The sequence below is a fragment of the Zootoca vivipara genome, chromosome 5 (genome assembly GCF_963506605.1).
Source record: "Zootoca vivipara chromosome 5, rZooViv1.1, whole genome shotgun sequence".
NCBI lineage: Eukaryota > Metazoa > Chordata > Lepidosauria > Squamata > Lacertidae > Zootoca > Zootoca vivipara.
This window is the reverse complement of record NC_083280.1, coordinates 44,039,987-44,109,572: the sequence shown is the minus strand read 5'-3', so window position 1 is coordinate 44,109,572 and position 69,586 is coordinate 44,039,987. Positions and strand designations below refer to the sequence as shown.

General features: G+C 44.6%; 1 protein-coding gene across 1 annotated transcript; it reads left to right on the top strand.

The window, feature by feature from the left end:
* The first annotated feature begins 25,176 nt into the window (after positions 1-25,176).
* TLX1 (T cell leukemia homeobox 1) lies at positions 25,177-49,433 on the top strand. The gene is made up of 3 exons (XM_035102532.1): positions 25,177-25,696; positions 30,834-31,035; positions 49,211-49,433. Exons 1-3 carry the CDS (start codon positions 25,177-25,179, stop codon positions 49,431-49,433), a joined length of 945 nt encoding a protein of 314 aa, XP_034958423.1.
* The last annotated feature ends 20,153 nt before the right edge of the window (positions 49,434-69,586 follow it).

Genomic DNA, 69,586 nt, shown 5'->3' with positions numbered 1-69,586 from the left:
AAAATGAAAACATTTTAAAAGGCCCTTTGGATGCCTTCTGGCAGAGAGGTGATCCATAAGTATCATTCAAAAATACATTTTGTGAAATGAACTGTCGAGTGGGATCCTGGGACCCAGTAAAAGTTACAAAAGCATAAATCACTTTTCAGTCTCCATGATTTTACTGGGTGAGATCTGCATATGCTTCATTTTCTCTCATGGGACATAATAGGACTTCACTTTGACTCCTGAAAATTCAAATATTAGGAGTACTGGGTTGTAACAAACTTCGTTATGCTCATTAATTTAAATGGGTCTCTTCTGAGTAGAGCACTGGATATAAGCCACAGGGAATAAAAAGAAACATGCAACCCCCCAACCCCAAACCAACCTTGCAACAGCAAATATAAAGCAGAGAAGCAATAATTCACAATTAAAGTTGGGGGATTTAGGCATTGTCTCCCCGCAACCAGCCCATGGGGTTGATGTTAGGATAGCTTTCCTTTGCTGTATGGCAGCCCTGTGGTTCAGAACAGCTCCTGTAAAACAATCACTGGCTGATTTTGAATATGGCTGCACTTTCCATATATATCCTCCCACCCACCTTATATTTTCAGTATGTATGTATGTATGTGCATGAGTGTGGTACTAGCAGTTCAAGGAGACTCATTTGCCTGTGGCTTCATTAGCATTTTTTGGAAATAAATTGTCCCTACTTTGCAACGTTCTTCGTCTGTAATGGATAAGTCGTGGAGAGGCCTTTCAGGGCTGCCTTAATCAAATTGACAGATTTCTCTCCAGTGACTTTATTAATCCAGATTGAAGGAGGGACTCTAAACACCCCCTCAGGAGCTCAAGGGGGGTTGGGGAAGAAACGAGGTTCTTGTCGGTTGATGGACTTCCAAGAGAGCTTGGTAGGAACTAATAAACAAACAGGAGCATTGAAAATGGATGGCTTGCTGTTTGCAACAGGCGCACTCTCTCAAGGAAGAGGCAAACTGCTGACGTGAGGCTCCGCCAGCCCAACCCAATGCCTTCTCATTTAATAAAAGCAACAAGGCGCAGTAATTACTAGACTTTTCAAATATCTGCCACATTCTGGATTGCCTTATTGGCCTTTGGCTCTCTTATGCTCAAATCCCCAATTATTGCATATTTCTCCTTGCTCAAACTGTAATGGAAATGGAGTATTGGTTGGTGGTTTGTAAACTAATGCTGGATGGAATTGACCCACCTGCCAGAGGGAGTGGATGTAATTCGTATTTCCCAGCGGCAGATTACTTGCTTCTGCTAATGTTTCCCATCTATTTGAAAATCTGAGCTGCCCCTATTTGTACATAACTGCCAATAAAGGCCTCCAAGGGAGCCTACATTATGACTTAATACATGCTTAAAAGTTTTATTTTTTTCAGAGTAAACTTGTGTCTGATAAGCACATTCCAATTTTACTATAGGAAAGGAATAGCTAATGACCTCCACTGCAGAGTAGGCCTATCCAATTAAAGGCCTATCCAATTAAAGAATGGGACATTTGTCCTGGTTCTGGCCATGCAACTATTGTTGTTTAGCTAATTGCTGGAGATGCTTGCTGAGAGCATCCCCATCACCTCCCTTGAATTTATTTTGCCAGGTCCAAGGAAAGTTGGAAATGTTAGGTGATCACAGTGAGAGAGGAAAGCAAGGAAGTGGTATGGCTTGGTTGTTTCCACCCAAGGAAAATGGTAGTATCTACAGAATGTTATCTGACAGTTTTTTGTGTGGTATACACATGTAGAGAACTTTTATAGGCACTCCTGATCAAATGGTTGCTGTTAGGGAGTCTATTCTTATTCATGGTCCCAGAATTATGCCAACTGGCTTTGTTGCACATTTTGAATTCACAGATGGTTAGCTCTCTTGACAATTGTGTGGTGTCACTCTAAGGTTGAAAATGATGTAGACATCACTAGACCAAAATGGTACTGTGGTCTGCTTGACCGGCCCTAGATTTAGGGACATGCAAAGGCAGTAATTAAGATAGGAAAGTCAAACTAAAGTGTATATAATGTTGTATTTCAGACTTAGTCAGAATCTACACAGACAAGAGTTTGTTTCTTTGGCTATGCTAACCAACAAGGCCAACCTTCCCACTCATTTTTGTTGACTGCTTACACTGTGGGTTTACTGCTTGACATGGGTTTCATATTGGCAGCGGACTTGATGAAAATATAGAACAATAAGTGATATAGACCTTGCACAAAGATCTAACCATTTACACAAGAAGATCAAGATGGATGAATCAGAGGGAAGGGATGGGGTAGGCCAAGCTGGAGGTAAGGGAAGTCGCTTGGGAAATATTTGCTATAAATAAGTGAAAACAGAGGATAAAGCTGAAATGAGGGAATGGAAACAACTTACCAGTAATAAATAGGGTGAGTGGCAGAGGAACGGGAGTCAGATGTTAGAAGTGCGGAAGCCAAGGGGGGTTATTCAAAGCTGAAGAAGTGGAGAGTTTTAAAAGCAAGGGTTAAAAGCTAGAAGTGCATGGATGCAGAGCATGATAGGGAGCTACAGTAAAATATTAGGGTGAGGTGGAAGGCTGAATACTTAAGACAAGTGCAGGTGGATCAGATCATCTAATCCAGCATCCTGTTATCCCAGTGGCCAGCTGGAAAACAGGGTGTTGGACCTTTGGTCTGATCTAATAGGGCCCTTCTTAACCTCACTCCTCCCATTCCTCTAGCTGTGCCTGTCTTCTATCCCTATTCAAAGACATTTTCAGTTGACTGGGAAAGGAATAAGTGGTTGTAGTAGGGAAAGCCAACAAGAAGTAATAATCAGGATGGTGCTTAATGCATATTAATCCCCTTGTATAGCTCTATTTATATTGTGCTGTTAAATCTCCTTGAAGTTAATGGGGACTCTGCTCACTGGTTGGATCACCTCCAGATTAAGCAAGTAAAACAAGACTTAATTTAACATATATATATATTAATGTTGAATGGTGCAAAATCAACTGTGTGATTAATCTGATGGGAAGCTGTAATGGCAAGAACAAAGACAATGTAATCTATGTCAAGGGGAAGGTTGGTCACAACAGTGCATGCAGGCAAAACCAATTGGAGCTCATCCACACAACTAGCCCACACTGGTTTAATAGTCATTCCCTCTGCCAGGAAGCCCTGGGAATTGTAGACCTTTGTACAGCTGAGCCAAAAGTACTCCCTGTGTTTAGTGAACATTGTTAGAATAATCAAGAAGATCCCCTCCCTTTATGGTTTCTTTTTCTGGCTCTTCCAGAATGATCGCCTCTTGGATGGCATTAACTTCATTTGCCTTCAGATGACCTTTTTAAGATGCTAGACAGCATCTTAAAAAGCAGAGACATTATCTTGCTGACAAAGGTCCGTATAGTTAAAGCTATGGTTTTCCCAGTAGTGATGTATGGAAATGAGAGCTGGACCATAAAGAAGGCTGCTCGCTGAAGAATTGATGCTTTTGAGAGTCCCATGAAGAAGATCAAACCTATCCATTCTTCAGGAAATCAGCCCTGAGCGCTCACTGGAAGGACAGATCGTGAAGCTGAGGCTCCAATACTTTGGCCACCTCATGAGAAGAGAAGACTCCCTGGAAAAGACCCTGATGTTGGGAAAGATTGAGGGCACTAGGAGAAGGGGACGACAGAGGACGAGATGGTTGGACAGTGTTCTTGAAGCTACGAACATGAGTTTGACCAAACTGCGGGAGGCAGTGGAAGACAGGAGTGCCTGGCGTGCTATGGTCCAGGGGGTCACGAAGAGTCGGACACGACTAAACGACTAAACAACAACAACAAGCCTTCAGTGATGTAATAATGTAGCTGAATCTCATTGGCAGCATAGTATAATGATACCACTATACAGTATTAACTTTGTTAGGATCACCATGTATCTAAACCAGAAAACATTGCCTTCTCCCTGAATTATATTTATTTCATTATACAAGTATTTATAAATTGTCTTTGGCTCTAAATTGGACGGTTGTATATATTTAGTGGGTGGAATGTGTTAAACTTGCCTTTTATATGGATTAATGTGTTGTTGTTTTTTTAAAAATGATTTGGTTTTCATATTTGTACTACTGTACTTTGTAAGTCACTTTTGATTACCTTTTGTAAAGAAAAACTATTAATAAGTGCAATTAATAATAATAATCTCATTAACGTATTTTGATGTGGAGCAATAAAATAATTAAAGCATCATAAAACTGTGAAATACAGAGAAAAAATGACCATCACTGAATCAAATCAAATTGAATTTACTTACTTATAAATAATTATAATAAATATACAAACAAATAAATAACTGCAGGGCAATTCAGAATCAATCTGCAATGAACTTTTGCTTTTTGAAATGTAACCAGTTTCTCAAGAAGCACTTTTCAGGAGTAAAACATATGCAATAGATCTAGACTGTGTGTGGACTACATAGGAAAAAAAGACAAGTACTCAGTCTCCGTTGATTTTAAAATAAAATGTCGTGTGTACAGTCCCTGGTTGCTTTGCTCAGCTGTTCAGGGCACTGTATAATGTTAGTCCCCTTGGCTATTAACTTGGACCTGCATTTCTGTAATAATATCTTTCTTCCAAAAGAGTTAACCTAGACCATCCTGCTAGGCTTTGGAATGGTCACAAGGCACTCATAAGAAGAATCACAAATCCCCATCTCAGCCATAATAGCTCTCAAGTTATGCTGGGTTTGTCTTTGTACCAGTGATCTGCCAGCGTGAAGCTTTACATAGTATTCCCCAGCCTACCACCTGAGAAATCCAGTTATCCATCACAGCTATTTTTATGGACAGGCAGAGGGGAACTTTGACAACCACTCACTGCTGTTATCAACAGGTGTATATCGTTATTAAAGAGACTTCAGATACAGCCAGGCTTAGCAGGGTGGGAATGGACGAGGCTTTGGAGATGAACTTCAGCAAGCATTGTGCCAGCATCAATTTGCACAGATAGAGCCATAGCTGGACTTTTAATGGTTGCTTAAATCCCCTCTTCCCATGTCGCCTGCTAAAAATAAACAGCTTAGCCATGAAACACCAACAGAACAGCTGGAATAAATACTTAATTCTGCAGTCCTAAGCATTCAGACTTGAGAATGTCCCATTAAACTCAGGGGGCTTAATTCTGACTGAAGCAGACATAGATAGGATCACACAGTTAGTTCTCCTTAAGTTTTTTGATATGTGAATTACACAAATGCAGCACTGTAAACAAAACCCAGAAGGAAGCTAAAAGGACTGCATAGTATTTTTTAAAATCATGCCATGTCCCTTTCCCTTACTTACGAAGTTAGACAGACACTCACCATATCATATCTATATTATTTCAGGGGGCCTTGAATGATTCTCAAATGCTTCTCAAGTGCCCTCCATTTTGTAAATACATATACCTGTACAGGTATTTTTATATATAGGATTTTTAAAAATTTTCAAAAATTGGAAACTTAAATAATGTTTTATTGTATATTTTATTCTAAGCAGTTTTGGGACTTACATGGCGAAAGGTGGGATATAAATTTTAAAATAAATATAAATAAAGAAACAGTGTATTACAGTGACCTTATTTGCAGTGACAGGATTTGCCATGGCAGCTTGTGACAATTGAGTCAATTTTCTACCTCCTCAGTAGCATGATACATGTTAGATATTACTGCTATTCTGTTTTTGTTTGTTTCATTGCAATTACGATTATTTAATTTCTTTGTTCTCTGTTATGATTCATGGGTGAAACAATAACCACCAATCAGCACAGGCAGGGCAACTTATACAACAGGTATATTTTGTATACTTAAAACATAATGCATGCTGTCTTGAGCTCCCATCAGGAAAGGCAACTTATAAGCAGATTCATATTTTTATTTGGCAGCAAAGCAGCCTCCGGAGGCTGAAGGTTTCAGTGGTGGAGCAGCTGGGGAGGGGCTACTTAACCCTTTCCCTTCCAGCTATTTTTTCTATTTAAAAATGCTCCCTCCCTAAGCTGCTCTTCCTTGTTTGTGGTGTGGGGGCAGGAGGGGATGTGGTGCATTCAGCTGCATCTTTTTCTTTCTGTGATGATCAGCAGCTTTGGGGTGGAGCTTTGAGTTTTAAGACAACATTTTGGAAGGGTTAAATAATCCTTCATAGGCTATTTTTAATTGTTATTTTTTAAAAAAAATAATAATAATGGTGCTACATGGAACATCTATTTTGACCCTAAGAAACTTTGTAAACAACATCCTCTTCCTGTACCCCAAATCTGAAGGTACAGTATAAATAATAATACACAAATGTTCTGCTGGAAGTGCAGCCATTATAAACCAATCAGTATGCTGTTTGGTTCTGAGCCAATCTAAAGAGCTCTGCACTCAAAACGAAACAATTGTGTTATTAGGGCAGGTCAATCACATTGGCATAAAGTTGTCAACAATCATGTTAGTTTTCCTTCTGTGATTGGAGTGACTGACTCCCAAGCCATCATTCCAAAAGCGCACTCAACAGGTTTCAGAGTTCCACCGTCAGCTGATCTCTAGTTATACCGTGGGCCTAAAGAATTATATTCAGCTTAACAATACAAAAGCAGAAGGGGGAAGGAAAAGATACGAGGATCTCTGTATAAACACCTTAATGCAGACGTGAACTTGCAACCTTCACATGTTTGTCATGTACAAGAGTTTCAAGTCTGCCCAAATCTGGTCAGAACCAGGGCCAGCTCAAGAGCCAGGAAGCTAGGAAGTGGGCAGATGCTCTGACAAGGGGCAGGATGTTAATAATAATAATAATTTGTTTTTACCCCGCCCATCTGACTGGGTTTCTGCAACCACTCTGGGCGGCTCCCAACCAAATATTAAAAACACAATACAGGCCACCTTTTATCCCACTTTTCCTCCCATTTGTAGATCACAAGTGGTTGACAAACTCGGGAATGATGATGATGCATCAGAGGGAGAAAAGGGAAACTGGTCTATTCCTCCCACTTTGCTGAGACCAGCTGCTCGTGGTTTTTCTCCTTCATCTGTCAGCCAACAGCATCGATTCCATTAGGCTACCTGAGCTCTTTCCATCCCAGCTGGCCATTGTAAAAACTGATGCTGAAGTTTGCTCTTTCCCACCCCCACCCCCCAGCTGAATCTCTTTAACCTTATGTAATTTTCAAATGAATGACTTTATACAATTTTAATAAATGAAATAAATAATATACCTGAGGGCAGGGAGTGCCTTTTTTATTGATCAGTAAGTTGTTCTGGGATTCTTTGCCAAAGAGTGGGATTCTTAAAATGCTTTAAATAACAAACCGAGCATTGAAACCATATTGTGCTGAGCAACCTTATGCAGGTTTACTCAGAGGTTGGTCCCCTTGTGTTCAATGGATCTTACTCTTGGGTAAACATGTTTGCAGCCATGTAGGATATTTCTAAGTATGTTCAATGGAGCTTACCCCCAGGTAAGTGTGCATGGGATTGTTAAACATCTTATAATAATACTTACCATTGGTACAATGCTTTCAGATATTTAAAGTGCTTCACATGCATTATTCATTGTAATCCTCATAAGAACCCTGTAAAGCAGTATTTGACAATGTGATGCCCTCTGGTTGTTTTGGACTACAACTCCTATCAGCCTCCACCAGCATGGCTAATTATAAGAGATGGTTCAAACTGTAGTCCAAAACTTCTAGAGTTGGAGAAGGCTGCTAGAAAATAAGTGAATGCTACTATCACCTTATACTGCAATCTATGAAGTGCTAAGCCTACTTGTGAGCAGCATGCTTTTGTACAGTAATAACAGGTAGGAGACACCAAGTACAACTCAGGAAGTCCCAATATGAATTTTGCATCTTCCATGAACCATAGGCTAGCTGCTCTCTCTCTCTCTCTGCCTCAGACCCAGCTGCAATATAGGAGATAATAAATGCTGTCATCTTACAGGGTTGTTGTAAATATTGCAACTAAATACAGTAGTACCTTGGGTTAAGAACTTAATTCGTTCTGGAGGTCTGTTCTTAACCTGAAACTGTTCTTAACCCGAGCTCCCACTTTAGCTAATGGGGACTCCCGCTGCCGCCACGACGTGCGATTTCTCTTCTCATCCTGAACCAAAGTTCTTAACCCGAGGTACTATTTCTGGGTTAGCGGAGTCTGTAACCTGAAGCGTCTGTAACCCGAGGTACCACTGTAATTGATGTGAAGTGCTCTGAACACTTGAAAGCAACACATCAGTATTAATTAATACTATTATTAGCTCCCTGTGAAATGTACTTCCCTTTCCTGGTTGGTTGGTTTTTTGTACCTAAGAAACTGTTCACAAGGCGGATGGATATCAGAGAGAAGAGGGAGGGCACCTGCATTGTTCTGGCAAGTCTCCTCACCCCACCCCCTGTGGATGTGGTCCCTCCTCACTGTATCACTTCGAAGTGGAATCTTATTCAGATATGCATCTTGAATGTACCCACCCCAGTGATAACATAACTACACGGGACCAGAACTAGATCAAGGCTCTTTTACACTGCTGGGATGAAACACACTATACAATGACACAGAAAAGGGGCCTTCTGTACAAAGGAGGCACCTTGCTTGTGGCATGCTCTCCCTTTGGAAACACACTTGGTTGCTGACACTTCTGTCATATCAGCAGCATGTAAAGACCCACCTGCTGCCCAGGCATCTAGAGTATTTTAGAGTATGACAGAGTGTGAGTGGACCACTTTACACCTTTTAGCAGCATTTATCATTTCAATGATTTCTTTTAAGGTGCCCTTACATTGATTTAAGGGATGCGGGTGGCATTGTGGTCTAAACCACTGAGCCTTGGGCTTGCCGATCGGAAGGTTGGCGGTTCGAATCCCCATGACGGAGTGAGCTCCTGTTGCTCGGTCCCAGCTCCTGCCAACCTAGCAGTTTGAAAGCATGAAGTGCAAGTAGATACATAGGTACTGCTCCGGTGGGAAGGTAAACAGTGTTTCCGTACGCTGCTCTGGTTCACCAGAAGCAGCTTAGTCATGCTGGCCACATGTCCTGGAAGCTGTCTGCAGACAAACACTGGCTCCCTCGGCCTATAGAGTGAGATGAGCGCACAATCCCATAGTCGTTCGCGACTGGACCTAACGGTCAGGGGTACCTTTACTTTTACCTTTACATTGATTTATACTTTTGATTGTTTTCAGCTAATTTCATTTATTCAGTGTATTTTTAATGTGTGTGCTGCACCCTGACCTGAGATCTATTATGATGGTGAAGGGTGGGCTAAAAAATATCCTTAAAAAATAAATAACTCAAAAATCGTCCTGCAGGGGTCCCTGGCCACTAACTAACAAGCCATGGTTAGACAGAGCAAGTACACCTGTCATTGCCTGGGCAAGTGGAGATGGAGGTCTTTGCCCAGCATATAAGGGTTATGAATAGACAGGAATGCTAATTCAAAATGCACTGTATTCATTTCTTTAGTATGTTTATACTCGAAGCTTTCCATAAAAATGCCCAAAACAATAAAATCCACATGAAAAAAGTGAGCAATAGAAACCCATTTCAAAAGTGCACCAGAAATTTAACTTCTGTAAAGGGCCTCGCATGAGAAAATGCACACGCAGTGCCAGATTTATGTATAAGCTAAACATGCTATAGCTTAGGGCCCCACTCTCTTGGCCCTACCCCAAAAGGAAAAAAAACCCTGGGTGTACATTTCCAAAATATAAAGCCTGGTTTCCTCATTTCTATATATAGGGTGCCTACATTCTGCATGTGAAATGGCTTTAGATATCTATTAGGTCCATAAATTACCGCATATAGCATATATTCAACACAAAAAGCAGCGACAAATTGTTGTTGACAAAGGACAGCTGAACATCTAAGGGCCCCATTACCTTCAGTAGCTTAGGGCCTCATCAAACCTAAATCCGGCCCTGTGCACACACAGCAATATCAAGGGGGAAAGTATGAGAGGACTTGCCTGAAGCAACCTCCCATTCAAGGGAAACTAAGTTTGAAGCAGGCTGCCCATTGGATGCCTCCTTGTCAATGGGTTACACTTTTTTGAGGGAGGCGAAGTGTGTATTTATCCACCTTTCTAGGGATCAGCCTCCCATTACACAACAAGGCAGAGAGGGTGGGGTGGGGTGGGGGGAGCCAAATTCCCCACCAGCAGCCTCCGGGAGTGCAATTAAACCCTTGGGGGAGGGAGGGACCCCCTTGAAGCAGTCATCAGCTCCTTCCTCCCTAACCCCCGAATGCTTCAGCTCTCCCAAACCACAAGGACTTTGGATGATGGAGCTGGCGCCAGCAGGTTCCCTGAAGAGTTCAGAAGTCAAGAACTTGAGGCAGGTAGGGCGGGTGCGGCGGGGGAAACCCGATCGCCTACAGACAAGGCGCTGCAGGAAGGAAGGGAAGGGGAAGATCCTGCTGGCCAGAAGAGGGGGGATCAGGGCCCTTTCTCAGGGGAGGGGAAGAAACAACAGGATATAGCCTCTGAGAGGCGCGGGGAGGGAGGGAGCTGCGTGTCAGCCTGTCTGGTTTGGCACGAGGAGGTTGCGTTTTCGCATTGCTTCAAATAGAAACGAGTGGCACTTTTTTCAAGTTCTTCAGGCTCAGCTTTGAATGCTGGAATGGGCCGCTGGCAGGGCTATTCTTCTGTTATTAGGTCAGATACGTAGGGTTGCCATACTGTATTTCGAAGAGCAAAAAAAGGGCACATTTGCCGACTTCTACTTTTAGCTATGGATCGCTTTGACGACTCCACCCATGAAAAGGAGGACGTGTCCTGGAAAAAGAGGACACATGGAGAAATGGGGAGGCTGACTAATTCGAGGAGTTCCTAAGTACAGAGGCATTCAGAAGTTCGGTTTTCATTAAAGAGAAAGTCCTCGAAGGTCTCTCTTATTCTCACACACGTGTTTGCTGACAATCTCGGGATAAACAAGGCTTGTGTCCCCGCGTGTGGATTACTGAGTGTGTGCCAGCGAGTATAAATTAAATGGCTGTAAATGAATGCGAATTACGGATTTCTGTGCAAACAATAAAAATGACTTCTCACTGTGTGAGAAGCAGATAAGGCTTGGTTTGTGCCAGGTTTCACCCTCAAATTCTCGCAGCCTTTGAAAGTACCTGCCTTTCAGCATATAGACCTGGCGCCTAAGAATTCAGCAGTGAACGCTTTTTCACTTGAGGTGCGCGTGCCAACGCGTGTATATTTTCCCGTGTATTCCAACGGCTGTTGTTTTATTCCATTTCCTACTTTGAAAAAAACAGCTGGCCAAAATGGAAAACGTTCCAATGGCAAAGTAAAATGGGAGTGGAGGGTGGGGGTAGGGGGAAGAAAATAAAATTATTTTTAGATCCACTCCTGTTTTCTTACTCGTCGCCAGTGGAGAAATCTAGCCCTTGGGTGACTTGGAGTCGGAAAGGTCAGCAAGGAGCGGCTGCGGTTGTGGGGACGTTTCTTATAAATTGGAAGTGACACAGAACGAAAACGTCCTCGCAAATATTTATTTGGCACTTGGGAAGCCCGGGCTGGGGTTTCCTCGGGATACTTGAGAGCGCTCAGAGGAGAACTCCGGCTCCGCGCGAGAGGCGAGGCCACGTTTCCCAAGTGAGGGGCAGGGGAGGATGTGTGCCTGAACAGATGCTCTTTTCCCAATAATATCGTCTCTCCATCACTTAGCATCGGGAAAGCAAGAGACCATCTGCTGAAGGCCTGTTATTCTATATAGCCTGGGGGACAAAATTTGGGGGTCCCGCAAGCAACTGGGAATCGAAGCATTATTACAAACGGAAGAGTTTGGTTTATTTATTTTTCCCCCTTTTTAAAAAAAGACCTGTACAGATCTACCAGGATAAATAATTTGAATTTCCAGTATTTTCTAGTCCTTCCCAAATGGACTGCAAACAGCTACATGGTCACACCATAATGGGTCATGGGTCTCTTTTGAACATATTTCGAATTCCCTTTCAGCTTAAAAATAAAAATACAATTTTCTGCCTAGGCGGGTGAGTCAAAGTAAAGATCCGACTCACAGTAAATTTTGGATTTTCTCTGCTTCTACTATGACTAATCAGAGCTGTCAGTTAATTTAAAATTGTTAGTCACTGCATTAAAGTTGCTTTAAATCGGTGCAGTTAATACACCGAGAATATTTTGATAAAGATTAAGGTGTTGAGAAGTGTTAAAAAAAAAACACCCCAAAGGGTAAACAATTATAAAGACTTTGTTTAAATGAAGAGACGTGTGGTGTTCATTCTCTATGATACGCTCAGTAGGCTTTAGCGGAGCAGGACTGGTACTTATTAAAATCTGATTTAGAGTCCACATTCTATAAGATCAACGTGTGACTCGATTACCCTAATGATTAATCGATTAATTCCATCAGACCCATTAACAACTCTGCAGTGGCAGTTTTTTTTAAAAAAAAAACCAACAACTGTGCTTATCAATGTAATAGTAATAGCAACACATCTCATCAACCAGCGAAGACTTCGACCTGTCCTTTAAAGTCCATTGCCTACCAGCTTTTAAACTCCTTTGATTCCTCCGAATTAAAGTTCAACGGGACCTAACTTCCAATGATGTTGCTTCAGGATCTGGATCATACATTACCTTTAGCTATTTCTGTAACAGAACTACTAAACAGATCCATAAATGCAAATTCTAATTGTATATATAAAATCCAGACATATATTTTTCATTTCTTTCTTTCTCCAACAGAAACACAAACGTTCCCTTTCCCCCATTTGCCGATTGCGTCTCAGGATCTTCCAACAAATAGATAATCGTAATAATATTTGGAGGCTGACAGCGCGATATAAACGTGACTCTTGGAGCTAATTGTTGTTTCCGCTACCTGCTGTTAAGGGAGGAGGTGGGAGGAAGAGCTATGGCTTTGCGTGTTCTGGCATTCTGCAGGCACTCGGAATTAATTCCTGTCTGCTGAGCTTCCCCAAACAAACATCGCTCCAAGACGCGGCTCTGCCGTTAAGTTCGCGCGCCTGCGTAAGCGCGTTTCTGCGCGCCTATTTCTACCTCGACGCGCGCCCCCCACCCCAAGAGTTGCATTTTGTGCCTGCGTGATAATGGCTCCCGGCTCTAAATAATCCCCCTGACCTGGTAGGCTAGCATTTCTTTTTAATTATTTACCTGTTAGTGAAAGTGCTACCGCTCCCCTCCCCATTATTATTTTTTGCGTGCTAATGGTCCCTGCTCCTTTGGGCTGACAAGCCTTCTAAATCTGGCCAGCAGATCATTTCATTAAAGTTTAATGTCCGTCAATTGCCCGACATAAAAAATATAGACTCGGATCCCATCTAAAATATTAATACTTTAATGCTTGCTGTTAAATAAGCCAGGCCCCCGAGCGTCCCAAATCAATTCGCCATAATGCACTCCTTATTTGGCCACCGGCTCGGAGACATTTTTCTTGCGCTGTTATTAACTTCTGTCAATTGCTCACCCAATTAGTGCTCGCGAGAGGAGGAGGAGGAGAAGGCTTTGGAAAGAGAAAGCCTCTCTCGGTTCCTTTGAAAGCCAACACCGAAAGCGAGGAATGCTGTGAACTCTCCGGGCCGCAGGATTGGAACAGGCAAGGAGGCACTGGCAGCAATCTAAGGATGGATGGATGATGGATGGATAGGAGAGCCAGGAAAAGACTAGCTCCTGGATAGAGGTGCTGACTTTTGTTTTGTTCCAATCCCATGTCTTCATTAAAACACCCTAACAGTGCAATCCTGTCTGTTGAGTCCAAATAGGTTTCCTCGCTTGGGAGCAGCTATAGGACTGGACCTTAAGTCGTTATCTACAGCTGCTGCAGAATGAGAATGGTAGGTGGAGTCTAAACGCAGGCGATTTAGGAACGGGGTGCGGGTGTGTGCTGTGATAAGCGAGTAAACCAGCCCTTCATTCAGAAGGTTGCTTAAGAAGTGTGACTCCCCGACCCCCCCCCCAAATGCTAAAATGGCACTGTGCGTTTTGGCACACCAGGGCTCTGCCACCTCCCCACCTCATTCTGCTAGATGTGTAGACCCGGAGGAAGCGAGGTGTAAAGAGAGAGCCGGTATCATCCTTGTCAAAAGCTTAGTTGTAGCCTGATCCTAAATACTGCTCTGAAGTAAATCGCACTAAGTTCGACGGTGCTGTTTCAGAAGCCATTTCGAGCACTAGCCTGGTGAACAGATTCCACTATGTTCAGTAAGTACCTTTAGAATGGCAGCCTCTAACTTCAGTCTCGCAAGAGCTGCGGGAGCAGGAAATATTAGCGGAATATTTGCCCTTGAAAATGAATTGCGGGGAATTTAGGCTGGTCTGCGAGTTTATAGACCGGAAAGATGAACAACAAATCACTTTCGAGAAGCTCAAAGATAATTGCCACAGAGCTTTGTATCCAAAATTAAGAAACAAATACGCAAACAAACAAACAAACAAACAAACCCCTCTGCCTTAAATAAAGATGGTGATGGATTGTGAGACACTGGTCCCAAACAATAAGAACAACAATGTTGAAATGTTCTGAAAATATTAGCGAATTGGAAGCACGGTTGCGGAACGACACGTGATGTGATGGGTGACAAAAAATGCCAATCGATTATGCGATGGGTTGCTGGGATCTCCGTCTGCCTCTTACTCTCTCGTTCTTCCTACTGAGAATATAAACCTCTCTCTCTCTCCCTCCCTCCCCTCCCCCTCTCTCGCACACAACCCATCTCACCAACTGCGATCAGATGCGCTCTGATTGTACCCATTTGGTATCGTGGAGTTAAACCTTTCCTTTTTAGCTATTTTTTCTTCCCAGGCATATATGCCTGTTGACATGCCAATTCAGCAGACGGAACGGTCCGTTTCATTCAGCTTAAAAACAATCATTTCAAACAGAAATACTTTAGCTCCTTGAAGCTGCCACAGAGTCTGGTCAATTTCAAACAGCCAAACGGTCTCTAGAAGACGGAGTGGGTGGGTGGGAGCGGAGGGAGGAAGCAAAGGAAACCCCACGTGTTGATTTACAGAGGTGAAGTTTCCGCCGGTACCCACCCCCCAACAACATCCATAGTGAACACATACTGTATTTTAAAAAACGTGTAAGCAAATCTGAACAAATGGACAATTGACTCGAGTTTCTAAGCCCATGAAAACTGCTTGGCTGTGTTTTATATTATACAGAAGTTTATCCAGGCCCTTAATTTCGAAAAAGAAAGAGCTGCTAACTTGCTTCTGTGGGAATGTTCAGGAATGTGGATGAGGAGATATTGTTTAATATATCCTATCCCCGCTTGCGCTAGCAAGCACAAAACTTTAGCAGAGTAAAACATTCCCCTTTTGCAAAATACACAGCAGAAGAACGTTTGCGCAGGCTTGATTTAAGCCACTAAAATAAAGTGTATTTTCCTGGTATTTCCCCTTTTTCCCTCTTAAAAGAAAAGACACAACACAATGCTCTTAAAAGTATAAAAGATGTTTACTTACAAGCATCTCGAGGTACAGCACACTCAAGAGGTAGACTTGCTTAGTTAAAAGGTAATATATACATTGTGAAGTTCACTTATAAGAAGTGAGACTCCATCTCATCTCTCTCTCTAGGCTGGAGGCCTTGAGGGAGAGACTCACTAAGATGTGTGTAGTCCAAGAGGTCTGGTCCAAGAGAGGGAAAATGGCTGTTTCCTTCAGGATTTATCTGCCACTTCCTCAACTCATTTGCATGTGAAGGAAGAGGAAACTACGCTTAGTCATATCCTCCTCCTCAGTCCTCCAAGTGGACTATCTAGGGATTGTTGTGACTTGACTGCACTTAACCCTTTGCATCCCACAAACCCCTTCTCAGGCAATTCACAACATACACAAAAACATACATAAATAACTTTAATCAACCACCCAAGAGTCCCAGCTTGCCACGAAGATCCTGGAACTTCTCTCTTGGCAGGGGCTTTGTTAGGACATCTGCAGTCATCTGGTCAGTGTTGCAGTAACACATTTCAACAAGTCCATCCTCGATCACCTGGCGTATGTAGTGGTACCTGACCCCAATGTGTTTGGTGCGTGCAAGGAACTTTTCACTTTGTGTCAGCTTCATACTGCTCTGATTGTCCTCCATCAAGCTGACAGGTCCCGTTCTTGGCACGCCAAAGTCCTTCAGGAGCTGATCCAGCCAGGGGATCTCTCTGCAAGCTTCCGAAGCCGCAATGTACTCAGATTCTGTGGACGATAAAGCTACACATTTCTGTTTATAGCTGCCCCATGCAATAGCTCCGTCCCCATACATAAAAACATAGCCACTTGTGGATTTATAATCCTTATTGTCCCCAGCCCAATCCGCATCAGTGTACCCAAGCAGTTTAGGGTCTCTGACAGCTGGCAGTTTTAATTTACAGTCCATGGTTCCCTTTAGATAACGAACAACCCTCTTAACTCCAGCCCAATCATGCTCAGTGGGACAACTTACTTTCCTACTTAGGATCCCCACTGCACTTGCCAGGTCAGGTCTGCATGTGGTAACCAAATACAAAAGTTTGCCGACCGCTGACCTGTATTGCGTGTTGTTTGGCAGCAACTTCGAACCTTGTTGATTCTTCAAGAAGTCTGTGGCCATCGGTGTCGCAACTGGGTGTGCGTCCTGCATCTGCATGCTTTCAATCAGTTCAGTTATCTTTTGCCTTTGGCTGAGTAAGAACGATCCATCCTCTTCTCTCTCAACTTGAATTCCCAAGTAGTATTTCACTTTTCCAAGTTCCTTGACCTCTACTTCCCTGTTGAGGTGTTTGACTATGTCTTTATAGTCTTTCTCATTTGACGTAGAAATTAAAAGGTCGTCAACAAAGGCTAAAATGTACGAAAACTGTCCATTCCTTTGTTTGGTGTACAAGCACTTATCAGCAGTCCCTTGCTTGTACCCAAGCTGCACCAGCATCTCATGGAGTTTCTGGTTCCAAGCCCTCGCTGCTTGCTTCAAACCATAAAGTCCTTTCTGCAGCTTGCACACTAGATGTGCCTCATTTGGTTTAATGAAACCTTTGGGCTGCTTCATATAAATCTGCTCAGAAATTTCGCCGTGAAGAAAGGCTGTCGCAATGTCAATATGGTAAACTGACATTTGCTTAGATGCTGCAATACTTAAAAGTAGTCTGACACTGCTGTATCGAACTGTCGGTGCAAACACTTGATCGTAATCCTCTCCATACTTCTGGGAAAAACCTTGTGCCACAAGCCTAGCTTTGTAGCGTTGCACCTCCCCTTCTGAACCCTTTTTAACCTTGAACACCCATTTACTTCCAATTGCTTCCTTACCAGGAGGTAGTTCTGTGAGTGTCCAGGTCCTGTTCCGATGAAGTGCATCTATCTCCTCCTGAGCAGCTTTCCTCCAGAGACTGGCTTCATCTGGTGGCATCCTCTCTATCTCTTCCCATTTGGAAGGTTCCTGTGGAGACGCCGACCTTGTAAGGTAGGACAGCCGTAATGGTGGAACACCTCTGTTGGTTCTGGATGAGCGTCTGACCTCTGGTCTTTCGACCGCATCAGCTTCCTCATCCTCCTCCAGCAGTGGCATATCCCCATACAGCTGCTCGTCATCATCTTCGTCTCTGGTGCTGCCAGGGGCCTGGACCTCCACGTCTTCTCGGGTGTCACCTATAGGGGGTGCTACGACACTAGAAGTTGGATTAGTACTTTGTATTGGTTCAAAAGGAAAAATCACAAATTCCTCATCCTGTGGCTCCTTGGAACAATCAATGGCAGTGTCCTTTGTATCAACTTTGCCTTGCTCATCGAAGTAAATTACATGCTGCGAACTTGTCTTGCCAGTTTGCGGATCCAAGACTCTATATCCTTTTCCTCCAGAAGCGTACCCAACTAGGATCCCTGCCTTCGCTCTGGAATCAAGTTTGTGTCTGTGCTCCTTGGGCACATGATAGTAGCACAAACTTCCAAATACACGTATATGTGACAAATTTGGGGCTTTTCCATGCCAAAGTTCAAATGGTGTGCGCTCTGCGCCTTTTGTGGGCAGTCTGTTCTGAAGATAGACTGAGCAACGAGCCGCTTCACCCCACAGCCTGTGTGACAAGTTAGCTTCCTTTAGCATGCACCTTGTCATTTCCAAAATGGATCTAAATTTCCTCTCTGCAATTGAGTTTTGTTGGGGTGTGTAGGCAACTGTGGTCACGTGTGATATGCCTTCTCTAGCCATGACGGCCTGCATCTCATGTGAACAAAATTCCCCACCATTATCGGACATTAAAATGGAAGGGGCTCGCTGGAACTTGTTCTTGACCATGTTAAGATAGTCCCTGAACAATTCCACTGTCTCACTCTTCTCCTTGATAAAGTAGGCTACGCAGAATCTCGAGAAATCGTCCAAAAATATCAAAATATATTTATTACCTCCTAGAGAAGACACATTCATTGGTCCACATAGATCTGTATGGACAATGTCCAATACTTTAGTGCTTCTCTTCTCTGCACAACGTGGGAAAGAAGGTTTAGTTGCTTTCTCACTAACACAAGTTATACATTTTGATGTTGGTGTATTTGTGTTGCTTTGCTTTACCTGCAGACCTCTCACAAGATCACCTTTCTGTAGTTCCAGAATAACGTTGGTGTCTCTGTGTCCAAGTCTCTTGTGCCAGAGTTCCAGACTTCCTTCGTCCTTTTGACTTGGTTGCGCCACCTTTGCAGACTGGTTCTGCTGGTTCTCTGAAACATTAAGCTCATATACACCATCCTTTAGTGTGCCTTGAACATAAACTTCATCATGCTTAGTCACAATACATTGTCCTTTTTCAAATGTAATTTTAAAACCTTTCCTGTCCAAACTGGACACGCTGAGTAAGTTGCAATTAAGCTTTGGTGCAAACTTAACTTCAGTTATCTTAGTATTAATTGTTTCATGATCTACGTTGAATTTCAAATTCACAGTTCCTGAACCAATTGCCTTTACAATGTTGCCATCAGCAATCTCAATTTCAGAGGTTTCATCCCCATTAATCTCATTAAAATACTCCTTTTCATAACAGAAATGAGAACTCGCTCCACTGTCAAGAATCCACTTATTGCGCTTATTTTCACAATCCTGGACAGCTAAACTCCTCTCCTGCATCAACATGGTTTGCTCATGACTCCCCTTCTTAACACCTTGTGGTTTTGAGGGGTGGGATTCAACTTTATCCCCATTTTGACTCTTGCAGTTCCTTGCTATGTGGTTTTTCCCATTGCATTTAAAACAAATTATTTCTCTAGATGTCTGTCTGGACTTTCCAAAATGCTTGGATGCATAGCTGCTATCCTTCCTCCTTGGATTCCTTTCTTGAGAATCAAGGCTATCTCTGCATTCCTCTCTTAAATGGTTGATAAGCTCATTAAAAGTTAAATCCTTTGTGTGATCCATTATACTTTTAAATGGAGCAAACGTAGGTCCCAATGATGCAAGCATAAACGTTACTTTAGTCACATCATCAAAGGCTCTGGGAGTAAGGGCAATTCTTTGAACAATCTCAGAAAAATTCTTAAAATGCTCTGTAAACTCTTCTCTAGAATTCATCTTCAACTTGAGTAACTTATCCAACAAGTATCTATAGGAACTCTCTGTAGATTGTGCATAAATGCGTTCAATGTCCTCTAGGATCTTAGATGCATCATCTTCAAAATTTATCATTGATAGATGCTCATTCCTCAAACTGCTCAAAATTATGTGCTTGGCTTCATCATTTTTAATACTCCAAGCTTCTATCTTAGCTAAAGCTTCTGCATCGGTTCCTGTAGGCTTTTCTTCCTTAATGGCCTGCAGAACACGCCTAGCAGCAAGATAAACTAAAACGCGCTGCTTCCACTGCACAAAATTATTGTCATCCAGCAGCATAAAACTTGGTCTTGCCTCACTATCAAAACTGGAGCTTGCCATCTTAAAACTTCAAAAATTTCCAAAATTCAAAAATCTTTCAAAAATCAAATTCAAAATCTCAAAAATATCTTCACTACCTCTGAGCTTTCTCAGTGCTGTAAACTCTGAGGGAGGGGAGGGGTAGTTAATCCCCCAAGCACACTGCAGAACAAAGAGACCATGTGCTCAACCAGGAAATCCTAACTGGAAAAATCCTACAGAGTTCAAAATCACAATCCAAATCAATCCTTCAAAAATACACAAAATACGCAACTCTGGGCCGCAATAACCCTATGTGGGAATGTTCAGGAATGTGGATGAGGAGATATTGTTTAATATATCCTATCCCCGCTTGCGCTAGCAAGCACAAAACTTTAGCAGAGTAAAACATTCCCCTTTTGCAAAATACACAGCAGAAGAACGTTTGCGCAGGCTTGATTTAAGCCACTAAAATAAAGTGTATTTTCCTGGTATTTCCCCTTTTTCCCTCTTAAAAGAAAAGACACAACACAATGCTCTTAAAAGTATAAAAGATGTTTACTTACAAGCATCTCGAGGTACAGCACACTCAAGAGGTAGACTTGCTTAGTTAAAAGGTAATATATACATTGTGAAGTTCACTTATAAGAAGTGAGACTCCATCTCATCTCTCTCTCTAGGCTGGAGGCCTTGAGGGAGAGACTCACTAAGATGTGTGTAGTCCAAGAGGTCTGGTCCAAGAGAGGGAAAATGGCTGTTTCCTTCAGGATTTATCTGCCACTTCCTCAACTCATTTGCATGTGAAGGAAGAGGAAACTACGCTTAGTCATATCCTCCTCCTCAGTCCTCCAAGTGGACTATCTAGGGATTGTTGTGACTTGACTGCACTTAACCCTTTGCATCCCACAGCTTCATTGTTCCGAAATGGATAATAGCTGGACTTATCCAATAATGAGGGTCACTTTCAAAGCACATTCTCAATAAAAAGTTTGCATTTTTGTCACCATGGTTTTGGTTTAAATTTATGCTGGTTAATGCCTTTGACTTTCACGAGAAATCGGCTTACATCTAATGAAATGATTGCACTGAGATCTTTTTTAAATGGTTTGAGCGAAATAGGAGAGAAATGGTTGCACATGTATTTATATAGGCTACAGCGCTTGTGCACTTCCCTGAGAACAAACCCCTGTTTTAACACAAGTGGATGTACGTCGGGTGACGAATACAGTTTGGTCCCAAATTAATTTCCGTTCAAGTATAACTGAATCAAATGGAGTAGTAATCCCTTGAGTCCAGATAAAAACCTGCTCTCTCCGTCTGCTCTCATTGGAGAGATGAGAGGGGAAGAGAGGAAGCTCCACTTGAGAACTGGAGGCAAACCAGGTTCCATCTACGGCAGTTGACCAAGTTAACAGCAGGACTAAGAACGGGATCTGCATTCTTTGGGAATGTTTTTAAACGGGTTATGCTGCCTTGCGTACTTGTAGCGATGAGTAGGTGTGCGGAAATAATAATGGCAGTAGCAAAAGCAAATGTTGTAGTGGTGTAGTCACATAAACATCACTGAGTGGCATTCAGCTTCCTTGAATAATAAAAAAGTGAGAAGAGCCCTGCCAGGATCAGACCAAAGACTCATCTAGTCCAGCATCCTGTTCTCACTGTGGCCAACCCGATGCTTATTCTGGGATGGCCGCAAGCAGGACCTGAAGGCAACAGAACTCTCCTCTATATGCCTTTCAAATATTTGGGTTTCAAATTAGCCGCCGCCACACGACCTCCCTGAGACTTAAATCACTCTGAAACTAATAAAATAAATTTAATTCGAGATTATTGTAAGGTTAGTGTCTTTGTTCTCTGACTCTCAGTCAATGAGGTTTTGGTTCAAGTCCCAACCACCCCTTCCTCTGCTGTTTTCTTTTCTTTGTTTTAGATTGTAAGCCCCTCGGGGCAAGGGACCTGTCTAACCTGTTTTTCTAAAGCGCCATGTCCATAGATGGCGCTATATTAAGAATACATAACAACATTAGCCAGATCCTGCTTGGGAAGAACTGTCCAGTCCATAGGTAGCTGCAGCAATTAGTAAACATACTGGCTTATGAATTTAGAAAGTATGCAAACTAGTTCCTCTGTGAAAGTAATTCTAAACTGATGTGAAAGGGGAAGGCTGCAATCTGAGGCAATAAGAAGGGAAGCAAGGGGGAACGGAGATGATTCTAGGTTCTGGGAAATGGGGCTCCCAATTTCACTCAGCTCTGAATGGACCCAGCAAAGCACAGAAACAGGTGTAGTGGAATCATTTTGAATCAGGAAAAACCCTCTAAGCAAATTCTCCTCTTCGCCAGTGTAGGAAAATGTGATATTTCCTCTAATACAGCGTGGTTTAGTGATTAGAGTGCTGGACGAGGCCACGGGAGCTCAAATCCCCACGCAGCCAAGAGTAACCTTGGGCCAACCACTACCTCACAGCCTAGTAACCTACCTTCCAGAGTTATTGTTGTGAGGATCAAAACAGAGAGAAAGAGGACCACGTGTGCCACCTTGAGCTGCTTTGGGAAAGATGGGATAGAAATATAATTAATTAGGTCCTCGTGCCCTTGCCGTCAGCGAGACAGCGCCAGAATCAATGTGGATAAAATTAGGGTTCACATGCAAGAGACTCATTTCCTTAGTTCTGAAAACAATCTTCCGTAGAAATACTGGGGTTTTTTTGGGGGGGGGGGTTATGGGAACGTTCAAAAGTGCAATTCTCAATCCTTTCCGGTGGTTTTCGGTAGCAGCAGCAGCAGCAGAACTAGCAACAAGCTTTCCGTCATAGCTGCATAGATGGGATCCTGAATTTTAGCGAGTCGACCCCTTATTTGCTAGGGGTTGCGATTGTATCTGTAAATGCTTTTTAAAAATGAAATGATAGCTCCAGTCGTCTACACACTTGAACTCGATGGGACTTAATTCTGCGTAGACGTGCATAGGACTGCTCCATAAACTTCTAAAAAGTTTATGCTGTTGGCACATTACTTTTAGAGGATGCAAACTGCTTGGTGGCAGGGGGGATGAACTCCGGGGGGGAAATATCTAGAATCCAGAGGAATGATAATTGTCTGGATCCTGCTACGTCATTACCTTACACCTTTTCAGAAGCTCAATACTAGAGCTACTCTTTGAGTCATTATTGTACAGTGGGGAACCCTGGAAGATTTGGGTTGGGGTTGAAGTCCTGACTTGGTCCGTGGAGGGAATGGGAAAGTGCAGCACATAACATAATATTCAACTAAGTTTTACCCATTGAAATTAATGAGCACGACTCATTATTTCAGTGGGTCCGTCTATTTAATGGACTTCCCAGCCCATGACGATAACCTCTGCGTTTTAGCGGATTCGACTTTCTTGTTCTGAGATCTTCATGATCCAACCTGAAAAAAACGCTACGGGGTTTTTTCCGCACCGCCAGATCCTACCAAAGCTCCAGGGACCCCAGCTTCTTGAGATCTAAATCACAAGCCTATCTTATTAAGAGCATTGTCGTATTAATAGACTGGGAGGCAGAGGGTGGGCAAATGCTTCGGTTTAGGCCCAGGTAGGACAACCTCTAGAACTGAAGTAACTCTTGCAGAATTATGAGGGCACAATGGGTGGTTGAGGGCATTCCTTGAAGCTGCGGTTCCATGAGGCTGGTAGAAGCCGGAGTGGCCTTGTCTCGAGGGAACCCTCGAGTTCAGCTGGCTCGGAATCCACTTGTTCGACACACCACACGGACGGTCTGGACTCCTTAAATTTTCTGCGCCTGCCCGCCCACGTGGACAGACCAAACCTTGCACTGGAAACTGAGTCAGCAGCCCAGAGCAGATCTGGTTGAAGCACCTTACTTCTGAAATTTGAAAAACAGCTTCTAAAAAATTGCCCTGGGACTGTTGAGCTGAAGGGAATGAAATCCTGCCAGGTCTCTGGAGTCCACTCTTCACCAGCTCCATTGGCCAATGAGAGTTAGAATCCAACAACACCTGGAGAGCTACACGCTCCCTATCCCTGGCTTAAAGGGGGTGAGGTGTGTATATGTACAGTATATGCATATCAGATGATACTTCAGAGATTATATAATTTTAGAAGTTGGTACCTGAATTCCACTTCCCTCCCCAGTTGTCCATTACATTTCGGTGTGAAGATTTGATGAACTCCAATACAGTATGTTCATTTTTCTTCTTCCAACTGATCATGAACAAAAAAAAATATGTAAGGTATATAAAAAGCAGTAGCTGGGCTCTCAGTTTTGTGGTGGTATGAAAGCGAAATTAAAATGAAAGACTCAGGACTTTAAAAAACTAAACCCACACCCACCAAATCATAGTCAGATTAGTCCCTACTGAAATAAACGGTCTTAAGTTCATTTATTTTAATGGGTCTGCTGTGAGGACGACTAACGTTGGGTATCACGCACTGTGTGGAGAAGTACGAATGGCCGAACACCTCGCCTTCCCACCCAGACTTGGAGGCCATGTTCCGCTTAGGTGGGGTCGTATAGCATGAACCTGGGGATCGGGACCACGAAGTGGCCCCTTGGAAAGGCGTCGCCCTCCATGCTCCATCTTCATCTCGTCCTCCGTCTTGCCCGCTAACTACATTAGTCCATGCAAGTCCATGGACGGTGCGCAACTTAGCAGACTCGGGGCCTGTAGTTGACGAGGATCTCAAGAAGAAGGAAAGGACCTCTTCCTTTCCCCTACGTGGCTTTTAACAAGCTTCTTTTTTCCCTGCCTCGCCAGCGGATGGGTCGGGGACGCACGCGGTGCTAAAAATAACGGGGCGCAGTATTGCGGCCGCGCGGATAATGCGCTGACTCAGGCGGGAGGTTGCGTGGGCGCTTCGCCGTCTCCCCAAGCGCCGGCGCTCTGACTCTGTTGCGCAGACGACTCGTCTTCCTAGGGTCCATGGGTGCCTGGCAGGGCTCCCAGCTTGGGTTTGGCTGGGAAAGAAACTCCTTTTCTTCTCGCTCCCTCCCTCCTTCCATCCCTCCCTCCCTCTTTCTCCTCGGTTGTCATTCATCCAGCTTCTCGGTGCTCCAGCCAATGGCGGAGCAGGGCCTAGCAGCACCAGGCTTTTGGCTAACATGATTGATGCCCTTGCAGCGAGGCGAGAGAGGGAGCCCACGGGCGCGCACATCCCCCCACACCCTCCCCTCCCCCTTCCCCCAGCTTTTCCTTCCTCCGCTTCCATCCTCCTTTTTTTTACCTCTTTGGGATCAAGTGAAGCGCGACCAGGAAAGCTGCGCGTATTTTGAAAAAACCTCTCGCTTGGAAGAAGAAGGGAGGAGGTGGAGGTGGTGGTGGAGGTGGTGGAGGGGGGAGGGTAAAAGTCGCCCTCTTTGGGGTGGCTGTGGGCCCAGCATGGATCACTTAGGGGCGCACCACCTCCACCAGAGCCACGCCGAGCCCATCAGCTTCGGCATCGACCAGATCCTCAACAACCCGGACCAAGGCAGCTGCATGATCTCCAACGCGCGCCTGCAGGACGTGGCGGACTACGGCCTGGGAGGATGCGTGGTGAGCAGCGCGTACAACCCCATGGCCGGCCACTACGGCTCGGCCACCGCCGGCGGAGGCGGCGGAGGAGGAGCAGGCGGAGGAGGGTCGTCCTCCGCTGGAGGTTACAGCAACGGCGGGGCTTGCAGCATGGCTTCTCTGGCGGGGTCTTACAACATGAACCTGGGGGTCGGGACCATGAACGGAAATAACCTCAACGCGGCCGGGGGCGTGATCCGGGTGCCGGCGCACAGACCCCTGACCGGAGGCGTCCACCAACCTCTCTCTACGGCCGTGCCCACCGTTCCGTCCGTGAACAATCTCACGGGGCTGACTTTCCCCTGGATGGAGAGCAACAGGCGCTACACCAAGGACAGGTTCACAGGTGAGTGGGTCTCTTTCCCTCCTGCTGCACACCTTCGCAAGGCACTGGTCTCCCGCGTCGCTCGCTCACTAGCTCACTCGCTCTCCTCTCTCTTCTCTCGCATCCGAAAACAAAAACAAAAAACAAGCTTACTGGCTCGGAGATGGAGCGTCCCTTCTCAACCCCGAAGCAACAAACTTACCGGGCAGGCCTTGGGCACGATTTGTAACTGGTTTAATGGCATCGATTGGCTTGATTTATAAATAGCTTTGATGGATTGATCTTAGATTTATGGCCCACTAGAGCGCTCATATATATGCCTGGGATGTGGCGGTAAAAAAAAGAGAGGCCCCCGTAGTAGAGAAGTTTAATCACATTGATTATCATTATTAAATTGGCGGTATTTGACAGCACTGTTATCCCGAGGTTCTAATGTTGTTGAAATTTCCAGGGAGGAAGTAGGCTTTCACCCTCTCCAGCTATTCAAGTATATTTCTCCCATGAATGGAATTGACATGCTAATAATCCGTCGTTTATCCAGACTTTGTTCAATGACATTCATAGGAGCTGAGGTCTCCTTTTTTATTTTAAATTGGTGGGATGATCCAGCTCCAGTACTCACGCGAATGAATTTATAAATGATGCATTCCTACTGTAGCTGGATTATCCCTCCCCCTCGCATGGTATACCTCTCTACAGTATATCTCTTAAAACTGTGACAGATTTATTTATTTGAAAGGCTTTAATAGCAATAATCAGCACCACCACCCACTGCCACAACAGTAACTTATAATGTGGTCAGACGAATAGTGTATGTGTGTGTGTAAAATATGACATTTTGGCCAAATAATTATGTTTATAAAAAGTAATAATAATTTATCTACTGCAGAAAGAACAGCCTATTCCAATGTTGTTCAGGTAACATTTTAATAACCTTCACTACTGTTTTCAATAGATTATACAGCACACGTGCGCGTGCCTTTATAAAATAATTTATATACAAATACACATATGCATGTTTCCCAGCTCTAGACAGACGGTATTACGTGATACTGATCTGTAACATAAATAATGAAAAGGGGCAGGATCCAGATGCGAATGGCAGGGGCGAGAGTGGCCGATCAATAGTTTGGTCTTGGGAACTACGTCTTCCTTTTGCGCCTCCTCTTGGATCCAGTCTTTTCTCGAATCTCTGGCCTGTAAATGGAGAGTTCTGCGCTGCTGTTATACATGCTCGAAACAGAATATGTGAGCCGATCAAAATGTATATTAGTTCAGAGGCAGATCCATTCGAAGGAGAACCGCCACATAAACCGGTGGCTTTCGGAACATCTCGGGGATTTCCTGCCCCGCTCCCCTCCCACTGCAAACAATGACGGCCATAAAATTTCAGTTTTAATTTAAAGAGTGAAACCCGACCTTCATCAATAAAATCCCCATTATCTTTCGCTTGGAGAAAGGTAAGTTGCCAGCCCTTGGGGTAATCGTATCTATCTCCCAGGGGGTTGTAAAGTTCAAACCAATGACTGTTTGGAGAGCCCCAAACAAGACAGATGGGCAGATAAACACCCGCGCAGTCGGGGTCTTTCCACCGAATAGAGCGCGCCCACCGCGCCGCGGCCTGCGATCCGCGTTGGGTTTGAACCGCGAACCCTCCTCTCCGCTTCAGTTTCAGGAGGGTTTCCAAGATGTTGTTATTCCGCAGCAGGGAAAATGCCCCAAGATGGGGAGAAACCGGGGGTTTCGTTGGAGGAGCGAGGAGAATCCCAGGAGCAAGACCTGTAAGAACTGGCCTTTTATTACAGATGACCCAATAAAATATAGAAATGTAGGTGTTATATTGCATTCCCTCTGCAGCCTTTATTTATTTTAATTTTTTTACGTATTGCAGCCTTGATTTCCAGGCCTCAGTGAGATGGCTGCAGCACGCGCGGCTCTGTGCCGCTTGCTTTTACAACAGGATTTTTAAAAAGATTTTTTTTAAAAAAAAAAGTGCAGTCTGATTTATTCATTTATTTAAACGAGAGTGACTTGGGCTCCTTGGGTTGTTCTTCCGACGAGGCTCCTGCAGCAAGTTAGAGGCCTACCTCTTCCTCTCTCCCCTTGCCTTCCGCTGAAAGCATTCGGGCAAAATAGGGAAATTGTTGGCGCTAAACTTGAGGGAAGCACGTGTGTGTGGATTGGGAACTGTGCGATAAAATATACGGAGCGTTTGGTGGAATTTATTTTCCTCGTTTTCCTGTGGAACGCTCTTTAATATTCACAAGCAGCGCAATAGCATGCACGTTTACTCAGAAGTAAGGTCCGCTATGTACAGTTTCACTTACTCTTAGGTAAAAAGTGCATAGGATTGCAATCGAATCTAGCCATGAAATAGGATTGCAATCGAATCTAGCCATAAAAGGTATTTTGAAAGGTCTCTTAAAGTCTTCGGATTTGCCACTAAACTATAAATCAGCTTTCAGATATCCTAGGACAGCGGGGTGGGGGTGGGGGGGGTACAAATACTAAAATAAACTCATTTCAGATTCTTCACCCATCGCCTTCCCCTTACTTCCAACTTATTTCCAGTTTACCCAATTCAGGCTTACGGTATGTATTTCGCTACGCTTGACAGCCATGCTGCCCCCATAAATGCCTGGAGTATTTTTGTTTGTTTGGAAATTAAAGGAGAAAAAAGTACATTAGGCCTGAATAGAGAGGTGTTGGAGGATCGCGCTGTTAAGTGTCCTATTGAACAGAATAATTCCCAGTCAAACTTGGAACCAGAGGCAACACTCCAAAAGGTCCCCCTCCTCAACCCCCAAGTGACTCTTAAATCCTTTTGTTTTCTGCGTCGGAAAGTTTAATGTAAAAATCTTGCCACGGTGGTTTTTGGAAAATATATTTCGTAGGAAGACTAATCACAGAGGAAAAACTGAGAGAGCAATCTAAATAGTATTTTGGGGGCTTGCTTATTTTTGCTCCGTTTTGTTACTTACATAGCCGATTGTTGATGCTATTTGGCATCACGCCAGCAACGGAAAGGTCGGAAGACAGGCCACATTGCATCGATTTAAAATCAAAACGGCAACCATACGAAAAATTAAAAGAATATCTTTGATTACGTGGCCCATTTCTCATTCCTTCCCCCTCAAACACACGCACGACGCATGCCATCCGCTTCTTACCTAATAGTCTTCGTTTGTATTCTTAATAGTTTTTACGAGCATTCCTTTAAAAGCAACCCGTAGGTTTCGTGTGCGTGTGAATTGTATTTTTAAAAACAAGCAAGCAAGTTCTCTCAGTATTTCATGAAACGCTGTATCGATTATATCCAACTGCATCCGCTTGAAACACAGTAACACCCAAAGAGCAACGTAGTTTTTCGGGGGGCGGGAGGAAGGGAGAAGTGTAGCCCAATTCTTACCACGTTCGTTCAACACTCAGTCCCACGATGGCCGCAGTCCTGTGCGCACTGATTCGAGAGGAAGCTAAGCGCCTTTGCATTAAGTGAGACTTCTTACAGCGCAATCCCGCGCGTCTTTCTTCGGAAGGGTGTCCCATTGTATTCAATGGCTATTTCTAGCTTAGGGCTGAGGTTTACAGCAGGGATGAGTAACCTCTAAATGTTGTTGGGTCACCACTCCCACCATCCCTGTGCATTAGCCCGGGCCTGATGGGGAGCTCCAGGATCCCCAACCCGTATAACTTTGCCACCGCTGCTCATAGCCTTACGCTCTGCACCCTTTTCTTCGAAGTAATTCGACCCAATGTTTATGACCCAGTCCTCCGAGCTACGTTTTATTTCGCAATAAGCCCCATTGATTTCAGTGGGCCTTGATTCCTGTGTTGAGAATCATCCGTAGTGACGTTTTCGGGGGGAAACAAACCAAAGTGGTTGGTAGGGAAATTGCCTGAAAGCCAGAGCTGCTTCAGTCTTTGCAAAATTAAAGCCTTCGGGGGCAGGAGCGGGTGCGGCGAAACATTAATAGGATTTAATTGCTGCAGTGATTCGTGACTCCTGCGAGGCCCAGATGAGTTTTGTCTTCTTTTCACTACCGGTGTTGCTCTGTGAGCTGGCCTCCAGGCTAGCGAGGCAGCAAAGCCCAGCCTTAGCGGGTAGGATTAGCCAACGTTTTGCGCGATTGCATATGTATTTTGAAAAAAGTCCCGCCCGAGTCTCTCTATGATCATCCATTTTACTTGTCAAGTTGCCCCTTCTGGGGTTGTTGTTGTTTTGTTGTTGTTGTTGTTTTTTGGGGGGGGGGGGACTGACAGACCGATGGAATCCTGAACCCCCAGCAAAGTGAACGCTAATGGACCAACCCAAGGCGTTTCACCCTCCTCACCTCCCCAAAGTCAGCTAGGGACAAACCTTTCTCATCCTTCATTCCCTATCTGGGAAAAGGGAGTGAGATGTTTTGTGGATTGTTCCACTGGTCGTTGATAAATGTGCCCTGTGGACCATTCAGTCTAGTTTTGTCTTACGTCGAGGGGTGAGGTGGGGAAGGGAAATCCCAATTACAGTCTTTGAGGGCCTTTCTGCTCGCCTCTAAAATATCCCATCTCTGGAACTCCTTTCCAAGTCGTCTCCCGGCCCACCAAGAGCCCCCAGATTAGATCTGAAGTCCTTTCAATATCCAGGGGACTAGACTCGTGGCTAGTTTACTAACTTGATAGATGCCGTCGTAGTGGTCTACATGTGTACGTCTATACTGTACCTAGAGGCTCTTGGAGCGATAGAAATAAATAGGATGATGTAAATAAATAAATAAAAACCTGGAGAACCTCAGGCAAGTCGTGATCTTCGGAGAGAAATTTGGATAGGTTTCCATTTTCCCCTTCGCAAGGCTAAACGATGAGAGGGTGGGGATTGTGGGTCAAAGCCTGTCTTGCGGGGAGGGGATGTCTACGTCTGTGGCTGAGATTTTCTCCCTCGCTCTCCTCGGCCCACCTCGGCCCAGCCTCGCTCTCTGACTGACTGTCTGTCTGTCTGTCTGTCTGTCTGTCTGTCTGTCTGTCTGTCTGTCTGTCTCTTTCTGTCTCTCCTCTGCCGACGCTTGTGGACCCCTCCTGATCATGTCGCCGCTTGCTTCTTTGCCCCCACCCCCCACCCCGCCCGCCCTGTCTCCCCCTCCAGTGGCCCTCTCACCGTTCACTGTAACACGCCGTATAGGTCACCCCTACCAGAACCGGACGCCCCCCAAGAAGAAGAAGCCCCGCACCTCCTTCACCCGCCTGCAGATCTGCGAGCTGGAGAAGCGCTTCCATCGGCAGAAGTACCTGGCCTCGGCCGAGAGGGCGGCTCTGGCCAAGGCACTGAAAATGACCGACGCGCAAGTCAAGACCTGGTTCCAGAACAGGAGGACAAAGTGGAGGTGAGCGGCTGAGGCCAGGCCTCGTGATGTGTGTGTGTGTGCGCGCGCGTGCGTGTGTTGTGTGTGTGTGTGTGTGTGTGTGTGTGTGTGTGTGTGTGTGTGTGTGAGAGAGAGAGAGAGAGAGAGAGAGAGAGAGAGAGAGAGAGAGAGAGAGATTCTCCTCTTTGCAAGCGCGAAAGTGCCCTGGGATGCGCCTGCGCCTGCCATCTGATGTAAAGATGCTCTCCAAAAAAAGTAAAGGCCCATTAACTCTGTGGGCTTCACTTTCCAGCCAATTCCTACATTAGGATGCAAAGCCAGGTAATGGTGCCTTTTCTCCTGCTCTTTGCTTTCCTCTGGGTTTTTTTTCCTTTTGTGGGGGGTGGGGGAGAGATGGGCTTTTGGGGTTGCCTGAACCTGTCTCTTTTCCCTGAGGTGTGAGCCAGTTGTGACTCAAGCCATTACTGGCGGATGGGATGCGCGCGCGCGACAGTGGCGCCATTGTATTGACTTGCAGTGTCTTCAGCGCGCGGTGAATGGGCTATTGTTCATGCTCTAAGTGGTTCTCTGCAGCCTCGTCTGCACGTGCAGTTTGCTTAATACAGGACGACCCTGAAGTTTGAGTTTGTTGGGAGCAGCGGAATCCTTTTACCCAGGAAGTCATATCTGCAAGCGAAATCAGTAGCCTGTTAAGGGACCTGTCTATGACACCTATTGAATTCATGTCCAATGTATATGTGCGTTATTTAAACCCTCTGTTATCTCTGCTTGCCGCGTGTTCCTTTCGGTTTTTCGTTGAGCCTGTCGCCCCCAGGTTTGACAGCCTGGGGGGGACACATTCTTTTCAGTCCCCGTTTCATACCTCTTTACAGTATAAGTCTCGGATGCCCCGAATTTTACACACATCAGACAAAACCGCTTGTCCACAAACCCCCCACGTGGATGTTTTATGATGGAGCAGATGCTGGCATCATCTATTTGCCTGCGCTCGCCCCCCTCCCCCAAGCCGTGCGCCTTCTAAATTGTCACGTGCATAGCCTGTCTCACAATTTGCCTTGCCACTGGAAGGGTTAACGGGGTTTCAGCCTATCTGTCCATTGACCGCTTTCCGGGGGTCGGGGGTGGGGTGTCGGGGGTGTTCTTGTGCTTTGCCTTTTCAAACAAAAGGATCAGCGGGAAAGAGTCTCAGGCCCGTTGCTATAGTTGCAGAAACAAATCAAGAGCCATTATATTGAGAGGGTCCAAGTGTACATCCGGCCGTCGGAAATGAGCGAAGGTTCTTGGAGTCCTCGCGAACTTTCTGAAGGAGGCGCTTCGCTAATCTTTGTCATGGCCAGGGCAGCGTGGAGCCGGGGTGAAGGAAGCCCCTGTCACAGATGCTCTTCAGGCTCTGGATGTTCTTCCTCTGCCTTCAGTGACCATGTAGAAAAGAGGCCTCATTTTGCACGTGCTCTGTTCTTCTCAACAGAGCATTTAATCGGATTCAAAGTCCTGCCCCACCCTAGGAAAGGAAATGCGTCGCCCCTGGGTACTTTTGTTTTAATTTGTAGGAGATTGTATAGTATTATTAGCACCACTACTATTGCTGCTATTAATAGTGAGAGAGTGGCGTGGTGTAATATTGGGCGCAGGGCCTGGGAGACCAGGGCTCAAATCCCTGCTCAGCCACTCAGCTCACTGGGGTGATATTGGGCGCACCACAGTTGTTCAACCTAACAGGGTTGTTGTGAGGATAAAATGGGGAGAAAGAGAACCATGCATGGCTCCTTGGAGGAACGGTGGAGTGTAAACGAAGCAATAAATAAATAAATAAATAATGGGTATTTTGGGGAGAAGGAGGAGCGTGAGCGACCAGCATGCCAATCAGAAGTATGATTCTGAATTAGATTGCAGTCCAATCCGCTCACGCTTTTCTGAGAGTCCCACTTCCGGGTAAACGTGCATAGGATTTCACTGTTTGGTTGCAAACCTATCTGGGAGTAAGCACGACTGAACGCGGCAGGACCTATTTCAAAGGAAACCATGGCTAGGATTGCGCTGTCGTGGAAAAGATAGCAGCAGCCAGGACGAATTCGGAGTAAATGGTTTGCCCAGGCGAGAAGGCATTTACATGAGTTCAAGGGCCTCAAGGGAACCAGCGTTTTTCAGGGTCACTTCCTAGAGAGAAAAACCAGAATCTTATAATAGAATGATAACCCTGAGAAAGTCTGGGTTTCCAGTTTTAATATAAGAAACTATACATGGGGCGGGGGAGTCTCCCCAAAGACTTTTACAGTGGAGGTTACAAGCACTAAGCGCACGATAAAACGCTAATGCCCCTTTTGAAAGAGACGTTATGAAGCCAGCAAGTTTAAACACGCGATTGCAGAATGCGGAGTTAAAGCCTTTTTGAGGGGTTAGTAAAAAACAAACGGGTGGCGTGCGGGTCGCGGCTGTGCCAATAGCCTCTCCACTGTCTTTCCATAGCTACAGCTCAATGGTAGAACATCTGCTTTGCATGCAGAAGGACTCAGGTCTGCTCCCCAGTATCTCCAGGTAGGGCTGGGAGAGAGAACTCTACCAGAAATCCGGGAGAGCCGCTGCCAGTCAGTGTAGACAGTACTGAGCAAGATGGACCAATGGTTCAAGGGAACTTTCTAGGGAAGCCAGGAGCCTTCAGGGGCACACGCTTGCTTCCAGATCACGCGTGGGAGGCTGTGCTGAACCTTGGCCTACCTTCTGCCTTTAAGAATATAAGACCCCTGCTGGATCAGACCCAAGGCTCATCTAGTCCCAGGGGTGCCAACTTTAATAAAATATGGGGGAGGGAGTAAGCCCCTTCCCACATAATCGATCACATGCCGTTGTGCATGCACACCATTTGAATGGCAATGCCCATCAACGTGGTGGTGGTGGGGAGACGACGGCCCTCTCAACCTCGGCCCCCAGGCTCTTATGTCTAGCCCACTGCTGTTAGTATAGTCCCCCCCTCCCGAGGCTCACAAGAAACCAGCAAGCAGAACCTGAGATCAACAGAGAATAGCCCCGTGAGCCTACAGGACAAGCTTCTGAAGGCAAGGAGGGAAAGAGTTCTTCCTACAGGCTGCCTAGTGATCTACAACCTTCCGGATTGCGTGGAATCCTGTGCCCGCAAAGGTTCTCTGCCGCCCTTCCGACGTGCACCTGAGGAAGCCAGGGGGAGCAGCTACCCAGCGCGACTCCGCACCCCCCCCCCGGCGTTCTCATGAACTAACAATACCTAAAGCGGGTTTGAATCTTAGGAATCCGGCTTTTAAAGCTCAGAAAAGTGGTTTGCGGTTTCCTAGTCTTAAATTAGCCACACTAGACAGCAAACTTTGCCCTCACTGCGAATGTAAAAGCAGAATCGTAGCTATGGGGCGGCTAGCCAGGTTTTTGTTTTTTGTTTTGATTTTTTTTGCCCCTGGAGCCTTCAGAGGGGCGCCATTGAGGCTCCCAGGCCCAGCCTCTGTGTGCGCATGCAAATGCGCATGGATATGTGCCAAACTGTCTCTTTGACCCGAGTGAAATAAAGCCTAGTTTCGCCCCTGGTGAAAACAAGGTACAAGTCCTTTCCCGAGCAAGTCCCCCTGCCCTGCTCGCTTCGTTTTGTGGTGCTGACATTTCACAGCACCCAAGAGATTTCGGTCCTAAAACCCACCGACTGAAGATGTATTTGAACGCTTCAAATGGGAGCGCGATGCCTTTCACATGAAACATCACTGGGCATGATAAGCAGTTTAAACTTTTTTTAAAAAAAAAAGTTTTGGGAGCCAGGATAGATTTCATCAAAGTAGATTTGACATTTTTGCTCAAAATGAGTATATTCTGTGCTAAGCGGGCGGGCGGGGGGGAGGTTACTGTCGGAATTTTGCAGTTCTGCCAAAGAAACAAAAGTCTCACGTCCTCAAAGCGAACCATTATTGTTAGCCATTAAATGGGATTAAAAGAACTATGGTGTAAAAGGACATATAAATCAAGAATTTGCTTTAAGTTCGAGCGGTCCCTTCAGTGGATACCGTAGTATTTCTCTAGAAATATGAATGTTAAGATAAACAACTTTGTTAAAACACAAATTATTATTATTATATTTATTTTTACAACTGAAGCAATTTCAATGGGAGAATAACTCTCCGGTTTAGAATAGGGGCTTTGTCCCTATTATGCTCCCCGATGTTGCAAATGGCCCCTCCCGCTCGGCCAGATCAAAATCCGCTTGAAAACTGCACACCTATCACAGGACAAAGCAGTGAAAGCTTGGCTTTTCCTTCCTGTAGACCCGAATGCCTCTTCATCCGTTTTCAACCTTTCCTTCTATTTATAGTTTTAAAAAGGCTGGGGGCATAATTTCGCTAAAGTAGAAAGGAGTTGGGTATTAGGGATTCCATTAATCCCCCCATAAACGTCATCTCATAACTGAGTGCTTGTAAGATGAATGTTCCAAATGTTGTCTGTTAATATATTTAAAAATAGTTATCAGTATGTGTGGAGCTATGTACGTATTTCAACTTTCTGGGTGACTTGGAGGCACACTTATTTCTCCCTGGGTATGATTGTGTCAGATTGCAGTCTCACAATCTTTTCAGAACAACAAAACCGACCCTTGCAGTGTAATTTCCTTTGCATTGGCTTCAGTAGGGTGAAAAACACTTTTTTCATGGTTGATTTTTTTCTCTCTCTCTCCAATTGTAAGCTGACTTGAGAATTGTTGTACAGTAGTTCAAATGCATCCATGAAATTAAATTAAATCCGTTATTTAGAATTGCGTATAACTAGTGACACAAGAATGGAACTTGATATGTAGCTTTTATTTTATTTTAAAAGCTCAGTCGGATTTATTCACATTGCCTGGACTTTAGGGCTGTGTTCATATTAAAATATGGGGTGGCTTTCATCTAAGTTTTACTCAGAATACAGCCACTGAAATTAATGCATCTAACTTGCTCATTGTAATTCATTTCAATGGCTCTACTCTGAGTAAAAGCTAGTTGCATACCACCCATGGTCTCATAGAAGTCAACTCCTAGGAGCCGAGGGCACTTCCCCCCTCAAATAAAATAGTTGAGGAACAGGGCCCCAAAAGTTGATGAGCATTGCCATTCAAAGGGGTGTGTATGCCTTGTGAGTGATTATGCAGGATGGGGCTTACCTGCCCCCCCCATATTTTATTCAAGTTTCCACTTTAGGGCAGATAGGACATCATAGCTGCCAAGTTTTCCCTTTTCTCACGAGGAAGCCTATTCAGCATAAGGGAATTTCCCTTAAAAAAGGGATAACTTGGCAGCTATGTAGGACATTCTATATGGGGTTTGCTGTAGTTGTTATTTCACACTGAAGGCTCCAACCTTATGAATGTATTTCTATTTATTTAAAAATAGGCATCCTGCTTGTCTCAAAAACATAAACGGAAGTAGCTTAAAACAAAGCACAAAATACAAAATCAGTTCAAGATTGGTGACATGCTTTAAGCTGCAATTCAAGTTGCAAAATCGGAAAAGCAACAGCTCTAAAACCACACTACAAATTGAAAATGGGGAGGGGGGCTTGGTAGTTTCCTCCGCTTGGAAGTCTGGAGGGTGGTGGGAGAGGGGACTCTCTGTGGCAGGAAGCCCCTAAGCTATGGCATCCCCTCTCCACGAAGGTGCACATGGCCTCTTCATTCTACAGCTTCCCAAGAATGCTGAAGATGCATCTTGTTACCTTGGCCTTTGAGGCTTGAAATAAATATTTTTTAAGGACCCAGACAATACTTCTGATTGGGAATGGTTTCAACTGATTTTTATAGTGTGCGTTTATATTGTTGTAACCCACTCTGAAACCTTATGGACGGTGAAGGGCGGGTGAGAAATCCTATCAACCCACAAATAAACAAACGGAGCCACAGGATCAGAGCCAGTCAACAGAAAGCAAGGAAGCATCAAATCAAAGAGGCTCCCAGGCCTCCTGAAAAGAGCCTGCTTTTAACTTGCTGCCCGAAGGGCCGAAGTGCTGGAGCCGGATGGACCTCCCTGGGGAGGGCATTCCATAAAGGTAGTATCACAACTACCTTTGTATTGTGGCGCTGTAATATTTTACCGGGTCAGGCAATTGATTAAGCTATTAGAAGCTTGACAGCGGACTGGGCTATTAATGGATTGACTCCTGGCCAAGGTGCAACCTGATCTTCTGCATCGAAGGCAAGGCCCACTTGAGGGCATAGGCTTCCAGGACGAACCTAGGCAAGTTTACTCTGAAGTGGTAAATCCCACTGAACTGGACTTATCCCCCAATAAAGCGTGTTTAGGTTTTACGGCGTTTAGTTTACTGACAGCGATGGAACTTAGTCGCGACTCCTTTAAACAGCCTTAGACGTCTATGGGACTTACCTGACGTGGGTCATGTTCCCTAGAGGACGGCCTTTGCTGCATTTTCACCTCCCAGCGCGGCCTGGGCAGGAATCCCTCCCCCGAGACACTTAATCTCGGTGCTAGGAAGGTTTGCTTCTATTTGCATATTTGCAATTAAGGCGCTGGAGGTTCTGTGGCGGAGCTGTAACTAAGCTGCTCGCTTTCCGTTTGCAATCTTGAAACAAATTGGGCTGGGACGCGTGGCTCTTGCTTCTTCTTCTTCCATCTTCCGCTCACCACCCCTCCCCGTCTTCCTTCCTTTCAGAAGCCCGGACAGCGCTTCTCTCTTTCTTTGACAAATTACTCCTTTTTGCCCGCGCCAAGTGATGCTAACTGAGAAAAATGCCCCGCGCTGAAATTAATAATCTGTTTTTCACTAATTATCAAAGCGAGGAAGCCGGGTTGCAATTTTCTCCGAAGTCAAAACAATATTAAATATGCATCAGGAGTGAATTTGTGGTGGAAAGAAAGCGAGTGCATTATTCATGCGGTTCTTTCCTGAAGTGGAGCGAGGCTGCAAAACTCCTTTAGACTTCTCTCCCAGGCGTGGGTGCGAAAGGTGCGCGTGCAGAGAGCCCGATCCCGACCCTTTTCAGGCCCTTTTCGTCATGCGTAAATGTGCCCACCGAAATCAGTGGGGAGCCAATCGCCTAGATTTACTTCTTTGGCTTTTATTGCGGGTCTAGAAAGCAAGTTCCCTGACTTTAAATTCCCTAACCGGTGTGTCTTCAAATGAGCTCAGAGCTCCTTCGCTGCTTTACCTTCGCCAGATGGGCCTGGACAGCAGCACAGCTAAATTAAAAGCAAAACGGTAATTACAAGACAAGCACCCGTTTTAGTTTCGTTTTTTAATTGAGCAGATCTTCCGCGAAGTGGGTCCCTGAATGTGTTATTAAAGAGGAGCCTGAGATGACCCGTGGAAAATTACTTCCTCCTTGCCCGCGCGTTCCTTCAATGGCACGTTTTAAAGTTTGATGTCAGGACGCGAGCGGGTGGCAATTAGACGGTGGATAAACAGTTATTTGGAGGCCGAAGTTAAGCAGCGTTCAGGGCCCAGTGCAGTCAGCGAGATGGAGCTGTGCAAGTGCCCCTTCTTCCCATCGAAAACAGACCCTCTTCCCATCGAAATCAGCAACAGTTAAGCATGCACTCTGCTGGGGTTGGTTTGTGCGCGCGTTGCTATCTATTTACGTTTAAGAGAGGTTCTTGAGTGACTCCAGCAAGTGCCTTGGAACTCAGTGGAACTTACTGTCTTTTAAAAAAAATTATTAAAAGATTTTTATTGGGTAACAATAATCCATCTAAAATCTCTGTTTTCAGGGTTTACAATCTTTCTTGCAGGTCATTCACTTTCAGAATGAGACTTTACGGTCATAGGCAATACGGGGTCGGGAGAAGGGAGGAGAGGGAGGAGGGATATTTTAGGATCAGGCTGTATTAAAAATACGTATTAAAATACGTACTAATCATAAATCATGGCAACTTTCAACTGATCATCATCATTATCAACAACAACAAAGGAGCCTGGGATGCAGGATAACTCTCTGGGCTCCTCAAGCCTGGAGTATACGGAATATGGATTTGAAGCTGCTTGTATCTCTATGCGTACGCACAAGATGTCCTCATCTAACTGGCAGCTTGCATTCCCTCCTATCCCGTTAAATTTGGATTTTCTTCACCAATGGATAATTCAGTAAAGGAAGAAAATAGATTTCACCCAACTGAACTCAGCGAAGCTTATTATGTGGGTGGGTTGTGGGTTGTTGTTTTTCTACATGTGTGGTGGAGTTTCCCTCCGTGGTGTTTATCACTAACCGCCACCACCACCCTTTCCATTTTGTTTCCATCAGTCCAAAGAAAGGGATGTAGTTTGCCTTTTTACACCTGTTGTTGCTGAAGGCATGTTCCTGGTGTTTTTGTTACTGAAACAGCTCTTTTGTGCAGAACTGCTCTTGCAGAAACATCTGTATTTATATATATATAAAAGGAGGCAGGGGAGGAAAAGGGGAGGAAAGGAAGTGGGCCTTTCATGCAAGCAACTCCAAATCCTTGCTTGGCATTATTATTATTATTATTATTATTATTATTATTATTATTATTTTATTAAAATCCTTTTTGTGCAAATCTGGTGTATTAAAAACTTGTGTTTCAAAAATAAAAATCTTTTTTTAAAAAAAGAAAGAAAGAAAAGAGGGAACATGCACAGGCAAACAAATACTTTTATGCATGCCCACAATGGCTCTCACATATTCTGGCTTGGAATTATTATGATTATTATTATTATTATTGGATTTTGTGCAAATCTGGTAGATGAAAAAACTTGTATTTCAATAATAAATAAACAAATAAGTGAAAATGTGTGCGTGCACAGGTAAATGGAATACTTACATGTACTGTATTTTATCCACAAGGAACCAGAACTTATGCTGGGCAGGGAAGTATTAACTGAGAACAGGGCTTACCCGCCCCACATAATTGATCACAAGATATAGTGCATCCTTTGAATGGCAATGCCTATCAACTGGGGTGGGTGGGTGGGCAGGCCCCTCAAATATTTTATTGGGGGGTCTGAAGGGACCTTGGCCCCTAGGAGCTGGCTCCTAGATCACCCACTAGTGTGGATGGGGAAAATTAAGCTAGAATTCAAAGGCATAATATTGAAAGTGTTCATACCATGTGTGGACAAAGGTGCACAAATGCACACATGAAAATAGCAACCACTTTAATGCATTTGTGTGGGCACTGCCTCTTTCCCCACATCCTCATTTTCTTGACAGCAGTTTAGGTTTTCAGCTGAGAAATGGTCATTTTCTTGTGTTTCTGAGAAGCTAAATGACCTACCATGTCGTGATTTGTCACTTTCACTTCCCTGCTCGCTGTCTCTCTCACTCTTTTAGTAGTAGTAGCTATCTATAAATATTCTAGGGCTGCTGGAATCATTGCAGTCAGTAACTGTTTAATATTATTACCAAAACTGTAATGGACTCTGACATTGAAGCACTGTAAGGAGATCAATACGAATAAAGATAATAAAAAGGAATCTTCCATAGTTTCATTATAAACAGAGTTTTGAAACAATTTATTACCAAGTGAAAGAGAAGAGGAGGGAGCTGATAGATAGTAGAATAAGTCAGGTAGCCTCCTACACCTGATTAGATTGGCTTGATAAAACGATGGGTGAGTCTCTTTGGGCCATGCAAGAGAATGAATGAGCAATGGGTGTGGGCCTGGCATGTCCTCATTTGCCATCCTGCTGATCTAAAATGTAAAGGAATGTGGTTAAAATGTGTCACAATGAGCCCCAGATTAGTGGGCCTGAATAGTTGGCCCACTTCTGCATCATGTGGGGAAAGCTAAGCAAGTCTATGTCTCAGTTTCCCCTCTCACCTTTTGCAAGCCTGGTTTCACAGTGTAGATATTGGGCAGAAACCTTTATGCATAAAAGAGGCAGTGCCTAAGCATTTTTACTGGACCAATTTCTATTGAGAAAATAACCTGGCAAGATCAAGAAGAGATACAGTACAGCAAAACTGGGGCCTGTCCTGAAAGCATATATTCTGTAGGCCTGGGAATTGATTTCGGTGTAGTCTACGCACATAATATTTAACAGTTTTAAATTGGCTATTCATCTGGCATCACAACTGATGAAGCGAATATCATTTTAAGAAATCCAGAACCCACTTCTTAAAGCAAAATTTAGGCAAAGGATTTGTGAGATATCCCCTTCTGAAAACCTGGAGAACCACTACCAGTCAGCAGACAAGATTGAGTTAGTTGGACAGAACTGTGGTCTGGCTTGGTGAAAAGGAGCTTCCTATGTTTACCACACCAGGCCTTGTTTAGACTCTGTGGAAGAGATGGGAAGTGAGAGATTTTTTAAATAATCTTTCCAATCTGTGTTCTCTCTCTCTCTCTCTCTCTCTCTCTCTCTCTCTCTCTCTCTCTCTCTCTCTCTCTCTCTCTCTCTCTCTAACAAAACAAAACAAAACAAAACAAAACAAAACAAAAACAAAAAACCCCCAAACCATTCTCCTTTAACGTTTCTTCTTCCTCTTCTTCCTCCATCTTTTCTTCTTTGCCCCCCTCTCTTCTTCTTTGTGTCTTCATCATTCTTTTCCATTGTTGCCTACAACCATTAAGATCAGGCCCACTATCTGTTTGAATTCTCAGTAAGTTCCCATGACGCTCTGAACAGGCACGTGCTGTGCTACTCTTTAGACTCATTATTGTGCCATGGACTTTCACGATACCTCAAGTAACTGATGAAGCCAGCAAATGGTTTATGAAACTGTGATTATGCCACAATAGATCTGTTGGACTGTGTTCACTAGGGACCTTAGAAGAACCCTCCTGCCCAGTCAACAGTACAGGCATATCTTTCTTCATGTAAAATTATTTAAAGGGGGTTTATAAATACTTTGGGAAACTTTCCAAGTGTCACCCAGAACATTGCCCTAATGTGTTGTCTGGGGCAAAGACGGCACGACTCGAGGCAGGTTGAACTCAATGGGAATGCGACCAAGAGCAGAGCTCGAGGGCTTCCTTTTATTGAAAGCTCAGGATGACAGTTAATCATTACAACGACAGTGTAACTTCTAGCCAATTACAGCAGTGCAGTCCCATACAAGGTGGTGTTTCCTGTAACGTCACACCCGGTCACTCCCTAAGACATCCTCCATAGCCCACGTGTTGTTTTGCCATGCCCTCTGTCCATGCTCCAAGCACATGTCACTCTGTAAACACCCCCTCCTAGTTCCCATTGTGTTGCCCTCCTTGGCTTGACCCATCTGGTTTGTCCTGATTCATCCAGTTCCATCCAGATCCTCCTAGATCCTTCTAGCTCTGTTGTGACCTGTTGCCCTGCTGACCTGAGCCTCTGACCTGTCCTTCTTCACGTGTTTCCCATTCTGACATTAGCCGGCTTGCCGTGCTAATGCCCACACTCTCGCAGATCGGTGTGGCTTGCCAGCACCAGATCTCAGTCATTCCCACACATGCAAGCACAATTTCCTCGTGTAATCCCCACATCTCCCCTTTTTTTGTTTTTTAAATATGAGCCTGAAATATGAAATAGATGAGTGAGTGAGTGAGTGAGGGGTCTGTAAACCTTTGACATGTGCAAAACAATCTTGGAACAGAGGCAACTGTCAGCTGTCACCGCTTGTACCGGTTAACCTGTCAACTCCTGAAACTGTTTCCTTTTAAATAATACCTTATAAACCTTATAACAAACATTATAAAACTTTGCATAAACTCTTGTATAAATAACACAAATGAAACCTTGCAACAATGTCCATGAAAATAGCAAAAGTAGTCAGTCTCTCGGAATGCGAGGGTATAACAGCTTAAGTTCGTTCCTTCAAGAAAGATAAACTGCACCCCTCAACGTAGGGGAAATTTTAAACTTTAAACTTGTGGTCAGTCTTTGTCCTTTACTGCGACTTGGTATGCTCATGTTCACACACTCTTGCGGAGTTGATAGTGAGGCATGAGAATGCAGCCAAAAGCAAGCGAACACGATCACGGTCCCTCTGTGGATCCTGTATCTGAAGCTTCGCTAAGTCCGGCAATGAGTTAGACTAGTCCAGAATGCTGGGCACCGGATTGGGCACTGGGTTCTGCTTTCCCTGGCACTGAAGCTGAATCCCTTTCCACCAAGCCATCTCTCCACAGTCTCACACTTCGAGCCAGATGCCAGATAGGTTTACCTGTAGAAGGCAGAAGGGGGACGGGTCCTTGCCAGAGAGAGAATTAGGTAAAGCCCTGTGTCCAACCAATGGCTGGAGATTTCTCACTGGTATTAATAAATTTAAAAATATGAATAAATATTTAATGTAATAATAATTTGTGTTTAGCCATAATAATTTTCCAGGGTAGTTTCCCCTTTCTTTTTTATATTTGTGAAGAGAAACTTTTGAAAAAACAGTAGTTGCAAAATTAATGCATTTAAACCAAAAACAAGAAACTAGGCCAATTTAGGGTTTAAGATTGAGAAATCTGTAGCTAAGAACAGCTCACCCAGTGCTAAAAGAGAAAGAATTAAGTCCTGAAGGAAAAAAAACATTAGTTACAATACTACTGGAATTCCTGTAGAAAAATAAATTCGAGTCAGAGCTTGGGCAATCTGAAAAGAACAAATCCTGTAAAGAGCAATCAAAAGTAACTAGAGAGCAGAGTTAAGACTCCCATGCTCACACCTTTGAATGAGGAATAGAATATACAAAACCTAGAAAATCAGTCAGTTTTGACACCAGATGTACTGAAAAATATGATACTTGCAGAAATACTCTGTTGTGAGAAATAATAACAAAACCCAAACCTATTAATACTTGAATAGGTATAAGGTAACCTATGCATTTGAAAAGGAATAAAAATAAACTAATTATGTAGCCAAGAAAGTCAACCCTAGGAAGAAGTGCTAAAGGGAAGACAATGCAAACTGAAGTAAGAAATAGCAACACACTAAATCTAAGCCTATTAATGGGTATAGGGTTATTTATTCTGACAAAAAGCTCAAAAGATTACAGGAAAATCTATTATTTAATCCAAAAATCTGACATTTAAGAGAAAGGTAAAACCTAAACACTATCGTAGAAAGGATCCCAATAAATTACACAAAAGAGAAATTGAAACAGAAATCTCCCGCCTTTCTGAAGGCCCAAAATGTTAGGAGGATACATTTGAAGAAAAGTGTGCGAAGAATGCTAAAATGAAGAAAAATCCTAAGAACTATGTTTGGTTAAGCTGCATCCTTACTTCCAGAAAATAAGGAAGAAATTAATGCTATCAAGATCTAGTGACCCAGCCTTGCTCTATGAAGCTATGCTTGGGCAGAAATATATCAATTAGCAAGATGAAACCTTTATAAAAATGAAATGCACACAGTAAGACTTAGACTTGTTTCCAGACTTGGAGTAATGTGAGCACCTTACAAATATATGAGGTGAGTGTGTGAATCTCAGTTTCACAAACTAGTAACTAACCAGGAACAGATAATGTTGCCTTTCATAAGATACAGTGTTACCAGAAGAAAATGAAGAAAAATGCTGACAAACTGAAGAGAAAAGTCTAGACTCCAAAACTAGAAAATTCCAAATGCTAGCACAGTTTTTAGGCTAAGTTTTCTCCCAGTGAAGACCCTTTTTAAAACCTGTGCCATGAAATGCTGGCATATCTTAGGAAATGGCGGTCTGTAACGTTGCCAATCCCAAAAGCTTAATGGAATGCTGTTGGAACAACAGTGTTGGCAAAATCAAGGAAATTCAGTGACACACAGAATATTTCTGAGAGGATGTTGCTAAAATCCTCCTGACTCCTGACTCCAGACTCCTGAAGCCAACCCAGAGCTTAGCTCCAGCCGGAGCTTGCAAGTTCCCAGCTCTGTGTTTGCTAAAAGCCCTGAATGAGGGAGAAATGCAATTCTGCATTGAGTACCTAACAATGAGCTGGTAAAAGGCTCTGGGAAATAGGTGGCAATGAGAGACACCCTCCCGCTGCAAGTCAGATTCCCAGAACGTGAAGGTAGCGGCCACGATCCCTGACGGGAGTGGGGTTGCCAGGAGGAGCAGGAGAAGCAGCAGAAGCAGCAGCTGCAGCGCCTGCCCCTGTCCCTGCCTGATGCCACGTCCAGCAGAAGCACCCAAGAGCCGGCGCTCAGCGGCGCTTGCTGGCATTGCGCGCTTGGCACAGCCGGCCTGAATTTGCCCCACTTGGAATTGGCTGGGCGTGGGGTGTGCGCGCTTTGTCGGGCAGAGGAGCTGCTGCGATCACTCCCTCTGGCCGCTCTGAGGAGCGCACGTCTGAGGAGGAGGGAAAAGAGGAGGAAGAGGAGGAAGCAGTGAAGCGGCAGCAACTCTGCCTCCACCCCCTCTCTGATTAAAGTTCCTTTCATAAATCTTAATCTGACAGCTTCTTCTACCGCCTTGTTGGGGGGCAGCAAAGAAGCGACAGACAGATTCACTTCCGGAAGCCTTGTTGCCTTAGGGGCTGATGTCGGGGGGGGGGGGGATTAAAACCTCCCCCTGGAGCTGAGGAATATCAGGTGGAGATGGTCCCTTGATACTTGATCCTGATGATCCTAATGAAATCTCCACCTTTTCTATTGCTTCCCTGCGTCTTTGCCACAGCAACACAGTCACTATGAGTACCCGAAGCGTGGACATTTTGTCCCGATTCTCTCCCAATATTTAGAGAACCCGCCTCTAGGTACTAGGGCATGAACTTCTGATATCCTCTGATAAATTCCCTAGCGCTCCTATGCTAGAACCTGCCTGACCGAAAGTTTACAAACCTTCTGCAGTTCTTCTGAGTGGCCTCTCCTTTGAACTGCTTCTAATGAACCCATACTCACGGGGAGCGCGCTGCGCTGAGGTACCTAGACTTGTCCAGTCTCTTATGAGCATGGGGTGAATCGCATCACGTCCGGCGGCACCAGAAGTTGTCTGGGGCAAAGACGGCACGACTCGAGGCAGGTTGAACTCAATGGGAATGCGACCAAGAGCAGAGCTCGAGGGCTTCCTTTTATTGAAAGCTCAGGATGACAGTTAATCATTACAACGACAGTGTAACTTCTAGCCAATTACAGCAGTGCAGTCCCATACAAGGTGGTGTTTCCTGTAACGTCACACCCGGTCACTCCCTAAGACATCCTCCATAGCCCACGTGTTGTTTTGCCATGCCCTCTGTCCATGCTCCAAGCACATGTCACTCTGTAAACACCCCCTCCTAGTTCCCATTGTGTTGCCCTCCTTGGCTTGACCCATCTGGTTTGTCCTGATTCATCCAGTTCCATCCAGATCCTCCTAGATCCTTCTAGCTCTGTTGTGACCTGTTGCCCTGCTGACCTGAGCCTCTGACCTGTCCTTCTTCACGTGTTTCCCATTCTGACATTAGCCGGCTTGCCGTGCTAATGCCCACACTCTCGCAGATCGGTGTGGCTTGCCAGCACCAGATCTCAGTCATTCCCACACATGCAAGCACAATTTCCTCGTGTAATCCCCACACTAATGACCCGAGCTCATCTACATTCCGTCCAGTCATAAGTGGTATCAGTCTCATTCCCCCACATGCTCCTTCAGCTAATGTTTGCTAGGCGATACCTCCAATTACATGGGACGCTTTCAGACAAGACGCATTATGGGAGCTTTACATTGCAAATGAGTTGTTTAGATTTTCTATGCACACACTTGGCACATGAGAGAACAACTCACTGTTTTTTAGTTTAAGGTTTCTTTATTGGTATTCTGCTCTTTCCTATCCATATTATGGACTCTAAACTTGGAAGCCCTAATCAACTTTCTGGGACTTCTGATTAAATCCCAATGAATTATTTTATTTTATTTTGAGATCAGGGTATTAATATGGATTCAACTTTGTATCCTGCCTCCTCCTCGTTACTTAAATGGGAGAGGAATATGCACTGGGTGTAAATACTTCATATTCATTCATAGATGCCATGAGGCTATGAGACCTTTTGCCAACTCTCCTCTAGTTCAGAGGATTCTGTCCTGAATCTTCCAACATTCAACTTCTTTGGATGTCCCTGAGTTCTAGTGTTATGGGTAAAGGTAAAGGTAAAGGGACCCCTGACCATTAGGTCCAGTCGTGACCGACTCTGGGGTTGCGCGCTCATCTCGCATTATTGGCCGAGGGAGCCGGCGTATAGCTTCCAGGTCATGTGGCCAGCATGACAAAGCCGCTTCTGGCAAACCAGAGCAGCACATGGAAACGCCGTTTACCTTCCCGCTGTAGCGGTTCCTATTTATCTACTTGCATTTTGACGTGCTTTCGATCTGCTAGGTTGGCAGGAGCTGGGACCAAGCAACGGGAGCTCACCCCGTCACAGGGATTCGAACCGCCAACCTTCTGATCAGCAAGCCCTAGGCTCAGTGGTTTAACCACAGCGCCACCTGGGTCCCATATGTTATGGGAGAGTGTTATAGGAGAGGGATAAAAAAGTTTCTCTATCCACTGTCTCCTTGCTATGTGTAATTTAAAAAACTTCTATCATGTCACCTGTTACTCACCTTTTCATTAAACTAAAAAGTCCCATATAAAAAGTATAGAAAGCTTTATACTTTAATCCTTGCTGAATCCATAGGTTCAGGGAGATTAATTAAATTATAACACTTACTGGGTCCAGGAATTTTAAAGTGTTTATCACCCACAAACTCATAACAATAGTTACAGATCTTATTGTTGGCATTCTTACTATTTTTAGCAATGTGTTGCTCAGATTTCTTTTTGGCATCCTGTACTGTCTGCTGGCACTTTTGGGGGGTGGGATGGGGGGGGCAAAGTTTGTGTTCCTTGGGGGGTGGGGATAAGCCCTGTTTGCTCTTGAAGAGGATCGTCACTCCCCAGGTACAGTGGTACCTCTGGTTTAGAACTTAATTCGTTCCGGGGGTCCGTTCTTAACCTGAAACTGTTCTTAACCCGAAGCACCACTTTAGCTAATGTGGCCTCCTGCTGCTGCCATGCCGCCACCGCGTGATTTCTGTTCTCATCCTGAAGCAAAGTTCTTAACCTGAGGTACTATTTCTGGGTTAGTGGAGTCTGTAACCCGAAGCGTCTGTAACCTGAAGCATCTGTAACCTGAAGTACCACTGTACTGTAGTAAGCCACTCTCTCATTCCCAGCACAGCCCTCTAACCAGGGCCGGCTCTAGGTAGACCCCCGGTGGTGCGGTGCGCCAGGGTGCCGGGCCGGTAGGCAGGGCGTCCCACGGCGAAGCCACGCAGAAACCATGCTGCACCCTGCGAGGGCGGGGGCGCCGGAGCGATCTCCGCCCCTCAGCACCAGGGCGGCCGACCTGCTCGAGACTGCCCTGCCTCTAACCTGCAATTGAAGCATTACAGGGAAGTACGCTGTGGCATTGTTGAGTACGATTTTCTCAACCCAATCTGCAATGTGGAGATAAAATCAGCGGGTAGCATTGCAAGGTTGTTGTGCCCTCTCATCTGGAGCTCATCTAAACAAGTGCAATGTGGCCTGAAGCAGAGAGAGCCAGTGTGGTGTAGTGGTTAGAGCTGAGGTAGGCAATAGGGTGTCCTCCAGTTGTTGTGGAACTACATCGCCCATCATCCCCAGCCAGGATGGCCATGTTAAGGCAATTATGGAGTTTATTTTATTTATTTAGTAATTACATTTTTATACTGCCCTTCATCTGAAGATCACAGGGCGGTTTACAGTTTAAAAACACAAAAAATAGCATAACAACAAACAAAAACAATACTCCACTGCCCATTCAGAGTTTAAAATGCCATCATATGATGATAACAACAACAACAACAGCAGCAGCAGCAGCAGCAACAACAACAACAACAACAAATTTATTACTTATACCCCGCCCACTCTGGGCAGCTCCTAATAGAATATTAAAACCACAATAAATACATCAAACATTAAAAACTTCCCTAAAAAGGGCTCCCTTCAGATGTTTTCTAAAAGTCAAGTAGTTGTTTATTTCCTTGACATCTGATGGGAGGGCGTTTTTAATTAGCCAAAGGCTTGGGAATTGTAGTCCAACAACATCTGGACGGCATCATATTGGTCACCCCAGAATTAGGATGTAAGACTAAGTCCAGGAAGACCTGAGTTCCAATCCTCATTTGACCAGGAAGCTTGCTGGGTGTCATTGGGCCAGGCATAGACTCTCAACCTGACTGTCACAGCAGGGTTGTTCTGAGCATAAAGTGGGGGCAGGAAGAACCACACATGATCCCTTGAGCAACTTGGGGGGTGGGGAGAGGCAGGATGCAAATCTTATAAATAAAGAGTACTGGAAAATGATACGGTCTGCATCTTTCTCCCAGGCGACAAACTGCAGAGGAGCGGGAAGCAGAGAGGCAGCAAGCCAATCGCATCCTCATGCAGCTCCAGCAAGAGGCCTTTCAGAAAACCATCAACCAGCCCCTCCAAGCAGACCCCATCTGTGTTCACAACTCCTCTCTCTTTGCCCTCCAGAACCTCCAGCCATGGTCAGATGACTCCTCGAAGATTACCAGCGTAACTTCTGTAGCCTCGGCCTGTGAGTGAAGCCTTGACTTTGCCTGTGCAAGGACTGTGGCGTCCCAAAATGGCTGCCCTTACCCAATGCCATTGGCAGAAGATCTACTATGACCCAGAAAAGGGAGTGGTGAACCAGGAACCAGATTGTGCCCTATGCAAGCAAATACTCTCTTAGTGGGCAAAATGCCCCCATGTCGGCAGTATTTCAATAAAGGGCATCACTTTTGCTACTTCTTCTTTGAGATTGCAAGGCCCGATTATGAAAATTCATGAAGGGTCATTTTTCTGGGGAGAAAAGAACCTTACCGCCGTTCTTTTTTAAAAAAAATCTTTCCAAGAGAAACCACTCATACCAGTTTTACTGGCAATGTAGGATTTGCTCTCCCACTTAAACATTTTAGACTGATCACTTGTAAGCAAAATAATGACACCAGTTTGAATTGGAAATGTCTTTGAACAGCCTCTGAATCTTCAGCTAGAGTTTTTGTTTTGTTTTGTTTTTTTGCCTCCAAGGACAGTAAGATCCTGCAGATGAACAAGAACTTCCCTCTTTTCTTTCTCTCTTTATTTTTCAGAGATGAATTCTTTGGGCTTCTCTCCTTTTCATTATTTTCTCCCTGCTGAAGGAATGAAACCGGAATTATTGTTGAATGTAAACGTTACATTGCAAACCATTGTGTGAAGGTTGTGATCAGCTTTCCTGGCTACCACAGACTCTGCATTGATCAACTTATAGTTTAATAACTCTGAGGCATCTGTGGCATTTTTGCAGGGGTAATGCAGTTTCACTTGATGGATTATTTTGGTATCGTTTATGATGTTGTTCAATATTTTATTTACTTTTGGGTTGAGAAGTCTGCTTTGCCATGGGTGGAAAAGCCCTCTTTTCCCATTTCCTGACCAGCATTTTCACGATTCTTTACTTTTCATCATGTTGAGGAAAAGCTTGTGATTAATTTAAGCACTTCTTATAGCAAACTCCAAGAATATATAAAAGATATCTACAGTATATAGTTTTCACTTACTTTAACCTAACCATCACTGCCATTTTAAATTGGATTATACACAGAGCCAGGCAATTTATCAGAAAAGAATATTTTCAGTGAGGTTTTGAAACGCATTCATCAGTTCCTTTTTTATTATTATTAAGTTATGCACTTATAAGATGGTTTCTTTTTTGTGTACTCATTTTCTAAAGTGTCTGTGTAATTTATGTGGAAAAAAATGAATAAAAAGGAAAAAAAATATCAGTCCAGGGTAGTGGAAAGGGCAAAACAAAATGAAACCCTGACAAGCTCTCTCTCTCTCTCTCTCTCTCTCTCTCTCTCTCTCTCTCTCTCTCTCTCTCTCCCTCTCCCTCTCTCTCCTTCTCTTTCTCTCTCTCTGATTTTTGTGCTAATTCTTCTAGTGAGAAATGAGCTCTGAGATTATACAGTAACGGCCAGCGCAAGCTCTGCTTGGTACAAACAGAAAGAGGACTACTGCATGTTCACCAGCATGCAGGGATTATGCATAAATTTTAAGCTCTGATTTCCCAGCCTCAGTGCAAAGAATCATAGAATTGTAGAGTTGGAAGGGACCCCCAAGGGTCATCTAGTCCAAGCCCCTGCTATGCAGGAATGTGCAGTTGTGTACCTTGACAGACTTAAGTTTGTGCTTAATTTCAAGCAATGCCGAGTATGAATGAATGGAAAAAAAATGTGTAGACTTTCAAATGGGATATAATGAAAGTACTGTAAAGCAGATAGGGCAATATGCAGAATGAAAGTAAAGCAGATAGGGCAATAGGTGGTTGTTGTTTTTTCAAAAAACAGATGAGGTTTGCAATGCAAATGTAATACACAGTACTGATCAGAATGCTCTTCCCATTACAAATGTTTTCTCTTCACTTTCCCAACACACAAAATGAGAAGACACCTACTCAAACAACTTGAGAAGCTCAAGAGGCAACTCAAGTCTCACATATGAGGACAAAGGATTGCATCCAGTGGAGGCTTTTTGTCTTTAGGAAACTTTGGTCTTCTAGCTGTTGCAGAACTACAACTCCCACCATCCCTACCAAACATGGTTAATGGGCAGGGATGCAACTGTAGTTCAGCAACATCTGGAGAGCCAATGGTTCCCCAAACCTGCCTTAGCAGCAGCGGTGGACTTTGGGCTCTCACATTTCAGCGGTATCTTGCGTGACACTAAAATTTGTGGGGGGCCCGTCTCTCGTGCTCTGCTCTACAGGAGGGGTGGCTAACTCCCAAGAGACTGCGATCTGCTCACAGAGTTTAAAACTGGCAGTGATCTACCCCCTTTTGGGGGGTTCAGGTCAAAGTTGTTCAGCTTTTCTATGAGGAAGGCCTGTTTTTTAGGGGAGCCAAAGTTGTTGAGCCAGTGAGCTACCAAAGACATCCTGTGATCTACCGGTAGATCATGATCTACCTGTTGGACGTACCTGCTCTACAGCATTGTGGTGGTACCTGTAGGGTGAACTGATCACGCTACCCTAAAACCACTTCTGTTAGCAGGAAGCATTTCTGGTCACACCTTTGGGGCCCAGGAATTTTGTTGACCTTCTCACTGCGCCATTGCCCATTCTGTTCCAGTCTGCCGAACCTGCAGAGCAACCATTGGGAGGGAGACAATGTGAGTTTTAAGTGAGAAGGAGAATAAGCAAAAATTGTGTATCCTGGCTTCCCTAAGCAAAGGCAACACTGGATACAACCCATTGTCATTGTATACTTTACCCACTGAAGTTGCATGGCTTGGCCAGTCCCTGTTAGCATGGGAGGAAACTTTTGCTTACTTACATGGGCATCATAGCGGCATTGAAAATCGAGGCACCATTTTTGTATAATCATTTCCAGCAGACCAACAAATGGACCAGCAAAGGTAGGATCATTAGTATTTAAGAATTGGGGCAAAGTCTGGTTGTATGGAAGGTGGATACCAACACAGCAGCATCCATCACTAACTGACAACTGAGGCATTGTATCAACTCCAGATGGACCAGATTCTGAAAAAAACCAGTAAGATCCATGTAGAATTCGCATGACATTCCCAAATACATTTTGGATTTTTTAAAAAATGGCTTCATGCTTCTTTCTTGGTGACAAATCATTAGAACTAGGAAAAGGAAGTGTGCACTTTAAAATAGGCAACTGCAGTTTTCATAACTATATAATTAAAAATAATAATACAGGCTGGGCCACAGGAATTTCTTTAGGTATCTGAAGAATCTCCCTAGTGTATCACCAGATATTGAAGGACATCAGGTTGGGAAGACATTCAATTGGAGTCAGTTTAAAACTTAATCATCACCAACTCAACAAGATTTGAAGAGCTTCTAGGGTATTGGTCAATATGCCTGAAAACATATCGAAAGGGAAATGGATGGGGATATTTTGCCTGGTTTCAAACAACTGCACAGTTCAGCAACACACAATTCAACCAAAATTAAGAAGATCATGTTCAAAGAAGTGTTGTTGCTCATTCCTCCCCTCCTACCCACCCCACATCAATTCTGTATTTACACTGAGATGTAATTTTGATTTGATGCCGGATGATGAAAGGCTGAACTTGTATTTCAGTGTGTTGTCATTTTAGTATTTGATCTTTTGTGACCATACTGTGGAACGTTTGAATTTTGAGTTCTGGCAAAATGAAATTCTCCAGAGACCCTCACTGATTTCACGAGGCTTTGAATTAGTTACTTGCTTTCTTCTGTGAGAAAAGAAATGTGTATCTTTCAGCTTTGCACAGCAGAAGTCTGGTGGGTATATACTTTGATGGCCCAGTGTGTTGGTTTTGTTCATAAGCTTCCTATTTGCAATCCCCTTCTTGATTTTTATTCCATTTGCTGGCTTCATTCATTTGTGTTTATGCACAGGACTGATGCTGCTTTTTTAAGAATCACGGCTAATACAAAAAACATCAATACCAGTGAGCTCTGCCATTGAACTAAACCACTGGGTCATATCACTGGGCTGTAGCCCAATGGTCAACCACATCTTTACATACAGAAGTTCCTCAGTTCAGTTCCTGGATCTCCATGTTCAGCTTGGAAAATCTTCTGTCTGAAATTCTGGAGAGCTGGGCTTGTGTAGACAGAACTGAGCCAGATGTACTAGTGACCTGAGACTTTGTATAAGTGCGGTGTAGCAGTTAGAGCATCAGACTAGAACCTGGGAGACCATGGTTCAAGTCCCCCTCAGCCATGAAAGTCACTGGGTGACCTTGGGCCAGTCACTTTTTCTCAGCCCAACCTACATCACAGGGTTGTTGTGAGGATAAAACAGATAGTGAAAGAACCATGTATGCCACCTGGAGTTCCTCAAAGGAGTGCTATAAATGTACTACTACTACTACTAATAATAATAATAATAATAATAATAATAATAATAATGGCAGCTCCTTAAGACATGAGCTCCTAAGCTGCAGAGTGTCATTGAAGGCCTGGAGCTGGCAGTGCTAAAATACCCATTACCGATTGAACTGAATTGAATTGAATAAGGATGGTAAATAATATAGATTTAGTTTGTTGTTGTTTCGTACTATTAGAATTGTAGTATTAAAATGTACTTCTAAGGATAAGAAACAGTAACATACTAAAATAATGGTTGGATTTGTTTTGTACTTTTATAGAGCCTTGGAAAATCAGTACGACTGTGTGTGAAGAATATTGCTGATTTTGTTAAAAATACTCTTATGGGAAATTTGAAATTCTACTGTGAAATATGTGTGGACTGGAGAAGTAACTGGAATGCAGAAGAACAGAGATCTACCAGAATTTGACTCAACATTTTTTTGTTTCTGAAAGCACAGGAGTTTGTAAGAGTGTTCTTCATTTCCAATAGTTGAAAATACATCAAAGGTGGTTTAGGCATCTAAACTCAGTCTGTTTTGGCTATCTGCAAACATGATGCCAGATAATGGCTGAGCTGGAGCAGAAACGAAGTTGGTTTATTTATAAGATTTCTTAACTGCCCTTCACCATAAACTCACAGTGTGAGTTACAAGATAGCATACAATCATCAAAACTATAAAACCACAACAAATTTAAAAACACATCAACGTGTTCCAAATGGAACAGAACAGTATGAATGCAGAGGACAGGGATCCCATGAAACAAAATACCTTAACTGTCAAAGCCAGGTAAAAATGTATGTATTCAGCATACGGTGAAAGCTGTGCAATGAAGATGCTAGGTACACCTCTATGGGGAGGGTGTTAAACAATTTAGGGGCTATCGCCACAGAGAAAATGGGACATGGGTGGCTCTGTGGTTTAGGGCTTGCCGATCAGAAGGTCGGCAGTTCGAATCCCCGTGATGGGGTGAGCTCCCGTTTTTTGGTCCCAGCTCCTGCCCACCTAGCAGTTCAAAAGCACGTCAAAGTGCAAGTAGATAAATAGGTACTGCTCCAGCAGGAAGGTAAACAGCATTTCCGTGCACTGCTCTGGTTTACCAGAAGCGGCTTAGTCATGCTGGCCACATGACCCGGAACGTGTCTGCAGACAAATGTCAGCTCCCTTGGCCTATAGAGCGAGATGAGCGCGCAACCCCAGAGTCGTCCATGACTGGACCTAATGGTTAGGGATCCCTTTACCTTTAGCCACAGAGAAAGCCGTCCCCCAGGCTGCCATTCCTTACACCTCTGAGGGTGGCGGAACTACCAAGAGCTTCCTCTACAGATTGCAGTGCCTGAGAACATCAGTAGGGATGGAGATGGTCTTTCAGATACCCAAGGCCCAAGTTGTTTAGGCGTTTGAACAAGATTAGCACAGTCCAGGCACACCAACTCTAGTGGACAGAGGTGTCGTCAGCCCCCTCAATATTCCTTAGTTCGCCCCCCCCCCAAGATTGGGAGGGGGGCCGGAGGAAACTGAACTGCCAATTCGAGTGCGGCACAGCCTCAAAGACAGACTCCTACTGAGCTCAAGAGAGGAGGAGCCATGACCACTGAACACTGCGTAAGGCCTCTTCCCGATGATGTGGTGGCACTGACCCATTTTTCTACAAATGCCCACTTCCTGTTTGGGTAGGTTTTCCTTCTTCTCCTCAATTCTTGGCCAGAGTGCTCCCACTTAATTTTTTGGGGTGGTGGTGGGGGGTGGTGGTGGTAATAATTATCCTCTCCAGTTCAGAGGATGTGACTGAGCGTGAGTCTTGTCACGCCTTTTTGAGAAACGATCAGGAACACTCAGGAAGCGACAGCGGAACGCCTTCCCCCCTTGCTGCCTTCAGAGGGCTTCAGCTTCCACGCTGGTGACAGCGAAGGCTTGAGACAACTTGCTCTAACTGGCCTTCCCAAGAATGTGTCAATCCCTTGTCACTTGAGCACGGCCTGCCATTCCCTGCCTGTCTCTCAGAGGCTGCTCTCCAGATGAAAAATAATAAGATGAAATACTTCTAGGATGGGGGTGAGTAGGAAGGAGGGAGGGCGTGAGTAGGAACCGAGATGTCAAAAGACAGCTTGGTGAGACCCTGTCAAAGAGAGGCATTCATCAAAATATGGAGAAGCCTTGCAATATCCTCAGGATAAACAATTTTGATAACTTAAGAAAAGCATTTCTTTTTATGAATATCTAACTTACTGGGTATTTTTTTTTTATTTTTTATTTTAAAAAAACCTTTAGATTTACCTTTCTTTTTCACATTCTCAAAGGACAGGACTTTGATGAAAGCTTTCAGGAAGCAGATCACACTTGTCACTTAAAGTGACTGTGCTTAAGAGTCCAATAGAGCTTGGTGGTGAGGAGTCAAACCCTTTAAAGCACTGTGCTCAATTTTGATCCTGCAAATAACTTAAGCACACACATGGCTCCATTAAACTCACCAAGGCTTAGCATTGATTGGTTATTTATAAGCTGGAACTTTTGCATAGGGCTTGCCACCTTTCTCAAATCTGATCTGGCTCCAGTACCCTTGTCAGCAGTCTAGAATTCCGTAGTGTAACTGATAAAGGTTTCCCTGCACTGCAGGGGGTTGGATTAGAGGACCTTTGGGGGTCCCTCCCAACTCTACAGCTCTGTGATTCTATGATCCTACTTTTCTCGATGCTAGGAAAAGCCGCCTTCACCTGCTACATGTCTGCATTCCATGCTGCTGTTAAAACCAAGAGTGAGTGTGGAAAAAATGTGTTTCTCACAATCAAACAAACCCAGTTTTGCAAGAGGTGATTATCCTTCCCTCAAAAAGTTAATGACTAATTAGACAAGTGTATATAAACTGTGTCCTGCATCTCCCATAGTTCTTTGATGAGCTAGGGAAGAAAACACTGGCTAAGGAAGATTTTGAGAACAGCAAAAAACATATTGCATCCTTTCCATGAACCTGGGACATATATACAGTCCTTTATTGGTTTAAGGTGGCTTGGTCTCATTGCTGAAATGTCTTGTTTAAGGCTTTCCAAAGAAAGGAAATAAAGAAAGAATATGTGTTTAACTATGTTCTACCGTACACATGCTTGACTGTAATGAGGAATCACTATTCAAAACAATGGGAGGTCAGTTTCCAGATCAATTATTGAGCCTAGTAGGGAAAGAAAGAAAGAAAGAAAGAAAGAAAGAAAGAAAGAAAGAAAGAAAGAAAGAAAGAAAGAAAGAAAGAAAGAAAGAAAGAAAGAAAGAAAGAAAAGAGATAATTGGTTGGTTCTTTTCATCCAGCAGTGGACAGAAGCTTCACACCAAGTGGTCTCACATTATTGGGTTCTGAGCTTTTGCTGCCATGTTTGCATTTAAGGACAATTTTGGATCTAAGGGATGCTCAGGCTACATAGCTGCACTAATTACTAAATTACTAATTACTAAAGAGTTGCTTCCTCCTCCTGGCCAATCAGCAGTCCTTCCATTTTGTCTGCACTCACATCCTTTCCCTTCATCCAGTCAAGGGAAATTTAGGAGACAATAAGAGCAATTTAATAAGCATAGCCAGGCTGAATCCCAGTGTGCACCAAACTTTTTGTCTCTAGTGGAAATTGTTCAACTGTTAAGATACAAAAGCAGCATTCTGAATCATGTTTAGATGTTTAAAAGGAAAGTAATCTCCCAAATTACGCGGGTGGCGCTGTGGGTTAAACCACAGAGCCTAGGGCTTGCCAATCAGAAAGCCAGCAGTTCGAAGTCACCCCACTCTGCGATGGGGTGAGCTCCTGTTGCTCGGTCCCTGCTCCTGCCAACCTAGCAGTTCAAAAGCACGTCAAAGTGAAAGTGCAAGTAGATAAATAGGTACCGCTCTGGCGGGAAGGTAAACAGTGTTTCTGTGCGCTACTCTGGTTCGCCAGAAGCGGCTTTGTCATGCTGGCCACATGACCTGGAAGCTGTACGCCGGCTCCCTCGGCCAATAACGCGAGATGAGCACCGCAGCCGCAGAGTCGGTCACGACTGGACCTAATGGTCAGGGGTCCCTTTACCTTTACCTAATCTCCCAAAACAATTTCCTTGGACCATCATCTCCCTGTGACCAAATCAGTAAGCTCTACAAGCCAAAAGTTCCAGCAACCAGCTGGGAAGGCACCCCCCACCCCATATAGATCTTGGTGTGGCATTTCAAGTAGAAGACTTCCACACGTATCCACTTCTGAGCAACACCAAGCTTGATTTTTCAAATAGCAGAGTGGTGGACAGGTGCGCAAGCCTGTCTTTGGTCCTTGTTTGGACTCTTGCCTTCATGCTGGAAAAACTGCATTAATTAGAATCCAGGAGAAAAATTGAGGGGAGTAATAAAAAATATGGAAGATATGTCTGAAAAGCAGTTCAGAATTCTGGACATTTGATGGGAATGAAAGCGACAAGGACTTCATTTCACTAAAGCCCTCGTGGTCCTTTAAATCTATCTCTCAGTATTGGAAAGGTTCTCATGAGGCTTAGAACCATAGAATCATAGAATTGTAGAGTTGGTAGGGACCCTAAAGATCATCTAGTCCAACCCCCTGCAATGCAGGAAAATGCAGCTGTCCCGCATGGGGGTTAAACCTGTGACCCTGGCGTTATCAGCACCATGTTCTAATTTTTATGTTTATGATTTTGCACCCAGGTAATGCAAAACCCTGCCTTCTACTTCCAAATGATGGAAATGAGGATGGGATTTCATTATTTATCAAAGGCTCTTGGTTGGTCTTGAAAGGGTCAAGAGGCGGTTAACAGATTGTGGTTGAATCCTGACAAGACAGAAGTACTGTTTCTGGAGGACAGCGGGTTTGTGGGGGGGCGGGCGGATTCCCTGGTCCTGAATGGGGTAACTGTGCCCCTGAAGGACCAGGTGCGCAGCCTGGGAGTTATTTTGGACTCACAGCTGTCCATGGAGGCGCAGGTCAATTCTGTGTCCAGGGCGGCTGTCTACCAGCTCCATCTGGTACGCAGGCTGAGACCCTACCTGCCCGTGGACTGTCTCACCAGAGTGGTGCATGCCCTGGTTACCTCCCGCTTGGACTACTGCAATGCGCTCTGCGTGGGGCTACCTTTGAAGGTCACTTGGAAACTACAACAAATTCAGAATGCAGCAGGTAGACTGGTGACTGGGAGTGGCCGCCGATACCATATAACTAAAGGATCTTCACTGGCTCTTCCTAAAGGATCTTCCTAAAGGATCTTCACTGGCTCCCAGTACATTTCCGAGCACAATTCAAAGTGCTCGGACCTTTAAACCCCTAAACGGCCCCGGCCCAGAATACCTGAAGGAGCGTCTCCATCCCCATCGTTCAGCCTGGACACTGAGGTCCAGCGCCAAGGGCCTTCTGGTGGTTCCCTCACTGCAGGAAGAGAAGTTACAGGGAACCAGGTAGAGTGGCACTCTTCCAGTGGAACACCCTCCCTTCAGATGTCGAGGAAATAAACAACTATCTGACTTTTAGAAGACATTTGAAGGCAGTTTTTGATGTTTTTATTATATTTTTAGATATGTTGTAAATAAAGGTTAATAATAATAATAATAATAATTTTTCTGATATTTCCCAATAGTCTACATGAAAACTTTTGAATTGTAATACCCAGCAGCAGTACATATATTTCAACTTTTGTTAAAAATTACATTCACATGTTGGAAAACACTCACGTTCTCCCTCCCTCCCTCCTTCTTGCCAGGCTAGGGCAAGTGTGAACTTCACTTGCCAGCGATCTGAATTGTATTTTACCTGCCCTTGGGGAAGTTTCATTCATTCTAAGGCATGCTAGAACAATATTTGACAACACATTATATGTATCGCAAGTGGTTGTGAGAAGACATTGGTGTATTAAAAGTACAGCCATTCAAGACAGCACTTTCTTTAATGTCCCCTATTCTTCAACTTGGGTTTATTTACACAAGGCTGAAGGGAACCTATTCCTTTTTATATCTCCTACTGAAACTGGCAATTTCCTCCAGGCACAGAAGGAATGCTGTGCATGATTTCCAGCTCCCAAATGGAACCTGCAATGAAACATGTAGGCTTATTGCTCCCTCTTGTGGCCACTGAGGAAATTATATTTAGGATCCTGCTAAAATTGAATTCTTCAAGTACATACCCGTTTCCATATTTTGTTCGCAGCCCTACGACAATAATGCCGAAGGACATGGTATACTTAATTCCAACTAACAAATGAAATAACGTGATGGAGCATCAACAGGTAACTGCAACCAACTTTAGGGCAGAAGATCCTGCCAGAACAGCAGGTGCAAAATGTGCTAATATTTGTCAACCACAGTTAAAAATAAATAATACCCACTTATTTATAACAGCAAGGATTGTACTGTTTTATGCATGACAGACCTAGTTCACAAGGAGGAGGCAAACCTGTATCCCAGCAGTACCATTTCATACTACAGGTATGTGTGAGACATGATGAAATACTGTTCTTAACTAAATTGGGTTAAATTTTCGGAGGCAAGGCAAAACTATTATACTGTATAGTTCTTTTCACATATCACATCATCTCATCATATCATATCATATCATCATATCTGGGAGAAAATTTGTTTATTTATTTAACTAGTTTCTATGCTGTCGTATCTTCCCTGCCCCGATTTTTTATCATTACAACAACCCTGTGAGGTGGGTTCAGCTGTGATGTTATTTATTTATGTGTATATTCCTGGCACTTAGACCCCATTTTGTAAGGACATCTTACAAAACCCAGCACTAAGACGAGACAGTCCCTGCCCACACACTCACAATCTAAAAAGACATGGCACGTGAAGAAAAATGGAATGGGAGGGAGGAGGGGAGAGCAAGTTTAAGCACATGCTCGTCAAGTTCTTATAACCCAATTATATAATTCTAGAGGTGCAGATTCTGGCTGACTAGAAGAACAGCAACTCCTTGCTAATGTGAGCGGCGGTTCTGACTGTCCTGCAAGTGATAATAGGCAGTCTCTCCCTGGAAGCGCTCTCGGCCTCCACGAAATAACTTCCAGGAGCAGAGCAGGTAAGACCACCCAGAACAGGTAAAGATGAAGGTAAAGGGCCCCTGGACAGTTAAGCCCAGTCAACGCCGACTATGAGGTTGCGGTGCTCATCTCGCTTTCAGGCTGAGGGAGCTGGTGTTTGTCCACAGAGAGCTTTCCGGGTCATGTGGCCAGCATGACTAAGCTACATCTGGTGCAACGAGACACTGTGACAAGTATTTACCTTCCCGCCACAGTGGTACCTATTTATCTACTTGCCACTGGCATGCTTTTGAGCTGCTAGGTTGGCAGGAGCTGAGACAGAGCATCGGGAGCTCACTCTGTCTCAGGGATTCGAACCACCAACCTTCCGATCAGCAAGTCTAAGAGGCTCAGTGGTTTAGACCACAGCGCCACAGGAGGACAGGGCAGCTCCTGCCAGAGAGTGTAAGTATTGACAGCAGTTACCATTGGTGGCTGGTGCCCACTGGGGCTGGTGGGGCAGAAGGCAGGATACCCAACAGTAGGCTGTGCCAGAGCCAATGATAGGCGGAGCCAGCTAGTTCTAGTTTTGTCCCCATCCTCCTCCACCCTGCTGAGTTTGCAAGGCAGCGAGGCTAAGGAGGAGGAAGTGACAGGTTCTCAAAAAGGCAGGCAGGCAGGTGAGGATTGGCTGATGGCAGGCTTAGGTTGGTGGGCAGTGCCTCATATGCCCTAAGGGACCAGCCTCCACAGGGAGTTATAATCTTTATAGGAGGAAGTTTGACGGAGTTACACCCTTCACAAAGCATGCACTAGGAACCTCAGCACTGCATGTGTGATACCGGTAGGTAGGGGAGGATAAAGTATCTCCCAATGATGGACAAGGGAGGTGGCCACTTTCAGCAGATGGAGCAACCCAGACAGCCATAGCCCATACCTAAGCAACAGCTATTTTCCTCCATCCGTTGAGGAATCCCAGAACAGACCTGCCTGGGTGTTTAGGGCATTGGAAGACCAGTGGTGGGGAAAGTATTCCTCCTAGGAGAACAGAGAAGAGATGGGGGATACACAAACAGAACTCTGCCTCACTTATCACTATTATTATTTATTAAATTTATTTGTCACTTTTTTGCCATGGGCAGCTCTGAGCAACTTACAATATTTTTCAGCAAAAAGCAAACATAAAGGTAAAGGGACCCCTGACCATTAGGGCCAGTTGTGACCGACTCTGGGGTTGCGGCGCTCATCTCGCATTATTAGCCGAGGGAGCCAGCGTATAGCTTCCAGGTCATGTGGCCAGCATGACAAAGCCGCTTCTGGCAAACCAGAACATGCTGTAGCGGTTGCTATTTATCTACTTGCATTTTGACATGCTTTCGAACTGCTAGGTTGGCATACATATACATTATGTAGGTTGGCATACATATACATTATGGCATACATATACATATACATTAAAACCAGCATTTTTTAAAATCTAAAAGATAATTCTATTATTATTATTATTATTATTATTATTATTATTATTATTATTATTAACATTAAAACATCCCACCCATGCAAAAAGGTCATTGATAATTAAAAGCCAAAGGTCACATGAATGACAGTCTCTGTCTGATAGGGGCTACACCTAGTAGCAATCAGTGATGAGCAGAAATTACACTTCTGCAAAATGTTGAGGTGAGGTGGAGACTTAGGGAAGTTTCTCATGCAAGAGTCCTACAGCTGTGGAGCAGACACTAGAAATGTTTGTTTCTGTGTCTTTATGGTTCAGACTTAATCACAAAGATTATATAGGTGGTACTCTTGGCTGATCTCAAAGGGTCATGATGGAACACAGAAGGAAAGGTAGACTCTAAAGCAGAAGATGCCCAAGCTTTAGAAGTCAACCCTGGAACCTTGAGTTTGGCCCAGAAGATACATGGGGCAGATTGTCCTAGAAAGCCGTAAAGAGTCCCAAAACTGGTCCATATAGCTGTGAAATGAATTCCAGTAACAATGACTCATAGAATGAGAGTCAATTCTGTTTTGTTTTAGGCTAGTGGGAATCAACATGTACCTGACATTGGACAACAATATCATACTTCAGCAAAGTTCAATGCAATACTTTTAAAAATAAACCCTAAACTAGAAGAAAACTTTAAAATGCAAGTCATATGTGTGTGACCTCAGATCCCTCTAACGGCGTGATTTCTCTACTGATGATCATGAACCAGTATTATTTCCCAGGAGCCTCTCCCAATCCTTGAAGCCACCAAAAATAGATTCTGGGGGAAAGCATCACTTTTGACCTCTCAAGGGAAGAAAAGTTGCTAGATTCCGAACCAGGGATTGGCAGATCAGATTTTGGGGGGTAATGTGTGTCAAGAAATCAACCCACCAGCCATCAAAGCTTTCTACTCTGCTATAGCTCTCCAAGAATACAGTGGGGGGAAATCATTGCAGTTCAATGATTTCACAACGCATAGATCTAAACTTTGAGTTTCACTCAAGGGGTATGGGGTCTTCCAGGCAGGTCATCAAGTCTTGCTTGGGATATCATCAAATCAATTCCTTCTGCTCCCGAGAGCTTTCTCAAGTTGTGCTGTAACTCAACTGATGAACTGCTTGGGAATATGCCTAGGGAGAGATCTGCAGCTCAGTGGAAGAGCACATACTTTTGCATGCAGAAGGTCCCATGTTCAATCTCTTGCATTTCCATGTAGGGATAAGGAAAGGCTCCTGTCTGAAACCCTGGAAAGCCCCTTTCGGTCAGGGCCAGGAATACTAGGTCAAATGGATTAATGTTCTGATTCCATATAAGGCAGAGTCTCACCCTCCTTACACAAAGTCAGACCATTGCTCTATCAAGCTCAGTATTGTCTACACTCAGGGTGGACCATTCTGTTTCACTGCTCCCCCCCCGTGACCACATGCTGACCATGATCACTGCGGCCTTGTTTACTGAGTTTGCACCACAGCACTGCTTTTGGCAAGATCTCATGAGAGGTCTGTGAGATCTTGTAAGATATTGGCAAAAGCCACTGCCACCACTCCTCATTTATCTGGTGTTGGCAGCAGGGTCAGATGCATAGCTGCCAAGTTATCCCTTTTTTAAGGGATTTTCCCTTATGCTGAATAGGCTTCCTCATGAGAAAAGGGAAAACTTGGCAGCTATGGTCAGATGGGGGTGCCCACAGGGATTCCGCCACCTGAGGCAGCTGCTTCAGTCTACCTCATGGGTGGGCCAGCCCTGTCTACAGCAGCAGAGGCCACGGGGTGGGATGGAGCTACAGAGGTGCCCTCTCAACACCAACGTTGTTGCAGCTAACCTGGATGCTGGTGGAATTGGGTATTTACAAGGTTAGGACTGTGTGGGTCCAGCAGTGGAGCCAATCCAGCACTCCCCATTGGCACATCCATGCATCCAGACCCTGGCCACCATCCTGCCCCACCTCAGCACTATCTAGGCAAGCTGCATCAATGCCGGTGCCAGGAGAGTAGTTCCACGCATAGCTGCCAAGTTTTCCCTTTTCTCGCGAGGAAGCCTATTCAGCATAATGGAAAATCCCTTTAAAAAAGGGATAACTTGGCAGCTATGGTTCCACGGCTCCGCCACGCCACATCAGCCACTCTACTGACTGGCAGAGGCCCTGCCCCTCACCATGACTGCAGATGATGCAGTTGGCATCATGTGTAGATAGGACCTGAGTGTGCTGGAAGTTGAGGGCGGTGTGTTTGCAGGATGCATGCTGATGGCTAAGAGCATGAGACTTAGCTGGTGGAGCTCCAAAGAAGGTTGAGATGCACTCTATGTGGGGCTACCTTTGAAGGTGACTCGGAAACTACAACTAATCCAGAATGCGGCAGCTAGACTGGTGATTGGGAGCGGCCGCCGAGACCATATAACACTGGTCCTGAAAGACCTACATTGGCTCCCAGTACGTTTCCAAGCACAATTCAAAGTGTTGGTGCTGACCTTTAAAGCCCTAAACAGCCTCGGTCCAGTATACCTGATGGAGCGTCTCCGATCCCATCGTTCTGCCCGGACACTGAGTTCCAGCGCTGAGGGCCTTCTGGCGGTTCCCTCACTGCGAGAAGCAAAGCTACAGGGAACCAGGCAGAAGGCCTTAGTATTATTATTATTATTATTATTAATTATTAAGATGTTGTCACTTGGGGAAGAGGCTATTGCCTGTTTCTCTGCAAGACTGCAACCCAAACCACCGCATTGCTTGAGGTTGCCACCAGCCTTAGATGGGGCCTCTGCTGCTGGCTGGATTATTCTTCTGTTTTATCTCCTCCTTGTACTTGACAGCACAATACAGCTCAAAGCAAAAAATTATTTGCAGACAAGTGTGCAGGCAAGGGGATATATCACCAAGAAAGGTGTAGGGCTGTCGTTGTATATAACAGGCTGCGAATGGTATTTATAGAGCTACACAGGGTACAAATCATAGCTGCAAATCCTTCCTGAAGCAGAGAACTAGGTATAAACTCTAGAACTATTGGAAGCAATCTTTTAGAAGGGGCTACCCGGCGGCTCCTTGGGCAGTAAATTACACTGTATTGCCATCCGCACCTGGACATGCTGGTGGAGTAGTTCAAGTGTTAGCAGTAAGCTCCTATTTCATTACTCCCAGCCTGTGATTCAAAGCTGCTGAGGCTGATTCAGAGCCAGGCAGCTCAGATTTGATTGACTTGCTCCTGCTGGGAAATGCCTTATTGCTCATCCCCTTGATGTAACTAGGTCCAAAAGGATTGAACACATTCAAGAGCACCTAGAATCTGCAATGCCTTGAGTAGATTTCCCACAATAATCAAAATATTCACATAGATCGGCACAATGGGGCAAAATATTGCTTTTTAAAAATGGAGGTCTGTAAAAGCGAGACAGTTTGCTCCATTATATCAAACACTATTGTGCCAAAGACAAAGGAGATGTTGTGATTAAAACAATGTCAGGAGATAACACAAAACTCCTAATGTGAATGTAATTCAGCATATAGTTAAACTGTGGAACTCACTATTATGTGATGTGGTCACCAACTTAGATGGCTTAAAAGAGGATTATTAATGGAGGATAAGGCTATCAATGGCTATTGGTCATGGTGCCCGTATCTTTTTCATAGGGCTTCCTGAAACATCAAAAACGTAAGCTGGTGCTTAAAACAGACGATACCTGCTTGATTTCATTAGGCAGAGAGTTCCATAACCCCACAAATTTCCCTGTCACACAATTTCTAATTTTTTGTGCTTCAGACGTGAGGAGTGCCAAAATTTCTCTCTGGTTTTTTGCTATGGTCTTAGCGTTGATAAATCAATGGCTATGCAAAAGGAGAAGTGCTAGTGTGTGTGTAATTGTATGTAGGGATGTAGGTGTGGGAATGTTAGGGATGTGGATTAGGATATATTATTAGATAGATCCTATCCAAGCTTGTGTTAGCAAGCTTCCAATATCAGCAGAGTGACATTCCCCTTTTGTGCGCAGCAAAACGTGAGCATTAGGTTTGTTAGAACCTCTGCAACAATATTATACTTCAATATTATACTTCCTGGCAAATCCCCTTTGTCCCTCTTAAAAAGAAATACACGACACAATAGTATTAAAATAAGATAGAGTTTACTCACATGACATCCTGAGTTAACAGCATAATCTCAGAAAGGCAGGCTTACGTAGAAAAGTTACAAATATATACATCTGGAGTCTTCTTAGTAAAGTGAGGCTCCATCTGGTCTCTCTCTTGGCAACAGGCCGAGAGGGAGAACCATCCTAACTGTAGATTCTCTGGAGATGTGTTCCCATTGAAGAAGAAATGGCTAAGAGAGAGAATGGCTGCTGGCTAGGGGCTTTTGTCTGCCAGCTAATCCATCTCATCTGCATATCTGGAGGAACAGGAACTGAACTTAGTCAGGTGTCCCTCCAGGTGAGTTCCTCTTAGTGGACACTCTAGGAACTGTTGTGACTTGTCTGCCCCAGTGTTCCATCCCACAGTAGGGAGGGAATAAAGGGTGATTGCAAACTTTTGCCTTTTGCCTTGTTTGAGAGTGTTATGATAGAGCCCAGGTATCATGGAAAGGACACAATGAGTGTGATTACATGGAAGAGATCCCAGGAAACTGAGGATCAAGACAGAAATACGTGAGAGCAATTGCATAGCCATAGATGAACCTCTGCTGTTGTCAGGGCTATTTTATTGTTTTTATATTTTCCTGGAAGCCTCCCAGAGTGGCTGGGGAAAATAAATAATATAATTATTATTAAGGCCAGCGTAATGTTGCTGCTGCAAGTACATAGGATTGCAACTAAATAAAAAATTCAAGGATAGCTGTAGAAACAAGAGAGAAGTTAGCCATGACAACAGACACTTTCACAGCATCCCTGGCTACTCCAGCACCATCTACCAATTGTACAATGCCCCATCATTACTCATGCCAAGGAGGTACCAATTGATGCACTGTGGTGGCAGAATGACTCCCATTTCAGCCTTCCCAGTTCACACAAACACACACAGCACCAAAAAGAGACCACAATCCCCTCCCTCTGTACTTGGTCATGTGGGTAGGAAGACTGAATAACAGAGAAGAACCACATGACAGTGGCTGAGAGTCCTGGTGTAGGAGCCCTGCTTCCAAGCAAAACCAATCCCACCCCACTGGGTACGAATAATAATAATAATAATATATTATTTATACCCCGCCCATCTGGCCGGGTTCCCGCAGCCACTCTGGGCGGCTTCCAACAAAACATTAAAATAAAGAAATCCATCAAACATTAAAAGGTTCCCTAAACAGGGCTGCCAAGATGCCTTCTAAAGGTCTGGTAATTGTTATTCTCTTTGACCTCTGGTGGGAGGGCATGCCACAGGGTGGGTGCCACTACCGAGAAGGCCCTCTGCCTGGTTCCCTGTAACTTGGCTTCTCGTAGCGAGGGAACCGCCAGAAGGCCCTCGGCGCTAGATCTCAGTGTCCGGGCAGAACGATGGGGGAGGAGACGCTCCTTCAGGTATACTGGACCGAAGCCGTTTAGGGCTTTAAAGGTCAGCACCAACACTTTGAATTGTGCTCGGAAACGTACTGGGAGCCAATGAAGGTCTTTCAGGACCGGTGTTATGTGGTCTCGGTGGCCACTCCCAGTCACCAGTCTAGCTGCCGCATTCTGGATTAATTGCAGTTTCCGGGTCACCTTCAAAGGTAGCCCCACGTAGAGCGCATTACAGTAGTCCAAGCGGGAGATAACCAGAGCATGCACTACTCTGGTGAGACAGTCCGCGGGCAGGTAGGGTCTCAGCCTGCTTACCAGATGGAGCTGATGAACAGCTGCCCTGGACACAGAATTGACCTGCGCCTCCATGGACAGCTGTGAGTCCAAAATAACTCCCAGGCTGCGCACCTGGTCCTTCAGGGGCACAGTTACCCCATTCAGGACCAGGGAGTCCTCCACGCCTGCTGTTTGTGTGGGGAACTTTTGCACTGTGTAAGGAAGAGGACTGCTGGCAGGAGGGAGAACAGAAGCTAGAACAGCGAGCACCTCCAGCTCAGCCACAAACAGCAATGCAGCAAGAAAGAGATGTGGGTTCAAGTCCTGGGGTGATACTCATGTGGCGAAGCGTGTCATGCAGGGTAGTGTTGGACCTACAGGGCTGTCTCTAGCAGGTCGGGCGCCCTGGCGCTGAGGCACGGAGATCGCTCCGGCGCCCCCGCCCTCACAGCGCGCAGCATGGCTTCCACGCGGCTTCGTCGCGCAGCGCCCCCCCTGCCGGCCCCGTGCCCTGGCGCCCCGCGCCAACGGGACTGCACCTAGAGCCGGGCCTGTGGACCTAATAGCTTCAGATCAGGCACAGGCAAACTCTGTGGGATGTAAAACTAGGTGCAGTCAAGTCACAACATTTCCTAGAGTGACCACATAGAGGAACACCTGACCTGGTCAGTTTCCTGTCATTGATCTGGGATGGATTTCCTCTACATGCAAATGAGATGGGTAAGCTGCCAGGTAAATTCACTGGCCAGTGGCCATTTCTTTCTCTTTGGATTTTGACTTCAGAGAAGCAACATCTCTAGTAAGGAATGTTCCCTCAAGGCTTCCAGCCTAGAGAGAACAAAAGGGATCCATGGCCCATAAGGCATGGACTCTACCTGTAAATACATTTATCTAAGCTAGCCTGCCTTTCTGAGATTGTGCTAACTCAGGATGTCTCTAGTTACAGGTAGGTAGCCATGTTGGTCTGAGTCGAAGCAAAATAAAAAAATTCCTCCAGTGTATCTGAAGAAGTGTGCATGCACACGAAAGCTCATACCAAAATAAAAACTTAGTTGGTCTTTAAGGTGCTACTGAAGGAATTTTTTTATTTTGCTTCAGGATGTCTCGTGAATAAACTCTTTTTACTTTTAAAGAGCATTGTGACGTGTATTTTCTTTTAAGAGGGATAAAGGGGAAATACCAGGAATATATATACAGTATATTATTCTAGAGGCTTTAGCAAGCCTGAGCAACCATTTCTGCTGTAACTCTGCTAAGTTTGGAGCTTGTTGACACAAGCTAGGATAGGATATATTAAACAATATCTCCTCATGCACATTCCTGAACATTCCCGCAAACTCGGCCCTCCAGATGTTTTGGAACTACAATTCCCATCATCCCTGACCACTGGTCCTGTTAGCTAGGGATCATGGGGGTTGTAGTCCCAAAACATCTGGAGGGCCAAGTTTGCCTATGCCTGCTTCAGATAGAGGGTTTGGTTTGATCATGATAGCAGACCGAATGCCAGAAATGAGGGACCTGTAGCCCTCCAGATGTAAGTGGACTCATGACTTCCATCAGCCCCCAGTCATTTTGGCCAATAGTCGGGTTGATGGGAGCTGTAGTCTAGCAC

What these genes read in the sequence shown, in the direction of transcription:
- TLX1 (XM_035102532.1), top strand. Translation starts at nt 25,177, where the DNA reads ATGGATCACTTAGGGGCGCACCACCTCCACCAGAGCCACGCCGAGCCC. An exon ending in CACCAAGGACAGGTTCACAG is followed by an intron (nt 25,697 to 30,833) that starts GTGAGTGGGTCT and finishes CACGCCGTATAG; the next exon opens with GTCACCCCTACCAGAACCGG. An exon ending in AACAGGAGGACAAAGTGGAG is followed by an intron (nt 31,036 to 49,210) that starts GTGAGCGGCTGA and finishes TCTTTCTCCCAG; the next exon opens with GCGACAAACTGCAGAGGAGC.